General features: G+C 40.3%; 1 long non-coding RNA gene across 1 annotated transcript; it reads left to right on the top strand.

Moving 5' to 3' along the window:
* The first annotated feature begins 51,040 nt into the window (after nucleotides 1-51,040).
* LOC109171681 lies at nucleotides 51,041-51,418 on the top strand. The gene is made up of 3 exons (XR_002052639.1): nucleotides 51,041-51,075; nucleotides 51,168-51,237; nucleotides 51,325-51,418. It is a non-coding gene; the product is annotated as an uncharacterized LOC109171681 (long non-coding RNA).
* Nucleotides 51,419-72,089: the final 20,671 nt, after the last annotated feature.

The following is a 72,089-nucleotide window of genomic DNA, read 5'->3' as shown; positions in this document are numbered from 1 at the left end:
GTGAAAGTGTTGCATCGTCTGCAGCTACCGGCAGTGCTCCCGGTGCTACTCCATGGGCGAGTGCCCCGGTTCTGCATTCGGACCCGGCTGTTGTACCCTCATGCCCTCAGGTACAATTACCTGCTGCCGTGCCAAGTTCTTCTCTGACACCGGACGCAGCTACCTCGTCCTATAATCCATCTACGTCATCCACTACCACGACTAGACGCCGACGGACTGTTCGCCCAAACATTCGCACTCACACCATGCAAATGAGGCAGCGGACAAACACTCAACGGCGGACACCAATTGCTATGGTTGTTTCGGCTGACGATAACGAACCAACCTGTCACTCCCAAGCGGTCAAATGCCCAAATTGGCGGAGTGCAATGGACACCGAATTCAATGCCCTCTTACAGAACAATACCTGGCGGTTGGTACCCGCGCAGGATAACATGAACATTATAGGCTGTAAGTGGGTATTTCGCGTTAAACGGAAGTCAGACGGCACCATTGAGCGATATAAGGCTCGCTTGGTCGCAAAAGGCTTTAATCAAATCCCGGGCGAGGATTTTTCAGAAACGTACAGTCCGGTTGTAAAACCAGTTACAATAAGGCTGCTACTAGCCTTTGCTGTCTCTAACAACTGGACTATGCGCCAACTTGATGTACACAATGCCTTCCTGAATGGCAACATCGACGAGGACATTTACATGCGTCAGCCCCCTGGCTACGTGAACTCCAATTTCCCGGGTCATGTGTGTAAACTACAACGCTTTCTATATGGCCTCAAACAGGCGCCTCGAGCATGGTTCAAAAGGCTACATGATTTCCTTATTCAAATTGGGTTCCGTCCCTCAAAAACGGATGTATCGTTGTTTATATTTTCTGCTGGGCAGGTTCGCACATATATTCTCGTCTATGTTGACAACATTTTGTTGCTAGGGAACAATTCAGAAAAAGTGGAAAACGTCCTCGCACAACTCTCCACTACTTTTAAAATTCGAGATCTGGGTGTCCCCCGATTCTTCCTTGGGATTGAAGCTTCCTATGCCGATGGATCTGTTATGCTATCCCAAAAGCGCTATATGGTGGAACTTCTATGGAAAGTTGGTATGGAAACTTGCAAACCGCTTTCGACACCGATGTCGACCACTGCACCAATCACCTCCAATAACGCTAAGCCCTTTGATGATCCGACGGCATACAGGAGCCTTGTTGGGTCGTTAATGTATCTGCTCATTACCCGCCCCGACTTATCTTATGCAGTTAACCGCCTGTGCCAGTTCATGCACAGTCCAACGGAGGAACACTGGGTTGCACTTAAAAGAGTGATGCGGTATATTCAAGGGACTCGAGAGCTTGGCCTCCGTTTCACACCTACCACTACACCGGTCCTGCATACGTTCTCCGACTCAGATTGGGCGGGATGCTCAGTTGACAGGAAATCCACTGGTGGTTACGCAGTCTTCCTCGGACCTAATCTTGTGTTGTGGGCCTCCCGGAAACAACGCACGGTAGCTCGTTCATCAACTGAAGCCGAATACAAAGCCTTAGCTGATGCTGCAGCCGAGGTAACCTGGGTTCAGTCGCTGTTACGAGAGCTGGGATTGCATCCTCCCACTGTGCCGGTTCTTTGGTGTGACAATTTGGGAGCCACGTATCTCTGCTCCAATCCTGTTTTTCATGCTCGGACCAAGCACGTAGAGGTGGACTATCACTTTATCCGGGACAAGGTGACAACTGGGCAGGTGAAAGTCAACTTCGTCTCCACTCATGATCAGCTAGCTGACGTGTTCACTAAGCCACTACCGACGGCTCATTTATGCTTTTTAAGGGACAAGCTTGGCGTGGCACAATGTCCCCCGTCAGCTTGTGGGGGAGTATTGAACAGTTAGTTTTTCAGTTAGATTTTAGTTGTGTTGTTAGATCTTTTTCTCAGTTTGTTATCTATTTCTCTGCTATCTTCTATGTATAAATAACAACAGCTTATTCATGAATAAATGAACACAACTCATATTATTAATTCTAGCTTATAGCTTTTCAGCTAGGTTTGCCAAACAGAGTCATACATGGGGGAAAGCTTGCCACACTTGGGATTGTGGGTTAGAAAAAAGGAATAGTGTGCAGTTCCGTAATCTTTGAACTCGCATAGAGTGTCAATTATCCAGCGTACAAGAGTGTGCGATCCGCGGGACGTGACGATGGACAATAAATGAAGATGGTCATATGGTATCTTGTGTCATTTTGCTTTATTTTAGAATGGTCGTTACCTGAACAAACACAATTTTAGTGTGTCCCCTTTGTCGTCGTGATTGGTTTGCTAACTATGGTACATTTTTGTTCAAGGTTGTTGCAAACTGTGGTAGAATTTTTTGTCCATAAATTCCATGCTTTTTAAGTGATAATGACTGCTTTGGATTCTTGGGTTGCAGCGCTGGTATCAATATGTTGCACAGTAGGCATGGTCACCAACACTGCCACGCCGGGCAGTGCACCTATGCATGTAGTGGTACAAGTTTTTGAAACGGTGCAATGGTGTGCAATTGCCAGTTATGCGATATGACACAGTTTGAACTGGGTAGAAACGGAAATACATGTTAACAGAATTGAAAACTAGCACAACAACCCTCACTGTAGAGAGTTAAAAAGAGGTGAACATAGAAATGGATAAACTATGGTGGCTAAATGTAAATATTCAGTCTCCACGCACGCTGCTTGACTGCTGACTCAAAGTATTTTGTCAAAGTTATGTGCAAAAAGAATTCTAATTCTATAAAGGAATACCAGTCCTAAGAGAAATAGTTATTGAAGAATACTAGTTCTAAGGGGATTTGTTGTTGAAGATTTTCTAGTTCTATTTTGATTAAGAATAGCTTTGTTATTCACGAATCTGTTAGGAGTAGCTACTGTAAATAGGAGTTGTCCTTTATTGCAGATCTCAGGCATTCAACAAATAATCTTGTGAGGTTTGAGAGTCTTTGAGAATAGGATACTAAATTCCCCTAGAAAGTAGTACATGTGTTTAGGTTTCAACAGTTTGGTAGGAAAGATCATTCTATTGTGTAATCTCAGGTTCCAAACAGTGTACTTTAAATATTGAGCTTTTGGTGGATTTAGGCAAATTCTCAAATTGAGAAGTGCCTCGCAGATTAGGGCTGTTTGCCCGAACTGCGTTACAGATTGTTTGTGTTACAACTTCAGTTTCGACATCACTGTGTGCTGCGTTTTACAAATTTCAATTGGTATCAGAGCCAAACTGCTTAAGTTATTAGCAGGATCCTAATGGAGTTTCCGAGAGAAGGACTGTCAAGCACCAGGCCCCCTGCTCTCTTTGGTACAAATTTCTCCTACTGAAAAGCTAGAATGAAAATCTATATTTTGGCACAAGGAGAAGGAGTCTGGGAAGCCGTTTAGAAAGAATGGAAGGATCCAGTTGATGATAAAGTTAATCAAAAACCTAAAATAGAATGGAACGAAGAAGAGCGAAGGGAATATAATTACAATTCAAAAGCAATGAACGCCATCTATGGAGCGGTAAGTGACGATACTTTCAAACTAATCGCTACCACTGGCATAGCTAAAATTGCATGGGATATACTATGTGATCATCACGAAGGAAATACTTCTGTTAAGCAATCCAAGCTGCAAATGATACAAACACAGTTTGAGAATTTAAAAATGGAAGAAGATGAGGATATCTCACAGTTTAGTGCAAGAGTTTTACAGATTGCTGAAGATGCGTTTAACCTAGGCGGACCTATTCCTAAACCTAGGCTCGTCAAAAAGGTCCTACGTTCCCTACCTGAGAGATTTATGATAAAGGTTACAACCATCCAAAAAAACAAATATCTAAACACCTACAAACTCAGTGATCTAATGGGAAATCTTCAAACATATGAGCTTGAGATACTGCAAAAAGGGAAAAATAATGATAAAGGAATTGCGTTCCAATCAAAGCAGAAAGAGAGTCCAGAAATTGATACTGAAACCATGGAACAATCAATTGTTTTCCTAACAAAGAATTTCAACAGAGATCTCAAAAAATTCAACAAATTTAGAAACAAAAGTGCTTCGATCAATCAAGGGAACTTCCCAATTGGACAAAATCAATCTATTTCAAAAGGAAGGGAGAGTCCAAAACCTGAAGGAGTTCAGTGCAAAGGGTTTGGACACATCCAGTCAGAATGTCCAACATACTTTAAAAGGAAGAACAAAACATATGTGACAACACTAAGCGATGACTCAGATAGTGAAGAAGACACCAACACTTGTAATACCCACTTTCTTATAAATGCAATTATACTTAAGTTTTATTAATTGAAGTCACCAAGTCAAAGCTTCATATTTTGATATTCACTAGTACAAAATTGAACATAGAAGATTGACCATAGGCCACCATTGTTCAAAGAATGGTTGCCTAATCTTAGCCCAAAAATTCGCGGTGACAATTTTGTAAATAAGTGATCAGTAATCCGCCACCATTGTTAGCTATAATGGTTGCCCATTGTATTTTGTATTTATTTAAAAAAAATTGATTTATAATAGGCAACCATTTCTAATAGAAATAGTTTCCTTAAAATAGGACTTGTTTTATAATAGGCAACCATTCCTAACAGAAATGGTTGCCTAAAATTAACCCTAGATCTTCCGTGCCCATCATCAAATAAGATCAGAACAAGCGCCACTCCATCGATCTCATACTCTCAGCTCGCCGATCTGCTCCCATCCGACCGAGGCTCCGTTCCGAACGCCGCTGCTCTCGCCCGGCGACCCACCGCCACCACGCCATTGGCGGCGACTACGTCCACCGTCGACGTTCAGCCACTCTCACCGCGACGCACCACCACACGCACAGCACCACATCCACCGTCGCACGCCCCCACCACGACGCACTGCCATAGCCACCATCCCTGCCGGCGCCACTGCCGCCCCTAGCCGACGCCACTGCCGCCTCCCCAGCGCCGATCTGAAGCAGGTTAGTTTTATTTTTTTTTTTATCTTTTTAACTGTTAATATATATATATATATATATATATATATATATATATATATATATATATATATGTATATGTATATTTTTTTAATTGGTCAAACCTTTAAAAGTTTTACATCTGGATCTTCTATTGTGTTTATGTTGTTTCATCCTTTTTATGTTACACTTTTGGCTTGTCTTTGCATTAATAGTTTGGGAAATAGTTCTTCATGGTTTCCTAGTTGAGGTTTGAACATGCAACAGGGAAAAGGTTAAATCCTTTCAGATATTTATGAAGCTTGAGGAATTATAATACCCAGACATTTATTGGCTCAATGGTTAATTCCTTTCATATAAGTCGAGGTCATCTAAGGAGAAAATTTCCACATTAAGTGAACTAGTGAAGGTTATTAATGCATTTATGATTTATGACATCCTATCTATGGAGAACTTGTAATTGCGAATGCATTACTTCCATAATCAAGTCATAAAACCTTTAAATGAGTTCTTTGTCATCACTTTTAGTTATTGATATGCACATATATGCAGCAAACTCATTTTGCTAAAGACCACACCTCCCTTGCGTTATTTAGCTGATTAGTACGTCATAACTTAACCACCTATAAATTATTCTCCAATTTGTGTTCGTTTCCTCTTATCACTCCTTTTGTGATCTCACTATGGTGAGAATTTTGTGTCAAATTACCCCCTACCCTACCCTCCTTTGTTTTGAATTACTTTTTCTTGCTTGCTTTTACTTAATACTTATAAATTGAGTACACTATACTCCATATCTTTTTGTGGTGATGAAATTTTGTCCTTAATAGAACACCCTTTTGTTAATAATAAAATACTAAGCAACCTCTCTTTCCAGAATTCCATGTTTGTGATATATTTGATGAGTCCAGGATATGACACAGTCTGTTTAACAATAGCTAATAGAAGCATTAAAACATAATGCTTATAAATATCCTTCTTTCTTCGCTCCATCATGACAATGGCTTGTTATTTCTACTCTTGCAGACATGAGGAAGATTTTTCCATTTGAGCTCTTTCACTTAGGTGGTGATGAGGTCAATACAGGTTAGGCTAAACGTACTGTTTGTTTTGATGACTCTTTGCATTTTTCTTCTGTCCTTTGTGTTCTTCCCTCACTCTCTCTCATGCGCACACATAGAGGATATACATGACCATAAACTAAATTTAAAAAAAGCATTACCAATAATTGGATAACTGTCTTCGTGTATCATGTTTAGACAGTAAGATTGTGCTGCTTTCAACATGATGATTGTACAGTAAAAAAGAAATATTGAGGGAAAAGGAATGAAGATGATTGTAAACATGTATCACTTTTTGCAGATTGTTGGACCTCTACTCCGCATGTGGAGTAATATATATGTCCATCATAAGTTCTGATAATATATATGGTTTCTTATTTGGTATTTTATTACTTATTAGTTATTACTTTGCCTAGAAAGTTAGTCCATTGAGCACTTGTTACTGGAAGTATTTCAATGCTAAACTTCAACGTAGTTGATCTGCTTATCTATTCAATGCTGGAATCAGATCTGCTATTAATGTGATCGAGCAGGATGTGGTGCCAAAGGTTTTTAACACTGTATTTTAATCAATGTTCAGAACCATTTAAGTATCTTCACGAAATGCCATACTTACTTTTTAGTTTTTACCCTTTTCTATTTTCTAGTTTTTGAACTCAGCAAAGATGGCATATGTGTGATCTCATTCCTGGAGTCTGAGATCTGATGTTTGAATTTTAGTGTATCGACTTTGTCATTTCATGCAGGGAGGAAACCTTTAATAGTTTTGCATCCAAACTCAACCCACGGACAGTGGTGCATAATTGGTGAGTACAGAGTGGATTTATGTACCATGTCAAACAACATTGTGGTTTTCCTGGTCCGCCACAGTCAGGTTTGTGAAGAAAATATTACATGATTGGTGTAGGTTGGGCCCTGGTGTCAGTCCAAAGGCTGTTACAAAAAACTTAAGATGCATTTATAGCAACCAAGGTGTCTGGTATCTTGACCATTTAGATGTTCCCTGGGACGAGGTTTATTATGCAGATCCATTGGAAGATATAGATGACGCTCAACAACAAAAACTCGTGCTTGGAGGTGAAGTATGCATGTGGGGTGAAACTGCTGATGCTTCAAATGTTCAACAAACCATACGGCCCCGAGCTGCAGCTGCAGCAGGTTAGGATTTGGCAATATAATACTATATCCAACCAATGATTTGCCTAAGAGAATCATCTATATTACAGTAAAAACTTCATTTAGATATGAATTATTGCAAGAGTTTCATGAGATTGAGAGTTTGTAATCATTAACATTTTCAGCCTGTGGAGCAGCCAGGAGGCCACATCTTTAACAAATACATCATCAGTTGCGTTGCAGAGACTGGAATATTTCCAGTGCCTCTTGACAAGACGCGGGGTTCAAGCTGCTCCCTTTACAAACTATTATGGCAGGAGTCCTCCAACAGGTCCGGGGTCATGTTATGAGCAGTAGCTTAATTGGCTTTAGTGTTGGCTATGGAAACCAAGCTTTGATCTTGCCAACCCTGATATTTCTGTAAAGATTTATGTGTGTGTGTGTTTTTTTTGTTAAACATAAACACAATAGCATTGGTCAAAGTTCTTCTTTTCCGAGTGCTTATAACTTTTATTTTATTGATAAAAAGTATTTTGTTTTTTTTATGATAGTATTGAGTTGGGCATGTTTTGATGATATTATTGTATTAAAGTATGAGGATTGTAAGTGCTATATATTGTATTTTGATGATAGTATTTGCATTGTGTTTAATTTTGATGATAGTATTTGCATTTTGTTTAATTTGATGATAGTATTTGCATTGTGTGCTAAAGGTATTATTTTAAAGTGTGTTGATAGATAAATTGTATTGTGGAGTAATGTTGATAGGATTTGAATAAGCTGTAATAGGTACATGAATTATAAAAAAATTTAGGGATTTTAATTAAATAAAATAAATAATTAAAAATTAAAAAGTCATCCGCGACCATTTCTAGCCAAAAATGGTCACGGATGACTAATTATTAAAATAATAAAAATGGAAAACGCGACCATTTCTATCTTCAAAATGGTCGCGTTTTCCCTTCGAATTAAAAAAAAAAATACAATAGGCGACCGTTCTTTGTCAAGAACGGTCGCATATTACTAACAATGCGCAACCATTTCACAATCGTCGCGTAAAGTCGATGCCTTTCCGCGAGCCTTTCATAGGCAACCATTGTACAATGGTCGCCTATTGTCTTTTACAATGGTAGCGTATCTGCAATTCTGTGCCAGTGATTGGATAAAATTACCAAATTACCCTTCTTGACACTTAGAGGATAAGGAACCACTTTGGCTTTTGGAGAAAGATATCATTTCAAAGAAGAAAAAAAAAAACAAGAGGATTGGCTAGAGAGATAGGGGAAGGAAAAACCTTGAAGCTTTGATCTCCATCTTCTTCAAGCTTAGATCTCAAAGCTATTGGAGTATTCTAGGTGAGTTTAACCTCTATATTTCACTCTTTTTGAGTTGAGTTTATCATTGGAGCCCTAAAATTTATGTTTGAAAATATTAGGTATTTTGACAAGGAGTATTTGGGTGAGCTAAATAGCGCAACTAAGATTTGGATGTTTTAAGTAAGTGTTTATTTCTCTCAAAACTATTTTTACCCTATACTATAAATTAAACTTGTGTTTTGAGTTGTGTATTGAAGTTTTGAACTGCGTTTGGACTGGAAATGTTGCTATGTATTCTAGACTGGAACTGTATTTGAGTGTGAGCTATGTTTCCGGACTAGAACTGTTTAATTATTTAATCTGGACGGGAATTATCATTATGTGTAGAGATGGTAGAATGGCTTGGGGCTGTTGTGCAAGTGGTGGTAGGTCGTTGGTAACCCGTTGACCCTTGTATTTTTGGTAACCCGTTGTGCTTGTGATGTATTTTGGACATACTACTCATGATTGTAAATATTTGTGTGTGGATTTAATGAGCTTTTGGGAAGAACTAGTTGCTTATATTTTGTCATTTTGGGGTTGTGGAATTGTTTTGTATTTAAGTGTTGTTATGAAGGTTTCGAGAGATACGTGCGGTTAGACTTCGTATTGTTACAAGTTTTCATGTAACGGTACGGCCGGGTCATGTCCTAGTAGTGAGGCGTGACAGAGTGGTATCAGAGCCTAGGTCTAAATCCTTAGTTGGTCAAGAAGTTAAGTTTGAATTTTTGCAAGATTAGGCTTTAACCTAGCGGATGATAAGTTTAGGCTTTGAGCGAGTTTTGGATGTGGTTACAGATTGTTTGTGTTACAACTTCAGTTTCGACATCACCGTGTGCTGCGCTTTACAAATTTCAATTGGTATCAGAGCCAAACTGCTTAAGTTATTAGCAGGATCCTAATGGAGTTTCCCACAGAAGGACTGTCAAGCACCTCCCACAAAGCTTTTAAAGAACCCGTAGAACCATTAACAAATATGACAATATCGTCTGCAAAAGCCAAATGCGTGACCACCAGGAAATGCAAGCTCGATGAGTATGGGGAAATTGCTCCAGTGCCCATTTGCAATATAAGTGAGCGAGACAATGCTTCGGACGCGAGGATGCAATTAAAGGAGAGGGGAGAGCGGGTCGCCTTGCTTAACTCCCCTCGTCCTTAGATGGGACTTCATCTTCAACTCCTTCTTCATTAGTACCAACATAATAGCGATCTCCTTCGTTTCCGCCATTTGTGACCTTTACGAAACCAAAAGAAAACGATGAAATTGGAAGGACAAGTTAGTTAGTTAGTTATTGAAATCTACTTAAAACTTAAATCACCTGCACAATTCTCAAGTGCAATGAAGATCTGGAGAGAGTTACACGAGGCGGAAAAATTTGTTTGAGAGAGAAAGAAAGAAAAGACGGGGAGAAGAATATTTTGCTGCATGCAAGAAACCTTTATACCGAATACGCCCCCGTGCTAGCAGGCGACGCACACCGGAATAAATTTTTATTATTATAAATGTAAAAAAAGTATCATAGTTGTATAATTAGAAATGGATTTACAATTTTGTAAATAAAATAATAATAATTATTATTATTTAAAAAATTGACGTAACATTTTTTTTATGGGTGAGCAATTAAGTTACTTTTAAAGCGCCAAAGACTTGATAGTCAAGTAGCATAATAAGAAATGACAGGAAAAGCATTATTTCATGTGAGAATTAAACCACCATTTTAATGTCATAAAATATTTCTTAAGGTGTGTTTGAGAAGATGGATATATTAGTATTAACGTGACATTTAAATTTGATTTTTGAAAAAGATTGTAACCCTTCATAACAAACCATCAATTCTAGAAATAACAACATCGATTAGTGGTAACTTCAGCCATGATGGCAAGAGATCCACACTTGTAATCACAAGGTCATAAGATTGAATCCTTTCCCCCTTGGTTTGAGCCGGTCAGCTATGAGTAACTTAAGTTGGTTTACTTATGGTCCTTTGCCTGCTACGATTACAAGGCCGAGTTTACTCACACCTCACACTCAAAAGGGTTTCCATCGTCATCGGAAAAAAAAAAACAACGGTTACAAAGTTAATTTCGGTGAAAAGCGATTACGAAGTTAATTGAAACTGGACCCTATAGATATTTGTACCACAAAATGAGTACTGAAAATGCTAGCTAGTAGTTAGCTAATATTTCCTACATATGTTTTACCCCTAAGTAAATAATAATTTAAAATGTTAATGAAGATCCATTGTATTTATGTGTAAAACTATCTTATGTGAGACAAATATTAAATATGTAATAGTTGTTAGAAAAATATAATGCGTTTTATTGGTTGATAAGCTAAGTATTAAATTTTCACTATTTCAATTTATTCATACAATTCAAGAAGCAAGTTATATTTATTGACTACTAAATAAATATTACATTATCGTCACACTAACATTTTGTACTGTTGGATAGCACATGGAATGAATATATTGAAACACGCTTTTTTGCTTGTTTTATTTAAAACACTTATCATGCTTTATTGCTTTTATGAACCACTGAATATTTCTTAACCATGATTTACCATATGATATTACTTGAACAATTGTTGGGACAGTAATACCAGAAAATAAGTCCCCACTAACATAAAATGGATTAAATTGATATTCAAAATGATCTGTTATTCTATTAAGCACTATATAATAATTCAATTATTAGTGAAATAATGCAATTTATCATTTGAAGTATAATTTTTGGAACTTTTAACATATGTGATGGGGTGAGGACCCCGGCCCAAGAGATAGGGGCCCAAAGAAAATAGATAGGAGAAGTGGGCCAGCGTCGAGAGGAGCCCGAAGAGCAATTGGGCCGAGTCCGGGAGTCAGCCCAGGCCCAAGCACGGGGCCCAGTTCAGAGCTGCTAAGAGGAGTCCAGTAGGAGCTTAGGCCGAGACAAGGAGTCGACTGAGGCCCAAGCCCAGGAAAGGACTCGGCTCAAGGAGCCGTTGAGAGCATTGAAGAGGTTCGTTTAAAAGGGAGCCGTTAAGACATTGAAAGCAGGACTCGGTCGGGCCATTACAAGCCTGGGAGAGCCGTTGGTCGACCGAGTAATGGCGTCCAACGGCTCCGTATCTTAATTAGCCTTGAAGTCGGCCATTAAAGGCCTTCAAGTCGGTAGAGGAGGAACCACTATATAAAGGCTCCTCCATTCTTGTAAAAGGGCAGACGATTGAACACCCAGAGGGGGAGAATACCAAAAAGGTTCCGAGTACTCGCATTATCTCCGAGATAGGCATACATTTTACTGAAAGGTGCACCCACCAGCCAAACGTTGTGTTGGACCTCCTTGGGCTCGAAAACCCTAAAACCATCACTGGCGCCGTCCGTGGGGTTCGAAACTAAGCGTCACGTGTCCTCTTGAGTGAGGCGAGTCCGAGGAACGACAATTAGAACCTCAGTCGAATTAGAAAAGCTTCAGACATGACAGGAAGTGAGGAACAGTCGAGCCGTCATGACAATGGACGGGAGGCAAACCTGAGAAGCCAGCTGAACCGGAGAAACGCCGGAGCCGGGAAAACGAGACAACACCGTCGCCGACACCACAGATAAACCAACAATTGCCCCAGGTGCAGCTCACCCCGGAGCAGTTACGCACAATCGGGCGCGCCTGCGCCGAAGCAAGCCTAGGAGTGAGAGAACAATCCGTCACTCGCCAGCCGCAGCGCGAGTTACAGCCGCCTCATAGGCCCGACAACCGGCAACAGAGCCGACGGGCCGAAAGCCAACCGGTACAGTCCGTTCATTCCCGGCTGGGTCCCAGCGTTGGGCGTCGGTCGGCAAGAGAACGATTGGGTAGGAAGGAATCCAGTCGTGCCCCATTAGCCGCCCGCGATCGACAAGCTGCATGAGAGAAGAGCCGTACCAAAAGAGCCAAGACTGAGACTCGTCGCGTGGAGCAACCCCCCGCAACCCCGACCAACCGGCTGAGTCTGAAGTCGGTGAGAGCACGGAATCCACGGGAAATCGCACCCGGGAGAGGGTCGAAGTGGCGAACTTAGTACAAGAGGTGCGAAATCTGAAAGAACGGATGGAGGGAAAAGCCAAATCCCCAGGACGTACGTTACTGACCGCCTTACCCTTCTCAGACGAGGTTATGGCTTTTAAGATACCGGGTGACTTCAAGTTCCCGGAACAGGCCACGTTCGATAGAATCGGCGATCCCCGAGAGCATTTGCTGAGCTATCAGGCTAAGATGCAGGTTTTGGGGGTACGAGATCCGGTCATGTGTCGCGCTTTCTTACCCACGTTGAAAGGGTCAGCACAAAGGTGGCTAGTGGCGCAGCCCTCGGGGTCGATTCACAACTTTGAAGAGCTGGTAGATCGCTTCATGAGCCATTACGCCGCTAATATCAAGCCACAAAAGGACCTAACACACTTGGGTGACATTCGTCAAGACGAAGGCGAGTCCTTGAAAACCTATCTGGCCCGCTGGCAGAAAGAAATCCAGTCCATAGAGGAGGTCGAGGACCAGACGGCGCTCACCTTCTTCATCGAGTCGCTGCGGTCCGGCCAGCTGTACCGAGACCTGAGGGACAATCGTCCAGCCACCTATGCAGAAGCCATTCATATGGCCAACAAGAGGGCCAACACAGAGCAGGCTATGAAGTACAAGCGACAGCGCGAAGTCGGCGGATCCGCCAGCGGGAAGAGAACGCGAGCGAAAACCAAAGAGAGGCGCCCGGATGTGACTCGGCGACCCGAGGTCAGACGGCCGTACGACCGACCCGTCGTCCACGCCTATCGGCCGATTCCCGAACGTCCGGTCTACGAGGTACAAGCGGTTGCCCCGCCTCCGCCTCCGCCGACCGACGATCGCGCGACGAACGAAGAGATGGGTAAGACCTCTAAGTATTGTCGTTATCATAAATCTTATACTCACAGTACGGAGGAATGCTTCTACCTGAAGAAGATCATGGGGGGTATCATTCAGCAAGGAACCCCGCCTCCTAACCAGTGGAGGCGGAGATCGGTCAGTCGAGGGGATGAGGAACCCGTCGCCGTTGCCGAAAACAGTCGAGGCAAGCAGCCGGCTCCCGAAGAGGAGGAGGCTCAGTGGCGCCAGAAACCGGTTATCAACATGATAGTCGGCGGGCCGGAAGGTGGTGATTCAGCGAACACCAGAAAAGCTTGGGCCCGGCAGTTGTACGTCGGGACGGTGTACGGGCGTGAGGAGAACTCTAAAAAGGTGTGTCGAGAGCCCATCGTGTTCACTGATAGAGACTTACCAGCCAGAGAAATACTGCATCGAGATGCGTTGGTTATAGCCATGGACGTCAACGGCGTCGTCGTTCGACGAATCCTGGTAGACACCGGGAGCAGCGTCAACGTGCTATATCTAGAAACCTTCACCAAAATGGGGTTGACTCGAGAATAGCTGAATCCTGTCAAAACTCCCCTCGCCGGTTTCACAGGGGACTCGGTGGAGGCGGAAGGGTCGATCACACTTCCAGTTGAGATTGGCACTTACCCAGATGTACAGAAACTCAGCATGAAGTTCATTGTGGTAAACCTGGCCTGCTCGCATAACGCTATACTCGGCCGGCCGGGTCTTGAGGATCTAGGAGCTCTGATCTCAATCGAGCATCTCTGCCTGAAATTCTGCACGCCAATCGGGATAGGTACGGTGCGCTGTGACCGTAAAGTAGCCCGCGACTGCTATCTACAGGCATGTAGAGGGATGGGCAAACGCGAGATGCAAGTCCATGAGATCACCGAGAGGCCCCCAAAGAAGACGATAATACCTCGCCCAGAGCCTGCCGTCGAGTTGGAGGAAGTCGAGATCGACTCCACACAGCCGGACCGACGGGTCCGAATTGGAGTCGGCCTCCCCGAGATAGTGAAGGAAGGAATTGTAAAGGTGCTCCGGGAGCACCGGACGGTTTTCGCCTGGGGCCCGAAGGACATGCCTGGCGTCGACCGATCAATCATATTGCACAGACTCGCCGTGGACCCCGGGCATCGACCAGTCGTACAGAAGAAGCGATACCTGGCCAACAACCGGAGAGAATTTGTGAAGAAGGAAGTGAGCACGCTACTAGCAGCGGGGCACGTCCGTGAGATAAAGTACCCGGAGTGGTTGGCAAATGTGGTCCTTGTACCCAAGCCCCCGGCATGGCGGATGTGCGTGGACTACACCGACCTTAATAAGGCCTGCCCAAAAGATCCGTTTCCCTTACCGCGGATCGATCAACTGGTCGACGAGATGGCGGGGTCGGCGCTGTTGAGCTTTATGGACGCCTTTAGGGGGTACCATCAGATATTCATGCATTCGGCGGACGAAGAAAAGACCGTGTTTTTGACACCGGACGGAGTTTATTGTTACCGAGTCATGCCCTTCGGGCTCAAGAACGCCGGAGCCACGTATACCCGAATGGTGGCCCGATTGTTTCAGCACCTGCTGGGAAAATCGATGGCCGCGTACGTCGACGACATGCTCGTCAAGAGCCGAGAGGAGAGCAAACACGCAGAAGACTTGGCCGACTGCTTCAAAGTAATGTTAAGGTACAACCTCCGGCTGAACCCTAAGAAATGCGCGTTCGCCGTGCAAGGTGGAAAGTTCCTGGGTTACATGGTCACCAAGCAAGGTATCGAGCCTAACCCTGAGAAAGTACAGGCCATCGTCGACATGCAGCCTCCTAGCACTATAAAAGACCTGCAATGGCTGACCGGCCGATTGGCCGCCCTTAGCCGCTTCCTAAGCAAGGCGGCAGATAAGACCGTGCCCTTCTTCGAAGCCATGAAGAAGAAGGGAGGATTCTCTTGGACCCCGGAGTGCCAGCAGTCGTTTGAAGAATTGAAACAATACCTCTCGACACCCCCGGTATTGTCTACCCCCCAGGCGGGCGAGCCCTTGTTTCTGTACTTAGCCGCCTCTTGCAAGGCGGTGAGTTCGGTGTTGGTCCGAGAGGAAGAGCGAGTCCAGCACCCGGTTTACTACGTAAGCCGGTCTCTGAAGGCTGCCGAGTCAAGGTATACCGCCTTGGAAAAAATTGTATACGTGTTGGTGATTACCGTGCGCAAGTTGGCGCCCTACTTCCAAGCCCACACCGTCCGAGTACTGACAGACCAACCTCTCGGAAGTGTTTTGCGAAACCCATCGTCGTCCGGCCGCCTGGTAAAATGGGTCGTAGAACTAACCCAATACGGGATTGAATACCAGCCCCGGCCTTCCATAAAGGGTCAGGCCTTGGCCGATTTCTTGGTCGAATGCACCGCGAGTGAGGAAGAAAAGGAACGCGCCGTGGAGAGCTGCCTAGGCGAATGGTGGGAAATGCATGCGGACGGAGCATCAAGTCGACAGCACTGCGGAGGAGGTGTTGTGCTCATCACCCCCGAAGGATTCCGACTGTATTATGCCCTGAGCTATCTGTTCCAAGCCTCCAACAACGAGGCCGAGTACGAAGCTGTGTTAAACGGCCTCCGACTCGCCAGGGCCTTAGGGGTCGAGAGGTTACGAGTCAAGACTGACTCTAAGTTAGTAGTCGGGCAGATCTCAGGCACATATCGAGGCAAAGAATGCACGGATGACTCTATATAGAGAACGCGCGGTTGAGATGCTAAAAGAGTTCGGAGCCTACGAAATAGAGTATATATCTCGAACGGATAACATAGAAGCTGACATATTGTCCAAGATTGCCTTGGAAGGAGTACCGGACCACCTGGTAAAAATCTGTCAGAAAGAGGAGCTAAGTCGACCAAGCATCGAAGAAGCACCGCTAAGGGTCCAGCAAGTGACTGGCGAGGAATGGGACCGAGAGAAAAATCCCGAGATGTTCTGGATAGAGGACATCCGGCGATTCATAGAAAAAGGCGAGTTACCAGAAGACCCGGGAGTCGCCGCGAGGGTTCGACGAAAGGCCCCCTCTTTCCAGATCGTTGATGGGCAGTTATATAAACGGTCGTTCGGAGGACCTTTGCTAAGATGTTTGCTCAGGCCCGAGGCCGAGAAAATAATGGACGAAGCCCATAGAGGCATCTGTGCCGCGCACCAGGGTGCCCACACACTCGCTCGGAAGTTAGTCGTCCAAGGATATTATTGGCCAACCATGATGCGAGACTGTATTGAATGGATATCCAAGTGCGGCGTTTGCCAGGCATTCGCCAAGAAAGATACTCGGCCAGCTACTTTTTACACGCCGGTCACCACCGCTATCCCATTTGCCAAGTGGGGGATTGATTTGCTGGGCCCATTGCCAGTCGCCCCCGGAGGCTTGAAGTTCTGTGTCGTAGCTATCGACTACTTCACCAAGTGGGTCGAGGCGGAACCACTGGCCACCATCACCGAGTACCAATGCCGACGCTTTTTGTGGAAAAGGGTAATTTGCCGCTTCGGCTAGCGACAACGGACGACAGTTCGATTGCCAGGCATTCACCGACTTCTGCCGCCGACATGAAATTCGCCACACTAAGGTGTCGGTAGCATACCCACAAGCCAATGGACAAGTCGAGAATGTGAACCGAACGCTAGTGGATGGAATTCGGAAGAAATTGGAAGACATTCGAGGGAATTGGGCGGATGAGCTTGACCGAGTCCTATGGGCTTATCGCACCACCCAACGACGAGCAACGGGAGAGAGTCCGTTCTCCCTCGCGTATGGCTTTGAGGCCAAGGTTCCAATTGAGGTGGTCGAGCCCACTCACCGGGTCCGTACCTATTCAGACACGGAGAACGAAGAGAGTCTTCGAATTGAGAAAAATTTCTTAGAAGAAAAGAGGGAAGCCGCGAGTGCGCGAATGGCTGAATACCAACAGGCGGTGAAAGATATCGCGATCGACGGATTCGTCCACGAGCCTTCCAGGTCGGCGACCTCGTGCTACGGGATCGACAGGCCAGTCAACCCACAGAAGGGGGTAAGCTTGCGATCAAGTGGGAGGGACCATACCGCATCGCCGCGGTTGTCCAAGCGAGGACCTACAAACTGGAAACCATGGAGGGCAAGCCCGTGGATCGAATTTAGAACGTTATCCACCTGAAGAAGTTTTATCAATAGAAAGGGACAAAACATGTATGGGCCCACGGGTCCTGAAAGACTTGAATAAAAGTACGAGTTACGGTTAACCACTCCAGGGACCCGGTGAGAAAGAGTTAGGAAACAAGGGCCCAGACCCTTAGTCGTTTCCGTGAAAAAGCCAAAGAGGAGTCACCTCGACTGAGGGACTTGGCGAGTATATAAAGAAACAATGGGGCACTGACCCTAAAACGTTTCTGAGAAAGTAAAAGCCTAAGGAGTCGCCTCGACTGAGGGACTCGGCGAGAAAGATTTAGGAAACAAGGGCCCAGACCCTTAGTCGTTTCCGTGAAAAAGCCAAAGAGGAGTCACCTCGACTGAGGGACTCGGCGAGTATATAAAGAAACAATGAGGCACTGACCCTGAAACGTTTCTGAGAAAGTAAAAGCCTAAGGAGTCGCCTCGACTGAGGGACTCGGCGAGAAAGAGTTAGGAAACAAGGGCCCAGACCCTTAGTCGTTTCCGTGAAAAAGCCAAAGAGGAGTCGCCTCGACTGAGGGACTCGGCGAGTATATAAAGAAACAATGGGGCACTGACCCTAAAACATTTCTGAGAAAGTAAAAGCCTAAGGAGTCGCCTCGACTGAGGGACTCGGCGAGAAAGAGTTAGGAAACAAGTGTAACACCCCGAAATTTTGAAAGTTTTAAGACTTATAAAATAAAGGTAAATTCTCATTAAATCCCAAAACATAATATAATAGAGTACGGGGTGCTATGCCACACCTGAGCTAGAGAACTCAGGTGCACAAGCTAACTAACTAATATCCTCAATAATGTAAATACATGTGCATGACACGCAGGCCGAAAGGGAAACTATCTACTCTACCCTCCAAATCTCTAGCGCGCTCTAGTGTCTACTTCTCTGTGCCTGAAAGCCAAATATATCTGTTCAGCGAGAGATGCTGGTAACCCACTCCAACGCGTTGAAATACAATATAGGTATATATATAGATATAGATATAGGAAAACCATTTTGAAGCAGGAAGATATATGCTTAGGAGACTCTAGCTTTAAAACCGGGAATAGACTGAGCAAATAGGGACAAGCACATTAATCAATGATAAACGGTTAAGTAGAGATAACATCATAAGGAATACGCATCTAAGGTCACAGATCACTTTTCAATTCAAACACATCATCACTCAATCATCATTTATATCACATAATCATCGATGGCGCCACGGGACCAATCGCATGCCCCGAACATGAGGGTTAATGCCTATAGCATTAACACAGCCCCGCAGCACCCTACCTCAGTACCGCAGTACGAGGGGAGTTGATCACAACCAACCCTTGGAGAACCGCTGACGAACTCAACGTCGAACCACGATCCGACACACCGCTGACGCGCCCAGTCGGTGGACCGTGATCCCCTTTACAAGGGGGACTTACGACCCTACACACCGTTGGTGCGCACGATCGGCGGGCCGTAGCGGATCAAGCCCGACACACCGCTGAGCTAAACTCAGTCGGTGGGCAAAGATCCTCGGAGACTACGGTCCTGCATACCGATGTCCCACCACTCGGTGGATCGCAGCCAGTCGTAGCCCTACACACCGCCTGATTACTCAGGTCGGTGGACTACAACCTTCCTCGGCTTGTTGGCCCCATACCGCCTGGCGCATCCCGGTCGGTGGGTCATATCACCGAGGCCCATGTGGACCTTCAGTCCTATACATCATCTTTATATACCTGACCGGTCTCTACCAGCCTGGTTAACAGTTGGGATGGTTCTCAACCCATTCAACTGCCCGTATAGTGGATCTTAGTCCTATATAATATTTATATACCTGACCGGTCTCTACCAGCCTGGTTAACAGCCGGTATGGTTCTCAGCCCACCCGACTGCCCGTATAGCCCGATTGATCTCAACCAAGTCGGGGTAACATGCACACATAACACATAACAAGCACGTGCAACCCACATTAACACATTGGGAAGGGGGAGAAAACGTATAACAAACCTATGCGTGATCCTTCACATACTAAGAATATTCCTAAGGGGTTCATACTTCTTTCACCTAGGTCAACGGGATACCAATTCAACTAGCATGCAATATATAAGACTCATACGACCTACGAACGGTACCCGAAAAAATCAAACTAGACATAGGCACGATAGACGGAGTCCGTTGGGACACCACGGGGGTCGGGGGAACATCAAACGGGGAAGCCGAAATCCCAAATTGGGGTCCAAACCAGCGGGTAGCCGGTGGGTGAGGGATCACCCGCCGGCGGTAGCAACTTCGGGCAGCGGGTGCCCGGCGGGCAGCTGCCCGCCCGCCGGCTGCCCGCTGCCGGCGTTGCCCAAGAAGGCCGTGGGTAGGTGGCGGGTCCCCTACCCCCCACTGACTCTTTCATCACAAAAACGCCCCGAGAACCTTTGTGGAACCCGAAACTATGCTTAGACACTTTCAAACGCAATTGACAACACACGTAGACAATTAACGGATCAAAGATCGAGAAACATATGGTACATAACCTATCATGCTTTTCTAAACATAATAAACACCCAATCATGCGAATTCCCACCCAATATACCAAGAAATATTCCATACGATACAACCTAGGGTTCTAATCACTTTTAAATCAACAAGGGCACAATTCATCTTCTAATATCAAGATTCGGTAAGAATATCACATAAACATCAAGAACATCCTACAATCACCAAGAACATCATATAATCATCAAGAACGTCATATAATCATCAAGAACGTCATATAATCATCAAGAACACCATAATTATCAAGAACCTTCCATCATCAAGATCACCCATGGAATCACCCCGCCAATCATCAATAATAATATCACAAATCATCAATACACAATAATATGGGGAAATCCTAAGAGGGCAATCATAGCTATGAAAATAGGTTTTGTTGAGACATGGGTTACCTCTTAGCCTTAATTAATTTCCTTGGCTATGAAGGGTCTTTCTTTAAGATTTCTCCTTTCTTGATTTCTACTACGGGAGTTCTTGGAACTTTCTTGTATGGTGAGGGATTATTTTGTGGTGTGTGTTCTAGGTGCCTTCTATGTCCCTATTTATATAATTAAGAGTCCTAATTATGGTCTAAGTGGCATGGGTTTACTAATTCTATTCCTTATAGAACTAAGGGGTTGGCTTTAGGGATAAGGGCCCATAGACCATGGTGGACCATATTAATTAATTAAAGAGAATCCTAACCATAATCTGAATAGTAAAGGTATACTTTCTTTATTCCTAATAGGCTTATGACTCTAGTTTAGGCACGGGTCCATGATCCGTGGTGGACCACGTTTAATTAATTAAAGGGATTTCTAATAAAATTAAATCCTTTTTAATTATTATTAATGGAATTAATTAAATAATTAATTCGGGATTAAGGGCCGTAACACGGGGTGTTACAACAAGGGCCCAGACCCTTAGTCGTTTCCGTGAAAAAGCCAAAGAGGAGTCGCCTCGACTGAGGGACTCGGCGAGTATATAAAGAAACAATGGGGCACTGACCCTAAAACGTTTCTGAGAAAGTAAAAGCCTAAGGAGTCGCCTCGACTGAGGGACTCGGCGAGAAAGAGTTAGGAAACAAGGGCCCAGACCCTTAGTCGTTTCCGTGAAGAAGCCAAAGAGGAGTCGCCTCGACTGAGGGACTCAGCGAGTATATAAAGAAACAATGGGGCACTGACCCTAAAACGTTTCTGAGAAAGTAAAAGCCTAAGGAGTCGCCTCGACTGAGGGACTCGGCGAGAAAGAGTTAGGAAACAAGGGCCCAGACCTTTAGTCGTTTCCGTGAAAAAGCCAAAGAGGAGTCGCCTCGACTGAGGGACTCGGCGAGTATATAAAGAAACAATGGGGCACTGACCCTAAAACGTTTCTGAGAAAGTAAAAGCCTAAGGAGTCGCCTCGACTGAGGGACTCGGCGAGAAAGAGTTAGGAAACAAGGGCCCAGACCCTTAGTCGTTTCCGTGAAAAAGCCAAGAGGAGTCGCCCCGACTGAGGGACTCGGCGAGTATTTAAAGAAACAACGGGGCACTGACCCTAAACATTTCTGAGAAAGAAAAAGCCTAAGGGGTCGCCTCGACTGAGGGACTCGGCGAGAAAGAGTTAGGAAAAAGCCATGAAGAGTCGCCTCGATTAAGGGACTCGGTGAGCAGTTAAAGAAACAAGGTTAAAGAAAAGGTGTCGAGCCCAAGATAATACGCAAAGGAAGAGATAACGGGAATTTTATTAAAGTTATAAAAGGCCTGAGAAGGAGGCCAGCCTTTACAAAAGGGACTATCCCAAAAGAATAACCCTAAACTACTGGGGAGGGGGTGTCGACATCAATCCCTTCGACTTGAGCCCCTGCCGTTGGTCCAGTCAGGGGAACAGAAGAAGGGTCCTCGGCCTGAAGAGAGGACTCGGCGAGCTTAGGAGGTGTTGCTGAAGGAAGAGTCGTCAGATCAGAGGCTGCCGGAAGAGCTGCCGGGTCCACAGTCGCCGACTGTCCTTCAGTTGCCGGAAGAGCATCTATCACGGGCTTGAGGCCCCAGCTCTCGGGAGTGAAAGAGGAGTCGTGGAACAGCAAGGCAGAATGGATCTCTGTCTGCGCCTCGCGAAAGCTGAGGCGATAGTCACGCTTGCCCAAGTCCAGGAGGAACTCGTCACCGTCCGGCGTCGACAGCCAGTCCTTAGCAATTTCCTTTTGGCGAGCCTCTATCACCGCCTTCACCTCTGCTTCAAAGGCGGCCGACTTCTGGTACTCCTCAACAGAGGTCGCCGCAATTGTCGCCACCTTGTCCCGCTCCTCCTCCCACTGACGGGTGACCCTCAGCATCTCGGAATTGTGCACCTCCACCGCCTTGAGGTGCTTCGCCTGCTCTTCCAAAAAGGCCTCCTCCGTCTGACGCAGCTTGAGGGCCATAGACCGCATTTCGGCCCTGTAGTTCTGCAGCCGCTTACTCATCTCCATCTGGAAGGTGAGGTTCTGCGAAACGGCCACGAGTCAGATAATAAAAGGAAAGAACGAATGAGAGGAATTAGATGGGAAACACTTACGCGGTACGACTGGCGTAGCGAGGCCTCGATGATGTACGCGTCCCCCAGAGCATGAGTCGCCTCCACGTCCTTAGGCAGGAGGACGTTAGCACACCACTTATGGACGGAGGAGGCGCCCATCCAGATCTGGGCATCCTCCTCTACCTCATGGCACAACCGGATTCTTTTTGGAGCCAGCTCATCAGTTTGACCGGCCGGGCGCTTAGAGCTGGGGCTCTCTGTCTGAGGAGGAGGCGGCTGCCGAGTGGGCGACACCACTGGCGACGGAGTCAAATCCACCACATTTCGAGGTGGTGGGGGAGTCGGCCTGGGGGCAGGAGACGGTTGGGATGAAGAGGCAGCAGCAGTGCCGGAAGTGCGCTGGGTCAGCCGACGCCTCATCTTTTCGGCTCTATCCGCCATCTCGGGAGTCGGTTCAGCCGCTTCGTCGGAGCTGGAGGAGTCGGAGTCGTACGGACCTGCGAAAAGGGGAGAAAAACCATGAGGTATTCCGAGTCGGAATGTGGCAAGATAAGAAAAGAAGAGGAACGAGGGGTAACGAAGACTACCTACGGTGGCCGCACCCTCCGGTAGCAAGCCACGCTTAGCCATGGCCCGGACTCGGGACCAGTACTTGACGGATTACGGCCCAAAGCCCTTCAAGAACTCGTCGCCCAGGACCGCATCATCGGAAGGAACGGCACGTCGAGAGCAAGGCTTGAATAGAGCGGCCGGCCACAAGGTCGGAAAGGTGAAGGAAGAAAAAGCAGGGCGGACGAAGAAATAGAGGAGCTTCCAGTCCTTAATGGAATCGGACAGCCCCTCGAAAAGCTGCCGCCCCGGGCGAGCGGCGACTTGAACGAAGCCCGGCGAGTGCGAGCCGACCTTGTTCACGGTGAAAAGATACCGGAACAGGTCTAGGTCCGGCTCGCACAACCACCAGTGGCAGAGGTTGACGAAGCAAGTGAGGAGTCGGTGAGAATTGGGCACTAGTTGGCCCGGAACTAAGTTGTAATGGCGGTAAAAAAGGGAAAGAAAAGGACACGGAGGAACCCGGAAGCCAAAGGCAACCGAGTGCAGGTGAATACCGACACAACCCTCGGGTGGGTCGTAAATTTGCCGGCCTTCTGGGGCGAGGACTATGGCCGAGGGCCCAAGAAGGTACTGGGCCATTTCCAGGTCCGCCGCAGTAACAACGGACGGTGGCCCGGAAGGGCGGACGATGGAATCGAACTTGCCCCGCGGCCGTCCGATGCCACCCGGCAGAGCCGCCACCGTCGTTAGAGGAGCGGGGCTCAGCAGAGTAACCGCCCCCGAAGAAGAGGGGGTCGGTGGAAGAGAAGATGTCGATGGAACGTCCGCCGGAAGTTCCATACGACGAAGAGAGGACGTCGATGGAACGTCCGCCGGAAGTTCCATACGACGGGGAGGAGAAGAAGAAGACAAAGAAGGAGAAGAAGAAGAGGGAGAGGTCGCCTCAAGGTTATCAACCGAGTAACGATGAGAAGAAGAAGAATGTGAGGAAGAAGACATTACCTAAGTCAGGAAAGAGATCGGAGGAAGTACAGCGTGGCCGGAGAAGCTCAAAGTTGAAGCTGAGAAGAAAGACTGGAGAAGAGAATGGAAAGAGAGACGAAATGACTATTTAAAGGGGAGGAATTTCAAAGGACGGCCACGTGCCACCTTCTCGTTGGAGGAAGTGGAGGTGACGAGACGTGAAGGGACGCCGCATTTAATGCCTCAAAAGGCGGGGCGACGGTTCAGGCCTAGGGTTAGCCCACAGACGGCGCGTCTGCCCTAGGCTAGGGTCGAACGTCAAGTGACCCGGCCTGCTAAGCCGGAAGCCCGTAGTGGGCCATGGCCTCTGGGCCCATGAGATACGAGCTGGAAGCTTCTAGAACGACCCGGTAGAACCCGGCTCGTCGAATGATATCAGCCGAGTTCACGAAGAGACTCCGGTAACCAGGTCGGCAATCAGACTCGGCGACTCCCTCACCAAGAGGGTCTCGCCATAGCGAGACTAGGAATCAGTCCCATAGACCAGAGGTCGGACGACAAAATACTAAGAAGATGTGGGGTCGGACAGAAAAACACACAATTTATTTAATTAGTACGAAGATTACAAGGCCCAGCACTCGGCCGATGCAAATTACAAGAGAAAAAACGAGTCAAGGCTTGGTTTCTTTCTCTGTCGACGGGCGAGCGGTCGGAGGGCCTTCCAGGAGGTACTGAGAGCGGAAAGGCAGAGGACTCGGCTCAGGCTCAGGCATTTCGTCCAGATACATGGCGGGCTTCCCGTCATCGATCATTTGCAAGGGCCTCTCCAGAGCGCTCGGCGACATGGCCACACCGAAGAGGGGAGGAGCCTCCCACTTCTCTTCCACCATTGGTTCGGGATCCTCCACCACAGGCTCCATCTCCACCCCAGGTTCCGTCTCCACGTCGATGGGCTCCCTACACATCAGGTCCAGCATGTCTGGAGGCACCACGATGGGGTCTGAGGCCGAGTCGCCCACCAAACGACCTCCGTTAGCCAACCTCTTCTGCCTCAGTTGCTCCAGACGAGCATGCTCCTTGTTACGAATGGACCAGCGGCGATCACCGTCCCTATAACTCATAGCGCCGTACCTTCGCAAAGTGGAGAATGTTGCGATTTGCATCAACTGTAAAGGGCCTTTATATAGCCCAGCGAAGGCAAATACCTAGGCGATAATCGCGGAGGAGATTATAACTGACATAACTGAGCCGGATTAGACGGATGACGCGAATCTCTGTCAGAGATTAGTTCCATCAAATCCGCTCGAGAAGAGCGAGATTCGCACGCCAACGCAGAAAAAATTGGATTCGCCCAAGATATGGGGAATCTTGCAGGTGTCAGACCGAAAAGATTCTGATGACGTGACCGACCCCTTGACCAGTCGTCCAGATGAGTACGTAATAGAACACGACAAAACATAAGGCAAGGATAGCATTTATTATTATTATTGCAAAAAGGAGGATACAAATGGCAAGGAGCTTATTACAATAAGGAATATGAAAATGCTCCTAAAAGAAATTCCTCCGAACTATGGCCGATTCCGGTACATACGATCACTCGCCAGGCGAGGAGGAGTCGCCCCCAAAGAACCCCCCCGATGGTCCAGGCGGGGATAGACAGAACGAGTCCCAGAAAGCTGGCATGAGTGGTGGCGCAATTGGCTCCTCGTCATTCGGATACACCTCCAGGTAGCGGGCGTAATCCTCATCATTCATCAGGCCCGTAACTGGCCCGTCCAGGTCGTCCAGCGGAATCGAGAAGGTCATTCTGAAAGTAAGTTGCTCTGGAACCGCCACCTTAACAAAGGACCCATCTTGAGAAGTCACTCGGGCAGTCGTGGGAGTAGGCGGATGGTGTGACGGCGGAGCGACCTCGCGTCGAGAAGGAGTCGGCGGCTGAGAAGCTGAGGACATAGCGCCGGCAGGAGACCTCTGAGGGGCTGGGCGAGGAGTCTTCTTCTTGTGTTCCCGTTCAGGCCGAGTCCGCTTGGAGGGCAGCGGACGCCAAGGAGACCCGAAATCAATCCGTTTTCCTTTCAGAGGAGAACGACCCATGATAGACTTGAGAAGGTGAAAGAGAAGGAAGGACGCCATTTATAGGTGCCAAGTTTAGACGGAAGAATCCAAACGGCCCCGCGAGATCCGGAGGGAATGGCTGAGGATCCGGACGTTACCGAAAGCTATTCAAGGCGAAGATACGGTGATTGAAGGAGATGGACAGTTGCTACTTTTCCAAACCCAGGCTAGCGGACCGGGTATGGAAATGTGAGGGACTAGTTGATGGGGTGAGGACCCCGGCCCAAGAGATAGGGGCCCAAAGAAAATAGATAGGAGAAGTGGGCCAGCGTCGAGAGGAGCCCGAAGAGCAATTGGGCCGAGTCCGGGAGTCGGCCCAGGCCCAAGCACGGGGCCCAGTTCAGAGCTGCTAAGAGGAGTCCAGTAGGAGCTTAGGCCGAGACAAGGAGTCGACCGAGGCCCAAGCCCAGGAAAGGACTCGGCTTAAGGAGCCGTTGAGAGCATTGAAGAGGTTCATTTAAAAGGGAGCCGTTAAGACATTGAAAGCAGGACTCGGTCGGGCCGTTACAAGCCTGGGAGAGCCATTGGTCGACCGAGTAATGGCGTCCAACGGCTCCGTATCTTAATTAGCCTTGAAGTCGGCCATTAAAGGCCTTCAAGTCGGTAGAGGAGGAGCCACTATATAAAGGCTCATCCATTCTTGTAAAAGGGCAGACGATTGAACACCCAGAGGGGGAGAATACCAAAAAGGTTCCGAGTACTCGCATTATCTCCGAGATAGGCATACATTTTACTGAAAGGTGCACCCACCAGCCAAAGGTTGTGTTGGACCTCCTTGGGCCCGAAAACCCTAAAACCATCAATATGAAAATCCTCTTTCAATCAGTAAGTCTAGATAGATAAAATTTGTAACTTTGTAATAATTTCATGAACGTCATATATTAGCTACCCAACTGAAATTAACTATAAAATTAATCAATAATAATATTTTATATAATTGCAAACTAAAGTACCTTTGTCCATTAATAAGGATTCAGTGACAGTGTAGGCAATGGCCAATTGTTCTTTGCAGGGCCGATCCTAAGGGGGGGCGAGATGGGCACCCGCCCTGGGCCCAACGTTGGAAGGGGCTCTCTAGTTTGATTTTTTTTTCTATGAAGTAAAAACAAATGCTTAATTACATATGCAAAGATTTGAATCTATGACTTCAAAATTATTTATTAATTTTAAATTTACTTATAATTACAACTATTTGATATACTTATCTCAGTTAATAGATATATATTAGTGAACGGTAAATTAATTTATAATTACACTTCATATAGGGGCCCTAAGTTTGAATAGGCACACCTCCAAGGCTATTATAAAATGTTTTTTTAATAAAAAAATTATATGTTTACAAAATTTTAAAATTAACATTTAATTATTTTCAATTAACCCATAAAATCTTTTAACGTCATATATTAAGCACTACTACAGAATTGGAAATATAAGTAGTACTTTTCACTACACCTTCAAGGTGAAGGTGTCTTGAAAAGAAAAAAAAGGAGAACTTTCCGAGGCACCAATTATAAAGAGGTGCCTCGGTAATATTATTATTATAATAATAATATGCACATCCGCGTCACCCAGTGGGAAAAGGTGCCCCGGATATAATATTATTATAATAATAATTGTGGAATCCGAGGCACCCGCTTAGACCAGCGTCGCGAATATAATATTATTATTATAATAATATTGGAATCCGAGGCACCCGCTTAGACCGGAGCCTCGGATTCCCACTCAAAATTTATCAGGGTATGGTAGATCTAGATCTGAGATCTGAGATGTAAAAAATAATTCACACTCCATAAAATTAAAAAACTATAGCATTTCCCACTCCGTCCGCCGCGCTCTCCATGCACGCCCTCTGTCCGGCTCGCCACATCGTTGCCTCGCCTCCCTCTACAGACAGACGCAACGGCCAACCGACGCCTCGCTCGCCATCGCAGTTCGCCACAGCAGCCTTCGCTGCCCTGCTGCCTCACCGCTTCGCCGCCAACCGCCACAGCAGCGTCGACGGTAAGTACTGCGTATTTTTTATTTTTTTTTTATTTTGAATTTATTTCGAATTTTAATTATTTGATTTTTCTCCTATCTATTTTGAATTTTATTGTATGGCCATCAGAAATTATATATTACATTACCTTGAATGCATCAACTGAAAGATAGTTTGATTTGAACAATTGAACGTCCAGAAAATGAAAGGACTAGTCATGGTTCTTCGGAACATCAAATGTGAGTGGTCTTGTGCATATATACAATTAATTAATTAGGTCATATTAATTGGATTAAAATGACAATGAAAAAAAAAAGTGATAGGTAACAACAAACTCTCGAAGGAAGGGAAAGTCTATGATATTCACAATTTCGTTGTGCAAACGTGTCACATGAGGTTTAAGTGGTGCGAGCATAAGTACATTATGAACGCGAACGACAACACTTTGATTAGCGTTATGGATCAAGATGAATCCGATTTTCCCAAACACATGTTCAAACTCAAGGATTTTGGATCGTTGAAGGCTCCCGAAAGAGTGGATAACAATCAATAATTGGTGGGAACGTGATGACTAATATGGAGGTACTCTTTACTTGTTACTTGTCAATCTCTAATGGTTAAGATTTATAGCTTTTTTAACCTTTTTTTTCTTCAAAACTTGCTTCCCCGTCGAAGACGAGAGGCGCCAACCAACATCCTCAGAAGACAATGGAGGAAAACGGCCGTCACACGCCTCTAACGCGACACAACATAACACGGCCGTGTAATTCCCTAATAATATATATTATATATTATATATTAGGGCCTTAATTAAGTGGTGCAAGTTGACTAGGCTTATTAAGTGGTCTGGTTGTACTTAATAACTAGTAGTTGTTAGTCAACCAAACTCTGTGCCTAATATAACCTGGATTGATGGGATACAGGATTATGGATTAGATAGCACATTCAGTTACGGTACTTAGACTGCTCAGTAGATACCAATACACCATCTAGGGTTCTGAGTCAGGTCTGAGGCAAAACATGGCTAACGGTCTACCGTTAAGAGGCAACACAACAGGAACATCAACTATGGCTGGAGATCTACATGGCTACGCTTCCGCTATCATACGAGGTCAGGTTTCTCGTATACTATGGTTCATATAGTTAGGTTATTTTATATCTAACATTTGGTATCAGAGCCTTTATAATCTCTGCCTGGTTGATTATTATTGCCTTAATCAACATTAATTTTTATATATACATCGAGTTTGTATATGTTTGTATGTTGGAATTTAAATCCATATTAAGCACAAAATTAGATTGAAATATATTATTGCCTGTGTACACGTGTATACTGTGTCGTGTATATATATTTCCTTTTGAATCTATGAGTATCATATATATATTTTTTGATTAATTATATATGAAAATTTGAGCTTGTTTGCCAATTTTGGGAACTTGGGAACCACAATTGTTGGTGAGTGTTGTTGGGCACTACATGTAGCACCGTCCTTGATGGCCGGAGAAACAAAGCTACATAAGAAAAAATGTAGGGACGGTGCGAATTGCAGCTTTTTGACGCTGCATGGCTTCTGGCTAATCCAATTAATATAATGAGCATCACCGTGGGGCGCTGCATGAAGTTACTGTCCGGAGAAGGTGCGCGTGGCTTCGTTCAGACTTCAGTTTGTCAATTCTTCTCCGGACAGAGCCGTCCAGATGGCCAACTCTTTGTCTTAGATGAACGGCTAAGGAGAGGTTACCAAACCATTATGTTGAATTTCTAAAGAAGACGCAAGTGCATTAAGATAAGTTTGCGTCATTAAGGTAATTATCATTATTATTAGTATTTATTTTACCATATTAGTATTTGCCTTAATTAATATTATATATTAATTTTGGTAAATGGTAATTATTTAGTTTCAAATTGCCATATTTATATTATCTTAATTAATATTGTATATTATTTTGGCAAATGGTACAATTAAATTATGGTAATTGCTTGTTTTGGAATATTGATGCCCTTTAGTTTCTTCTTAATTCTGGCATTAAATTCATAATTAAATTATTATTCATTTTTTGGCAAATATTAAGTTTTTAAAGTTGCTATTTGAATTTTAATTTAATGTTGAGGTTTATATTAAATTGCTTTAAGTATTGCAATTTATTTAAGATATATGGGTTAATAATATATTAATATGCAAATTCAAGCATGCTACATATATTCATAAATTATTGTTATTGTTATACATTCATAATAGCATGCATTAAGGTTGGATTTAACATATTATTAACTCATAAATTTATTTTTAAATATCATTCAATTTTGGATCCTTAGGTCAATTTTAGATATTATGACCTACTAAAGTAGCTTGTTTTGGTTTCCCCTTAATTTTTGAGCACATTCTAGTTTTATGTGTCTTTGGGACTTTAGAACCTATTTTTGAACAAGCTATTTGGAACCTATCTTGGGTCATTAAAGTATGGATCTCATTATTTTGATTGATATTTAAATAATAATTGTAGCTCTTTTTATAACATGTTTATTAAGTTTTAATTATTACTAACTACCATATTTTGGTATTCATCGTTGGTAATAATATTAAGTTTTGGATCCATTTCAGTACTTAGACCATTTTTTATTCATGTTATAATTCACTTGGTTCATTGAGGTTTATGTGCCTAATTTGAGTGATTAAGTGCTATAATTATTGTTTTGGCCTGTTTAGAGACATTAAGGATTTAATTGTTATTTTGGCCATTAAGAACTATTACTATTGTTTAAGTTGATTAAAATTTTAATCTATCAATAGTTTTTAAGGGCCTTAATAATAATATTAAGTCTTTAATTTTATGGCAAAAACAATATAGTTGGTATATTGTCTATATAATGGTAATTTGGTTATTACCTTAACTTCAGTCTCCCAAGTATCATAATAGTCATGGTTAATTATTATGTGGTAAATTGAGATTTGTATTTGGCATCCCTTAATTACAGTTTTGCCTTTATTGTAGTTATTATTAATTGGCATTATTAATCACTGTTATTAAGTTTAGGGGCTAATCTCATTTATTACCTTCCATAATAATAATTATTTCATGGTAATCTGCTATATTTGGTACATTGGCATGATTACCACTTCATTTTACATGACTATTAATGTTGGTAATTAAGTCCTACCAATAAATTTTTTAACGTAACATTGGACGCTACATCGAGTTTATTGACACCGATAGTGAAGATTGGGAGAATTCTGGAGTTTTTCTTCTCTTGTGGATCATCATCGTTGTTAGCGCAATGGAGAGATGCGATTTGCATCATTAAGGTTAGCCATTAATTATCTTTTGTGGTTATTTTTGATAATTAGTGCTACCAATGTTGCAAAACACGCTAGGCGCCCCCTAGGCGCCTAGCGCCTAGGGCGCCTAGGCGCCAATTTTTTTTTTTTTTTTTTTAATTAAAAATAAAATTTTAAATTTAAAATTTTTAAAATTTAGTAATAAAACATAAGGTTTCTATAGTTATTTCTTAGAAATTATTTACGAAAGTGGTTGTACAAGTGTTCAAAAGATTTTTTAAACCATCTAAATACATAAAAAACTAAAATTAAGAGCTAAACCATCGAAAAAATACGCGATTTGAAAAAAAAATTGTCCAAATCGGACAACCGAGTCAAAAGTTATGCCCACCGAAACTTTTCCGACATTTTCAAAAAAAAAAAAAAAAAAAAAAAAAACCGCCGAACCGCCGAACCGGCCGCGGAGGAGGCCGTTCCTCGCGGCGGCGCAATGGCGCCTAGGCGCGATTTTTGCAACATTGAGTGCTACAGTTATAGTTAAACCGCTAATTTGGACTAGTCACATATTTTATCTTTAGAAAAAGGAAAACATTAAAAGGTGCATTACCATACTTTGATTTGTCGTTATTATTAATGCTAATAGTGATTATAATGTTACTTATTACTATTAATAATTAATGATTAATGATGACATTAGTATTTTTATGGTATTCAGATGTGTACCTTGAACTGTTTCCAAATAAATTAATGTGACAATACTCCAGTTCAGAAAATAATTTTCTGGACATTAATATTTTTCGGACTTCAAATTTTATTAAGTTTTCAAAATTTTATCCGAAAATGTTTATAAATGTTAGCGGTTTTAACAATTGTTTTTTCCATATTTAGTCTCCTACTTAATGTGATAATATTATTATGACTATTTATTTCTATTTTTGATTGTTTGCAATTTTGCCATTAATAATAATAATATTATTACCTGGGTTATGGAGAGTGATTTTGAATCAATTTAGTAATTTTTGAAAAACATATTTTATAGGCAATTAACCTTTGCCATTAATTCCATAATTCATTTAGTTCTTTGAATTATGATTGCCCATATTTGGTTAAGTATGAATAGATGAATATTTGGTTTAAATTCATATTCTTTAGTTGGTTCATACTCTTTAGATTGTTTATGCATTCGATCACATTAAGTGCATAATATTAAGTTTGATTATGCAATTAGAGTTTGTGAGATTTTGATTTACAAATTATAGCATATTCTTTTGGTGTGATATTGTTTGAATTTGTAAATTCAGTTATTTCTCATGAATTTGATCTTCATGCATTAAAACATTTTACCATGGGCTTACAGTTTCAAAATTCAAAGTATATATCCAGTACATTATTATTTAAAATGTTGGGTTTCTTTTGGTTTGGACTCATCGGTGTTTGAATATTAAGTTTATACTTTAAAATCTCATATTGTAAATTGCTTTAAGTTATGCAATTTATTTGGAATATATGAGTTTAATGTTTAATTTTATGCATATTCGTCCTAAGCATAATATTATGTTTTAAATTATGCAATTTTATTATGCCTTTAGCCATGCATACTTTGAGATGGAATTATATTAGTTCCTTTTTAAGTTGGACTTATGCATAAACTTTAGTCGCGGTAGTGCCTGAATTTAAGCACATTTAGTCCGCTAATTTAGTTCACCACTTAAGCTTTAATCATAGGTGAACTGTACAGTTTTTTGGTGTATACCATACAGTTTACTGGTTTATACCCCAAACAGTTATACATTAAGTATATATGAGTCGGTGAGACGTACTAGTTTTAATGGCCATGACTTAAGAACATCTTGTGCCACTAGTCTCCTTAAATTGATACTCTATCTAAGGAATTGGTTTTCAGTAAGACTTAGTCTCTAACCGCCTTTTCTGGGAGTATATTTAGATTTTCCCATCACAATCTGGTATAATCTGTTTGCCAAAATTTTAAGCATTTCTTGCTAATGTGATTTGATTTCGGTTCATTAAAGAATAGCCAAAGCATCTTTAATTTATTGAAATATCTTGAGTTTTCAATCTTGGTTAGTTAAGGAAATGCTACGGCATATTCAGCTACCTAAGATTATTAAATTTTAATGACATAAAGTTTAGGCAAGAATTGATAATTGTCTAGTGATCTTATAATTTTAATTTGGTTTGGGAGTAGCCACAGCATCCTTAATCTGTTAAAATTATATATTAAGCGGTTTATTTTGATCACATAAAGTTTTAGACATATCTTTTGTGATTAATTGTATGTAATATGATGGAATTTAGCCCACAGGCAATTTCATTATATTTGTATAATTAATCAGGATGAAATACTGGACTACGGTCATAATTTAGCCCACAGGCAATTATGTATCGGAATGTAGTTTAGTAGTTTTATCAGTGATGATAGAAATAAATTTATTTATTTACTATATGATTATTTGTAAATAATTTTCAATTCTATCATGAAGTTTAATTTTATGATGTAAACTTTAGATCATATTTCTTAATTTGCCCACAGGGATTAAGAAAAGGAACATGATTTCTTAAGTTTTTTATCATAATGATAGCAATGAATCTTATTGAATAAAACTTTAGCCTACAGGCAAGTTTTATATCATTTGATTCTTCAATTCATTTGATAATGGTTTCATCATAAATAATTTTTTCAGTTGGATCTAATTGAGTAAAACTTTAGCCCACAGGCAAGTTTTATGTCACTAGATTCTTCTGGCTCTTTAGTAATTGTGAAAAATATTATCATAAGGGTTTAATTGGATTTAATAGAATTAAAACTTTAGTCCACAGGCAAGTTTTATGTCAATAAATCCCTTAACCCATTAGATAATAATTTTATCACAATTCTTAGAATTTATAAATTTAGTTCAATTATAATTCTAAGTTTCATGATTTGCATTGGCAAAACATGTTTTCAGTCACTTCCCAAAATTTAGCCACTTCTATTAATTAATCCACGAATCTTGCTCGGTTCTTCGGACTAACTGTAGTAAGTTACGTGATTTGACATACATCTTTTGGATTCCATTAATAATAAAATGTATCTTTTGAGCCAAATTTTTAACATGGTTTTGAAAGATGTATTTTGTTTCTTTTAGTATGTCCAACTATGGTGGGGAAATATATCTTCATTATTTCGTTGGACTTTAATTGGAACCAAAAATTGATTATTTAGTATGTCCAACTAATGGTGGGGAATTATGTCTTCATTTGTTAGTTGGTCAATAAATCAATTATGAGAATGTATATTATTAAGTTCACTTTATTAATTTCGCTGAAGAATATTTTAATCAGTGGGAGTGATCATTTAGAAAAAGATCATTAAGATGCTCCACTAAAATTTATGGATTTAATTGGCTTCATACATCCTAAATTTGATTGTATGTCAAACAATAAGTCCAAAATATTCCACAAGTATTAATCTTGTATTTGTTCATATAAATTCATAAGTTCAAATTATTGAACATTTGGTTGTGCAACATATTTATGAAAATGTTGTAACCAAGGAATTTATTAGAACAAAAACATTTAATTTGTGGTGCACTGTCATTTAAAAAATTCTTCAGTGATTAATAGAGTCTTTAGTTTCTTTAAAATTGATCCTGGGTCATTTCAGTTGTAAGGCTCAAAACAATTTTGTGGGACATATAAGTAAGACTCATTATGTTTAGTTCATTTAAATGAACATTGAAGTTATTTGGGAAGTTATGGTGTATGATTAAGATTCCAAATTTATGGACTTAGACGTTTGGTTTATTGTCTAAGTTATTGGAATGCTTCTGTGACTTGACTATCTTTTGGCTATTTTTGATGAGTGGGAGTGACAGACGTGTCAACTCCAAGCTCTTAGCTGTTAGAGATAGTAGTTAAAGTTAACTTATAAAGAAGTCATGGAATATAGTTAGCATTATGCTAACATTAAGAGATCTCTACTTAAGGCATGCTTATAAAGTTTTAGAGATCATACAGTGTACTCTTTTGTATAATTTGGATGTGTTTTCTCCTTCAGTTGTGCACATAATGCATTTTGAGAAACATCCCTTAAGGTACCGAGAATAAACGTAGGGTTTGTTGATTAAGGACCTAAGTTGGAGAATTAAAATGCATGTGACCATAATGGATACTACTCTGATTAAATAGAGGACATATCACTATGATTCGTGTGTTTTGTTCTTTGATGATGGTTGTGCTAGTACTTGCACCAAGTGGGAGAATGTAAGATTTTCCCTAATAATATATAATATATATTATATATTAGGGCCTTAATTAAGTGGTGCAAGTTGACTAGGCTTATTAAGTGGTTTGGTTGTACTTAATAACTAGTAGTTGTTAGTCAACCAAACTCTGTGCCTAATATAACCTGGATTGATGGGATACAGGATTATGGATTAGATAGCACATTCAGTTACGGTACTTAGACTGCTCAGTAGATACCAATACACCATCTAGGGTTCTGAGTCAGGTCTGAGGCAAGACATGGCTAACGGTCTACCGTTAAGAGACAACACAACAGGAACATCAACTATAGCTGGAGATCTACATGGCTACGCTTCCGCTATCATACGAGGTCAGGTTTCTCGTATACTATGGTTCATATAGTTAGGTTATTTTATATCTAACAGGCCGATATCGGCGCGATGGGGAAGAAAGGTATGGAAAAAATCGTTCTATGATTTCCATTTGTACTTAGTCGAATTTCTTACCATTATAATAACGAAAAAAGTCTTTCTGATTTTCAGAAATTATCAAACAATAACAAATAATCGAAAAACCTAAATTTTAAGCAACTGATCATTGCAAACTTACAAGAACTTCTGAATAGATTATATTGGATACCACATGCAATTCTGGCATTTCACAATATGCAAAAACATCCTCGACACTCTGAAATCGATATACAATACATAAGGTATAACAAATGTCTCATTAACCTTCTATCTCCTTGATGTCAACACCGAAATCCTTGAAAAGGATAAGAATTGAAAAACTTAGCCACTTGGTTTTTCAGAGTATTGACCGTCATTAGGGAAAAGGAAAAAAGAGAGAACAGAAGCACACTCCAGACTATAAATGCTAATTCTTGTTCTCGTAATCAATAACAGGCAAAACTAACTCTTTAAGATTTTCCACATAATTCCAGAATTTGCAAGATTTCCCTCAAGTATTTGGACTGAACCAAGCTTATAATTGCAGTTCTTTTTCATGTTCTAGACTCAAGTGAAAATATATATTGCACTAGATAGGGTAGTAAGACTACATAGAAATGGAGACTATTAAAGTATATGACATAACTTTAACTGATCTCTTGATGAATAAATACAGGCTTACTTACCTACACAAGCAATAACTTCATTTAATCTATCTTATTATCAAAAAGCTATTGGCTCAAGAAAATGAAATAGAGCGATAAGAGTCACAAAGCCTCATGAATCCAGGAAAATGTTATTCAGATTGAACCAAACCAATTCATAAATTGCAGCAAGTAACCAAATGAGCTGACACCGCAATCAATCGTTATACCCTGCACCACAGCGCACAGTGCACTGTGCGCCTCGCGCCTCCCAAAACGACGTCATTTTGGGAAGCGCGGTAGGAAGTTGACATGATTATGTATATTTGTTTATACAATTATGTATATTTTTTATTATGTACATTTTTTATACAATTATGTACATTTTTTTTTATACAATTATGTACATCCGAATCAAGAAATTTTTGTGTATTATGTTAAAAGTTGATGTGTATTATGTTAAAAGTTTATGTTTATTATGTATTATGTTAGATGATGTGTATTATCTTTTAAAACAGAGTATGTGTATTTTGTTAAATAATTATGTACATTCATGTATACAATTATGTGTATTCTAGTATAACATTATGTACATTTTTGAAAATGAGATTTTTTTTAAGAAAATTAACTGCCAAACACTGGGTAGCGAAATTTAAAAAAAAAAAAATTAAGAAAAATTGAAACGACGTCATTCTGCATCTGGGCGCATGCACAATGCAACGCGCGCCGTGGTGCAGGATATAAATTGCCCACCACAATGGGGTGGGATTATTAGGGCCTATAAAATTTTGCCCGCAAAAATGCAAGCTTGGCGGGCTTGGCCCACGCGGACAGTGGGCTTTTCATATATATATATATATATATATACCAGGACTATGTGGTCTAATGGTACTCGGGTTTGGACTTCCAGTAGCATTCAAAAAAATATATATGTATGTTTATTTATTTATATTGGAAAAATGTATTAGTAACGTCGGGTCTTTAACGTCGGCTATGTATATCACCGACGTTAAGAACATTTAAATTTTTTTTTTTATAATTAAGTTTATAACGTCAACTATTTAGTAATAGCCGACGTTATAAATAAAAAGTAATAATATAAAAGAAATACATAACCTACGACGTCGGCTGTATTAATAGCCGACGTCGTAGGTTTTTTATTATTTTTTTTGAAAAAAAATTATTTGTATATAACGTCGGCTAATTCCACTTAGTCGACGTTATATACTAAAAAAAAAAATTATAATACGACGTCAGCTAACTTTCTAGCCGACGTCGTATTGTTTTTAATTTTTTTTAAATTTTTTTTCTTTATAACGTCGGCTAAAGAATTAGCCAACGTTATAAAGTTTATAAATATAACCAGATCTGAGAACTTACGACAGTCAGACGCCCGCACCACCGCATCCGCCATCTCTTCCATCCATTTCCTCCCCACCGCATCCATCTCTTCCGTCCATCTTCCTCCCACCGCCTCCGCCGCCGCTGCAACTCGCCGACGTCGTCCACCCCGCTGCATCGTCCACATCGCCGACGCACACTCCTTCCCCGTTGCATCGTCTCCACCCCGCCCCGCCGCCGCCGCTTCACCCTCTCCTCCCTGCCGCCGCTACGCCATCGACGTTGCCATCGCCGATATGATTTATAATTTTTTTTAATTATTATTAATTAATTTCGAAAGGCAAGTTCGAAAGGGCCACCAGCTAAAGTTATGTGGTATCTCCCAATTCTTCCAAGATTTAAGCGTATGTTTGCAAATCCAAGTGACGCGAAAAACTTGACATGGCATGCAGATCAAAAAATTTCTGATGGCAAGCTTCGACACCCAGCTGATTCTACTCAATGGAAAACCTTAGACTTTGGCAATGAGTCTAGAAATCTTAGACTTGGCCTTTGTACTGATGGTATAAACCCTCACGGGAACCTAAGTAGCAAGCATAGCTCGTGGCCAGTTATGTTAGTGATTTATAATCTACCTCTTTGGTTGTGTATGAAACGCAAATATATATTACTGTCCTTGATGATTTCTGGCCCAAAACAACCCGGTAATGATATAGATGTCTTTTTGGCACCTTTGATTGATGGCTTGAAAAAATTGTGGGATGAAGGTGTGTTAGTGTTTGATGCCTACCGGAAAGAGAATTTTAAGTTGCATGCTATGCTTTTTTGCACAATCAATGACTTTCCAGCTTATGGAAACCTGGCTGGGTATATTGTCATAGGACATAAGGCATGCCCTTTATGTGAAGATAATACATGTTATACACAACTTGTCCATGGCAGAAAGACAGTCTACTTGGGTCACCGGAGGTTTCTTGATAGAGCTCACCCTTACAGGAGATTAGAAAAGGCTTTCAATGGGCAACAAGACTATACAGATGCTCCACAACCGGGGCCGGTCCTATCATTTTAGAGGCCCAGGGCAAGTGAAAAAAAGGGGCCCTAACTATATATAAAAATAATCATGAAAGAAAACTCCTATGTGCTTTAAAATCAAATAGGCTTAAAAGTAATAACATTGTTATAATAATAAATAATAAATTAATTAGTAATAAAAATTTATAAAACAAAACTTACAAACGGGGACGAAGCTAAAAATCATCGTAATTGGAAGCGCGAAATCAAAATACTTCAAAACGCAGTAAAATACTAATAACAAAATATGAAACATAATTAAGTTAATTTGATAAAATGATTTGAATAGAAAACACATTATAAACCACACATCTCCTATATTGATATGATATTTATAAATATTATTTTCTTTTAACTATATCAATTTTACGTTTTTCTAGAATATTTTGAATACAATGAAACATATAGAAACTTCAAAATGCATTGACTTAATAATTCATAAAAAAAAAAAAAAGAAAACTATGATTTAAAATTTTTATTAATAACTAAATCACAAAATATATTTCATATAAATTAATTAATCAATTTAAATTATTTTTAAAACTCATCTCATTATAAAAGTTCACAAAATAACACTAGCTATAAATACAAGTATTATATTACTCAATTATAAATAAATTTCAAAATTATAAATAAATCCTCACAAATTAATTTTTTATTTAATAGAGTGTTGAGGCATTATAAAAGTTCAAAAAATGAAACTTTTTATAAATACAAGTGTTAAATTATTCAATTATAATTAGATTTCAAAATTTAAAATAAATCTCACAAATTGAATTTTTGTTTAATAGTGTTGTGGAAAATATATCAAAGGTGCAAAATATGGGTCTCGACCCTATAATCTTTGCTATAAACTTATTTCAGGCGCATGTTTGCTACCAATTAAACCACTTGCTCCTTCGTTAAAATATATGCATTTTATTTACTTATACATATATGTACATACTATATATATAGGGTGTAGTAGGGTAGGTCCCCCTCTAAGCATGGGCCCTGGGCAAGGGCCCAGCCTGCCCTTGCCTAGGGCCGGCCCTGTCCACAACCAATAACTGGGATTGAAGTTTATGAACGTATAAAATGTATAAATGTTACTTTTGGTAAAACTCAAAAACTTAAATCTCAAAGAGGTAAGAGGTCAAGAGCTAATGTAGAGGTACCTCCAAATGAAAAGAGTCCATGGAAAAAGAAATCCATATTTTTTGATCTTCCATATTGGAAGACATTAGATGTTAGACATAGTATTGATGTGATGCATGTGGAGAAAAATGTGTGTGATAGTCTTGTTGGAACTCTTTTAGATATAAAAGATAAGACTAAAGATGGACTCAATGCTAGATTAGACTTGATTGAAATGAACATAAGAGCAACATTAGCTCCACGCCAAGGGCATAAGAAGACATATTTGCCTCCAGCTGCTCATACTTTATCACGAAAGGAGAAAATAAGTTTTTGTGAGTGTTTACGTGGAGTCAAGGTACCACAATGGTACTCATCAAATATTAGAACACTTGTGAATATGCAAGATTTAAAATTGGTGGGATTGAAATCTCATAATTGTCATGCCTTAATGCAGCAACTATTGCCAGTGGCTGTTAGAGGTATATTGCCCAAAAAGTTGAGATATACTATTATAAGGTTTTGTTTCTTTTTCAATGCTATCTGTGGAAAAGTGATTGATCCAGATATACTAGATGAATTGCAAAATGGCATTATTGTTACATTGTGTCAGTTGGAGATGTATTTTCCACCATCATTTTTTTATGTCATGGTTCAGTTGGTTGTACATCTGGTGCGAGAGATCAAACAGTGCGGTCCTGCTTATTTGAGGTGGATGTACCCATTTGAACGGTACATGAAAGTCTTAAAAGGTTATGTGAGGAACCGATATCGACCAGAAGCATCTATTGTTGAAAGCTATATTGCTGAAGAGGTAACTGAATTTTGTACTGAATATTTGGCGGGGGTAGAAGCTATTGGTTTTTCTAAGTATCGACATGAAGGAAGAAGTGCTGGGAAAGGTACTCGAGGACGCAAAGTAGCCGGTATGCCTCGTGAAGATATTGAGGAAGCACATTTGTACATCTTGCATAATACAAGTAATGTCGAGCCATATTTAGATGAGCACAAGGCATTAATTAAAGAGCAAAATCCAAGAAAGACAAACATGCGGATTGTGAGCGAACATAATCGTACTTTTATTAGTTGGTTCAAGAATAAAGTTCTGAGTGCTACTAACTATTCTGAAACAGTACGATGGTTAGCTCATGCTCTTTGTATGCAAGTCATATGTTATACTGGATATGATATAAATGAATTTTCTTTTTATACAAAAAAACAAGATGAAAAGAGCACTATGCAAAACAGTGGAGTTTCTTTGGTTGCAAATTCAGTGCACTTCAGTAGTTCGAAAGATAAAAATCCGGTCATTGCAGAGTTGTCATATTATGGTGTGATTGAAGAAATATGGGAGGCTGATTATGTTCATTTCAGAGTGCCGATGTTCCGATGTAAATGGGTAGATAGTAAACACGATGTTAAAGCTGATGAGTTAGGGTTTACGACCCCTAAATTAGAACTAATCTAATTATCCCCCCAAGGAGGGGCCAAAATGAAGAATCCGTCAATGAGCGCATCCTCGCACAGCTCACCCGACAGAACCAAATCATGGACGAGGGATTCTCGTCCCTAATCCGCGCAACACGCGCTTTGGACCAAAGGGTGGCAACTATCGAGGCCATGTTGGCTACTCGCGGGGCATCCAGCTCAGGAGCAGGAAACCAAGGTAGACACGAACCCTCCAAACCGCCACTTCACCAAAAGTCCAGTCTACCCCAACAAGGACAACACGTGGAGCCACATCTCCTAACCAGGAGGCCAAAATACGTGACGTCTTGGAGTGAAAGAATGGATCCACGCACCGGCTTCGGGGACGAAGCCTCTTGTAAGGGGGGGAGAGTGTAACACCCCGTGTTATGACCCTAAATTAGAACTAATCTAATTAACCCCCACCCCAAAAAGGGAATTAAAATCCATTAAATGACTAAAGAGGGGTCCACTATGGATCATGGGCCCTGAGCCCTAAAACCAAACCCCTAGTCCCATAGGAATTAGAATTAACAAGCCCATACCAGTTAGATCCTAATTAGGACTCTTAGGTATATAAATAGGGACATAGGAGACACCTAGATCTAACACCACAAATAATCTCTCACCACACAAGAAGTTCCAAGAATCCCCTTAGGAGAAATCAAGAAAGGAGAAATCTTAAAGAAAGACCCTTCATAGCCAAGGAAATTAATTAAGGCTAAGAGGTAACCCATGTCTCAACAAAACCTATTTTCTTCACTATAATCTCCTTCCTTGGCCTCCTTCTATATATGTGTGTCTTGAGTAATTCCTCCATGTTAATTGTGATATATTCTTGATGATTGATAAGATGATTTGTGTGTATTCTTGATATTCTTGATGATGTTGATGATGAAAAGAGATTCTTGATGTTGATGTAATGATTCTTGACAAATCTGGATATTTCTTGAAGTTAAAGATAAAATTGGGATTTTGATGATTTGGGAGGGATTAGAGCCCTAGGATGAATTGGGAATTTGTGTTATAATGTTCTTGATTTATATTTGGGTGGGAATTCACATGTTCGGGTGTTGTTTATATTTAGAAGTCGTGATAGGAAGAGTTATATCTGATTCTTGCTTTTGATCCGTTAATTGACTACGTGGTGTCGTTAATTGCGTTTAAAAGTGTCTAAGCATGGTTTCGGGTTCCACAAAGGATCCCAGGACGAAATATTGATGAATGAGTTAGTGGGGGGTAGGTGGGGGTAGGGGTACCCGCCACCTACCCGCTGCCCGAAGATCATCGCCGGGCAGCGGACAGGCGCCAGGCAGGCGTCCGCCCGCCGGCAACCCGCTGCTGGGCAGTGATCTCCGGCAGGCAGCCGGCGGGTGATCCCTCACCCACCGGCTACCCGCTGGTTCGGGACCCTTCCCAGGTCCCCGACTTCCCCGTTTGATGTCCCCCATTCCCCGTGGCGTCCAAACGGACCCCGTTTATCGTACCTAAGTCTAGTTTGATGTTTCGGGCACCATTCGTAGTTTAAATGAGTCTTAGGAATTGCATGGTTCAACTGCGGGAAGGACGGACACAAGGCATTCCAGTGTTCACAACCCGCGAGCTCACACCCCACGAATATGGGGCAAAACAGAAGCACCAACAACCAAGGGAATCATGGTGCTCCCTGGAAAGTATTCATCATGAGCCGCACACAAGCCAAACTAGGAGACGAGGACAACCCCAACGAAGAAAACGTGACCCCAGAAGACGAAGAGCACACAAATCCACCAGAAGAAAACTAAGAAGGAGAATTCTGTCTGGGATAAACTAAGGAACCCCTTGTAACCACCTTTGTAGCAAACTACTTGTTTAGCTTAGCCACCTCGGGGTCTTTCTCTCTAATAAAATAAAATAAAATTTAAAAATATTCTAACATAAAGGAAGCTAAACAACAACAAAACAACTAAGCGTACTAATGTAACCAATGGGGATTAAACCCTAAACCTCCTACTTATAAGACCAAGTTCCTAACCATTAGGCTATAGGTATTTCTTAAAACCCAAAGGGAACACTCCCCTCTTAACCCCCACAAACACCTAAAAATCCCAAAACCCCCAAATCAAAAACCCTTCTTCTTCCTCACACCCTCCCACTCTCACCCTCACCCTCTCACTCTTCGCACCCCACCCCAAAACTGGCGAACACCCCCACCAAACCCACCGGCCACACGCCGCCGCCACCAGCCGGTCGCCGCTCGTCAACCTCACGCCGACAACCACCGCCCAGCCGACCGCCCCGCCGTCGCACCTGGAGGTCGCACACGTCGCGCCCGGCCGCGACCCACTGCCCAGCAGCACCAACAGCGCGCCCAGACACCACCACCGTGCCCCACCCCCTTCTCACCGTTCGAACCCAACAGAGACGCCACCCAACACCGGACTCGTCGCCGGAACCTCGCCGGAATCCTGCCGGAAGTTCACCGGAAAATCCTTGCCACCAAGAAGAAACTTCACAATGCCAAAGAAACCCCTCGGAGTCCGCACCCCGGAATGGAGCAATTCCGACTACACCGTGATCGGAGGTAAAGCCCTTGAACCCGATCAATTTTCTCCGGAATTGGTCGATATGCTTAACCACCAAAGGCTCTTGGATACCTATCTCACCATTAAAGGAGATACATACCCCGAATTGGTGAAGGAATTATATCAACATTTGGTAGCCACCAAACGAGGTGATAAAATAGAAATCACCACTAAGGTCTGAGGCAAGGAAATCATACTTTCCGAAGGCCGCTTGGCCAAACTCTTGAAATTGACCACCACAGGGGTGTCGAACTATGACCGAAAAGGGTGGATTGATACCTAAAATACGGGGTACAAAGTCCACCTCGGGTACCTACTCGGAAAAGAAGAGGGTTTCACCTCGACCACACGGCCAAATAGGAAGTGGCTAACCGCGGAGCAAAAGATATTAGTTATGATTGTGACTGACAGCCTTTTACCCACAAACAATAAAAGCAAGGACGTGGGCAGTTTAGAGTGCGCTTTCGCCTATCTCTTGAAACACAAGATCAAGTTCAACCTACCGGCCCTCATGCTAAAACACATGGAATTTTGCAAAACTAGCAACCGACTTAGCCTGCCCTACGGGATGGTCCTAAGTTGGATCATGGAGAAAAAGGGGGTGGATCTGAGCCACACTGAGGTCAAGACTGCAAATGGCATGGTTTTCAATGCTCAGAATCTCCGTCGCAATGATATCTACTACACCGAAGGGGGACAATACATCACTCTCGAGGAGATTTGCCTTAAGCCCGAGGGGGAACGAAGGGAATTGGTTGATCAACTAGATATCTCCAATAAGAAATTTAAATGGGCAATGCAAGAATGTGGGGAACCAGGGGGAAACGAGGAACAATAAGAAGATAGCGAGCCTAATCCACCAGCGCCCGCACAAGCAAGGGGAAGTCCAAGGAGGGGCCAAAACGAAGAATCCGTCAATGAGCGCATCCTCGCACAGCTCACCCGGCAGAGCCAAATCATGGACGAGGGATTCTCGTCCCTAATCCGCGCAACACGCGCTTTGGACCAAAGGGTGGCAACTATCGAGGCCATGTTGGGTACTCGCGGGGCATCCAGCTCAGGAGCAGGAAACCAAGGTAGACACGAACCCTCCAAACCGCCACTTCACCAAAAGTCCAGTCTACCCCAACAAGGACAACACGTGGAGCCACATCTCCTAACCAGGAGGACAAAATACGTGACGTCTTGGAGTGAAAGAATGGATCCACGCACCGGCTTCGGGGACGAAGCCTCTTTTAAGGGGGGGGGGGGGGGGAGAGTGTAACACCCCGTGTTACGGCCCCTAAATTAGAACTAATGTAATTATCCCCCACCCCAAAAAGGGAATTAAAATCCATTAAATGACTAAAGAAGGGTCCACTATGGATCATGGGCCCTGAGCCCTAAAACCAAACCCCTAGTCCCATAGGAATTAGAATTAACAAGCCCATACCAGTTAGACCCTAATTAGGACTCTTAGGTATATAAATAGAGACAAAGGAGACATCTAGATCTAACACCACAAATAATCTCTCACCACACAAGAAGTTCCAAGAATCCCCTTAGGAGAAATCAAGAAAGGAGAAATCTTAAAGAAAGACCCTTCATAGCCAAGGAAATTAATTAAGGCTAAGAGGTAACCCATGTCTCAATAAAACCTATTTTCTTCGCTATAATCTCCTTCCTTGTCCTCCTTCTATATATGTGTGTCTTGAGTAATTCCTCTATGTTAATTGTGATATATTCTTGATGATTGATAAGATGATTTGTGTGTATTCTTGATATTCTTGATGATCTTGATGATGAAAAGAGATTCTTGATGTTGATGTAATGCTTCTTGACAAATCTGGATATTTCTTGATGTTAAAGATAAAATTGTGATTTTGATGATTAGGGAGGGATTAGAGCCCTAGGATGAATTGGGAATTTGTGTTATAATGTTCTTGATTTATATTTGGGTGGGAATTCACATGTTCGGGTGTTGTTTATATTTAGAAGTCGTGATAGTAAGAGTTATAAGTGATTCTTGCTTTTGATCCGTTAATTGACTACGTGGTGTCGTTAATTGCGTTTAAAAGTGTCTAAGCATGGTTTCGGGTTCCACAAAGGATCCCGGGACGAAATATTGATGAATGAGTCAGTGGGGGGTAGGGGTACCCGCCACCTACCCGCTGCCCGAAGATCACCGCCGGGCAACGGGCAGGCGTCCGCCCGCCGGCAACCCGCTGCCGGGCAGCCGGAGGGTGATCCCTCACCCACCGGCTACCTGCTGGTTCAGGACCTCTCCCGGGTCCCCGACTTCCCCGTTTGATGTCCCCCATTCCCCGTGGCGTCCCAACGGACCCCGTTTATCATACCTGAGTCTAGTTTGATGTTTCGGGCACCATTCGTAGGTTAAATGAGTCTTAGGAATTGCATGCTAGTCGAATTGGTTACCCGTTGACCTAAGTGAAAGTTGTATGAACCCTTAGGACGATTCTTAGTATGTGATTAATCACACGTAAGTGTTATTATATGTCTCCCATTCCTAATGTGCTATTATGTGCTTTAATGTGTTATGTGATGCATGGTTCCCCAACTTGGTTGCGATCAAGTTGGCTATACAGGCAGTTGGATGGGTTTAGAACCATACCAGCTGTTAACCAGACCAATTGCGATCGGTCAGGTATATAAATATTATATAGGGCTGCGGTCCACTGATGACTACTTATGAGCTGCGGTTCATTCTCCTGGCTGCGGTCAGTGATTCACTTCTTGGGCTGCGGTCCACATGGGCCTCGGTGCTATGACCCACCGGACCTGAACGCGCCAGGACGGTGTGTAGGGCCAATAAGTCGAGGAAGGCTGTAGTCCACCGATCCGAGTAATCGGGGCGGTGTGTAGGGCTACGACTGGCTGCGACCCACCGAGTGATGGGACGACGGTGTGTAGGGCCATAGTCTCCGAGGATCTTCGCCCACCGACTGAGTATAGCTCCGCGGTGTGTCGGGCTTGATCCGCTATGGTCCACCGGCGTACCCATCGGCGGTGTGTAGGGTCGTAAGTCTCCCCTTGAAAAGGGGATCGCGGTCCACAGACTGGGTGCGTCAGCGGTGTGTAGGATCGTGGTCCGACGTTGAGTTCGTCAACGGTTCTCAAAGGGTTGGTTGCGATCAACTCCCCTCGTACCGCGGTACTGAGGTAGGGTGCTGCGGGGCCATGTTAATGCTATATGCATTGACCCTCATGTTCGGGGCATGCGATTGGTCCCGTGGCGCCATCAATGATGATGTGATATGAATGGTGATTCAATGATGATGTGATATGATTGGTGATTCAATGATGATGTGATATGCATGGTGATGCAATGATGATGTGACATGAATGGTGATGATGTATTTGGAATTGGAAAGTGATCAGTGACCTGAGATGTGTATTCCTTGTGATGTTATCTCTACTTAAATGCTTATTATTTGTGAGTCTATTCCCGGTTTTAAAACTAGTGTCTCTTAAGTATATATCTTCCTGCTTCGAAATGATTTTTGTATACCTCTATATATCTATCTATAATGTATTTCAACGCGTTGGAGTGGGTTACCAGCATCTCTCGCTGAACAGATATATTTGGCTTTCAGGCACAGATGAGTAGACACTGGAGCGCGCTAGAGACTTGGAGCGTAGAATAGATAGTTTCCCTTTCGGCCTGCGTGCCATGCTTATGTATTGACATTATTGAGGATTTTAGTTAGTTAGCCTGTGCACCTGAGTTCTCTAGCTCAGGTGTGGCATAGCACCCCGTACTCTTATGTTATGTTTTGGGATTTAATGAGAATTTACCCTTATTATATAAGCCTTAAAAGTTTTAAAATTTCGGGGTGTTACAGTTTACACTTGTCGATTTGAACAGGGAAGGTCACAAAAATGAGCAATTCATAATGGCATCTCAAGAAAAACAAGTATTTTATGTTACTGATCCTAGTGATAAAAAATGGTCTGTTGTTCTTTATGGAAAGAGACAAATTACTGGTGAAGGGAATGAAGATGTTAGTTATGAAATTGAGGAAATACCACCCTTTTCTTCAAGTTTATTACCAGTTATTATAGATAATGAGATAGATGAAGTGCATGCATCACGTGATGATCATCATGAAGGGCTATGGGAGAATTGATTATTATTTGTAATGCTTTAACTTCTTCTTGTGTTTACTATATCTAAATATTTACAGTTATATTTATGTATATTATTCTTTTGTCAATTCACTAATAATTTCTTTGCTAAACAGGCATATGGATTCATCAAATGACCACCCTGTTGATAGTATCATCCAAGCTAAAGGTACTAATACCAAAGCTAAGAAGAGGGGTGCACCGTTATGACAAAATTAATTTCTGGGTGCGGTGACACAAACACGAAATTGGTGGTTCAATTTAATAGTAAACACGAAGCTGTTGGGGCAGGGAGCGCCCAATTCAAAATTTATTTTGCGTTGATTGCACAAAGCAAAGTTCCAATCACATATAAAGATTGGAAAGTGGTCCCAGAAAAGAGTAAAGCGTTGGTGTGGGATGATATCATGGTATGCAACTTATTTATAAAACTATTGAATTAATTGTATTTAAGTTGTTTCTAATAAATAAGCTTGTCTTCCAGAGTGTTTATGATATTCCCACTGATGCGGATCTGAAGGATGATTTGATGAAATATGCGGGTGAACGGTGGAGAGATTTTAAAAGTAGATTGAACAGAGACTACATATTCAATAATGAAGACCCAATAAACAATACTCCATGTCAAAAATACACATTCGTTGATCCAAATACATGGAAAATGTACGTGGAGCGTCGTAAAACTGCAGAGTTTGAGGTATATATTATAATTTTTCTATCAATTATTTATTAACTCAAATATATTAAAGATATATTATTACTTTAATGTTTTCTTTTTGTGTAGGAATCAAGAAAGAAACATCAAGAAATACGGAGTAAGAATGTTCATCCACATCATTTAGCCCGAGGAAGCTATAAGAGATTGGAGAAGATTATGATGGATGAGAAGATGAAAGAACAAGAAGAAGCTGCAAGTTCAGATCCATCGTCAGCAGTTGTTCCTCCATCTCCGCCAGCTAGACATGAAAAGTGGAAGAGGGCAAGAATGAACAAATCAGGAAATATCAACAACGATGCGACTAGAATGGTCGTGGAAAAGATTGTAAGTAAAATGTTAAAATTTTCTACATTATTAAGATAGCTAGTAATCATTATTAAATATTGTTTTTATATGTTAGGATTTGCTATCATTGCAAGCTTCTCAGGGAGAGTTTGTTGAGTCCGGTAGACAAGATATATTGTCTAGTGCCATAGGTACAGATGAGCATTGCGGACGTGTTAGAGCCGTGGGTAGAGCACATGGCTTAAAAAGCTACTTTGGTCCTGCAAAACATCGTCAAAGCCAATCTACACCAGAAGTGAAAGATATGATTAAGACAGTAGTTGCTGAGGCGTTAGCAGTTGCCCGAGAGCAATATGAAACATCCTTGCAAGCAGCCATTCGAGAGATGAGGGATGAAATTAGTAGTATGAGGACTCCAGGGGCTCAACCTGTACCATCAAGGCAGGAGGAAGACATGCGTGTAGCTGTCCAACCACATGGTCATAGTGAAAAAACAAGCTCTCCAGACTCTTTTGCTGATTTACCATCCGTAAGTAATCATTTATAACTAATCTTATTATTTATTAAAAACATTTTAGATATTTCTTAATATGAATTCATGCAGTTAGGAGCAGGATGTGAATTGTATTTGGAAGATCCCATTAGACGTATAGTTGCACGTGGGACAGTTTACAAGGCCGAAAGGGTTCACGGGATACAAATACATGTGGATCAAGTGAAGGTCACCGTGATTGAAATTCTCGTGTCAAGTGCAAAGGTACCCTTCCCTACCGATGAGGTTCAACTGTTAAGGGATGCATTGCACAACTTTATTATTTGGCCAAAGAAGTTGGTTGAGTTGTATACCGAAGTTGATGAGGTATGTATTTTAAAATTTTTTGGATTTTAAAATAGTGTTTAATTTAATTTTTAAAAATAGTAATTGTTACTTATATTGAACATGTACAAATGACATATGATTCCGGTGTGCAACGACCTTCTGTTGATCTGACTATAGCAGATCCGACTTCTTTGAGTCCTCGATGTCTAAAGGTATATAAAATTGTTCGCAAACTTGATGAAAATGTTCTAATAAAGATGGAGCGTGGTATTGTGGCCGATGTTGACTATCCCTTACAACTTGACCCGTTGGAGATTATGTGTTTCTTAAGGATGGAGACGTTAGATGTTTCCATATTGCAGTTCTTTATAAGGTAATAATTAAGTTCTTTACTTATATTTGTTTATATAATATTTTTCATTTCATCTGTTATATTACTAATATATATGATTGATTGTATTTTTGAATAGGGGTCTTTATGACAAATTTGATTTGGCATCAAAGACCACATATGGCTTCTTAGATCCACATTTCATTCAACCAATTTCGAATTCTATAGATGAACGGATAAGGTATATCAACGTCACCATGCAATATGGCCAAAAACAATGCTATCTAGCGCCATATATTTTAAAGTAAGTTTTAATTGTTTCAAATAAAATAACTTATATATAATACACTTTTATTATATATTATATTTACTTACAACTAATACATTATTGATTTGTAGTGACCATTGGATGTTGATGGCAATTTGTCCTCAACTTAATGAAATCTATTGGTTTAATTCAATTGGAGGTCAGCCACGTGATGACATCAAAGATATTGTTGAAAAGTATGTGAACTTATAAGTATTAATATGTATAATTAATAAAGTATGAATGATGTCATAAAGTATTTATGTATACTAATCTCTTATAATTTTAGGTGTGTCAATTCAGCAAAGTTGTTGAGAAGCAATGGATCAACTCGTTCACCAAAATGGACTAAGGTTTTGGTAAGTATTTTATACATTTGTAAAACTACATATATTTTATTCTTTTTTATTAAATAAAATTTTAAATGTAATTTAATTCAAATGTAGTGTGCTCAACAAGTTGGAAGTACGGCATGTGGATATTATGTGATGAAATACATGCTTGAAATTCTTTCCAAAGAAGCATGTGCGGGAATGGATAAGACATGTAATTTAATATAATACCTTTCTCTTTTTAATTTTAAAAATGCTAGCTTACTAATTATTTAATAATTATCAACTTTGTAGATTGTTGAGAGAGTTCGTGGATCGAGCTACACTCAACAAGAAATTGATCAAGTAAGAGACGTATGGGCCGACTTCTTTGTTGATGTATGGTTAAGTATGTAAATTGAACAAATTGATATTAGGTTTCGATAACGTTAACTTGTATTATTAATTAGTATCAAATTGTGAGATTTATTACTTTTATTACTTGTTTCATTATAAATATTAGATTCTACATATTTTGCTGTGGTTGTGGTGCAATAATTGAGCAGGTTTTGGTTGTGGTTGTGAGAAATTGAGCAGGTTTAGGTTGTGGTTGTAGTTGTGAGTAATTTGAGCAGGTTTTTGGGTATAAATGGACAAATAAACTGTATATTAAAAAAAAAAAAACATACAACGTCGGCTAATAGGTATTAGCCGACGTTGAATATATTTTTTTTAAAAAATAAATACAGTTTACAACGTCGGCTAATTGGTATTAGCCGACGTTGTAGGTATTTAAAAAAAAATACCTACAACGTCGGCTAATACCAATTAGCCGACGTTGTATAGTATTTAAAAAAAAATACTTACAACGTCGGCTAATTGCTATTAGCCGACGTTGTATAGAATTTTTTTTAAAAAAATACCTACAACGTCGGCTAATTGTTATTAGCTGACGTTGTAGGTATTTATTAATTAAATTAAAATATATATATATAACGTCGGCTATTTGTATAGCCGACATTATAGATAATATTTACAACGTCGCCCAGAACAACTTCGGAACTTAGACGTTAAAAGCTCTATTTAGCCGACGTTAAAAGCCTGCTGTGTAGTCGTGTATATAAATTATTTGTTATTTCCTTATAGATTAACACATTATATATTTGATTATTTATTACAAATTACAAATGCATTAATATATGTTTAAACTATTCAAATTATTTTAGTATACATTTATTATTAACTTTTTATATTAATTTATATTTTAATTTAAAATTTTTCAAATTTAGCGATCCCCTGCCAAGGGCCGTGCCTAAAGCGGGGTAGGGAGGGCCGACCTCTTTTAAGTCTGTATTTTGGCGGGCTTTTTAACCCACCCCTGCCATATGACGGGCTTTGACAGGCCCCACTTTGCAAGCCCATTTTGATAGCTCTAATCAGTAGACCATGTTATTCACCTCTGCTGAAATTTATCTTTTATAGAGTATCAGCGGACCTTAAATAACATGTACACTTTTAAAACTCTTCTTCTAATTAACTAGAGGACCTTTCCTAATCAAAATTAAATAATTTTTATAAAATTTCTCTTACACTTAAAATTATATTTAACATCACAACTCCCAAATGTTATTTAAATTTAGCAATATGTTTGAAATCCTCAAACACACATTTATTACTATTTAAATTTCTAATAGGAATGGGAGTGAATGCAACTACTACTAGTGGAATAGTCACTGCACCTGTTACTGTTAGAAGGGGAGGGACTACAACTCTACAAGTGCTATATATGTTGGTCCCGATACCGAAAGATGAGAGTCTAGAAGGGTGAGGGGGTGAATAGACTCTACTCTATTTTTCAAAACTTTGTTTAAAAAATAATGCACATCGAAAAATATGTGTTCTGTTTAAATTCTCTTTGCACACTTTTGTTAAGATGAATAGGGATGCAATGCAAAGCAAAAATAAATAGCAAGAGAGAGAGAGATTTTATAGTGGTTCGGCGGTTAACTAAGCCTATTCCACTCTTCTTCCACAACTCGTGAAAGGGTTTGCACTATCACTCCATAGTACAAACTAGGCCAAGTTTGCTTCCTTGATCACTAAGGTGGACAACAACTTGCTAGGTTTTTCAACTCCTCGAGTTTACTCCGCCTCTATCAACTCCTACAAAGTCGAGTGTTGGAAAGGATTTTGATGTTTCTCAAACTTGAAATCTTGTCTTGATAATTCTAGATCTTCGTATAAACAGTGCAAGATTTCTTGATTTTATGAAGACTTTGAAAGCTTGGATGATCTTTAGAAGAGTCTTCACAAACACACGCTGGTTATGAGAGCTTTGTAATTTGAGAGTTTAAAAGCTTTTCTGATAGCTATGGAGTGATGAAAACTAGCACCATCTTCAAGTGATGATGAGGAGTATTTATAGTGTGCGAAATCCATCTATCCGTTGGAGGGAGATGAAAATTTCAAACCTATTAACCGGCGTGTAATATATGATGGGTAAGGAGACTTAATTGCGGCCTGTATTCTGTAGCCGTTAGTTACAAAAAGGTCATGACCTACCTTTTTGTCCTTTTGTACTGTCAAAAGTACCAATCATTTAATACTCCTTGATATTTGAAATATCATTCCTAAGACACCATTTGTCTAGGATGACTTTCCCACCAGCTTAGAGACATGGACAAATATTCTTCTGAGAATCACATATAACTTGTCCAATTGAGTCAGACATTGACTCGTAGTCTCGAGCTCAAATAACGAAAGATTGTCCTTATCATTCTGATACGCATCAAATGAAAGAAATAATTGGTGGTTTAGTTAGTGGAGGGTCTACAAGGAATGAATATATGTAATTAGAGGATATTAACTAAATATTAGTATAAGGAAATTATGTATATTAGAATATATTATTACCTTGAATAGTTAGAATAATTGTAGTAACTTAATTATTATAGGTATTAGTAATTTGGTATAAATAGGTCCATTGTATATGAGTACTGGGAACTACTCAGAGAAAATATATTGTTCTTCTAGTTTATTCTTCTTGGAGTCCTCACACACTCAAAGTGTGAAAATTGGAGTTTTCCGTGACTCGAATACAGTTAGGAGCCAGAAGCCTGCTCGAAAGGTTTCTTTCGTTGCGTACTAAATTCCAGTACGTAACATTGGTGCTTTCATTGATTCCATTGGTGAGAGTATCCCCTATCTTTTTATTTTTTGTTATTATTATTATTTTGTTTGTTAGCGGCATAAGCATTCCTTAGAAATTGTTTTTTTTTTAATAGTGAAAAAAAGGATGAGAAAAAAAAGGTAATAAAAAAAAGTCCAAAAAAGGGGAGAAAAGGAGTGGGAAATACGGGAAAAAATTTTATTTTTATTATGGAAAATATTACTCATCGATGTTTATTGGTTTCTGTACATCAAGTATGGTATTCCATTGATGATTTTGTATTGTATGAGATATTTTCTATGAAAGGACCCATACAATATATTCATATTTTGAAGGATGAGAGCTACACCTTCCAAGCGTTGGTATGGTCTGATTCTATCTTGGATGCATTCATGGCTAAACAAGCTCTTCATTACCAAAATATTTACGATGGGTGTTGTGTTTTAGACATTAAATATCCTGATTTAGAGTTCTTGATGGCTGTGTGTGGAGAATTACAGACGGACCAAGATGACACTTCGAAATGTCTCACTTCAAATTATTCTAATTCAACTTTTCAAGAAGAACCAAATAGCCCAAAGTCCAAGGAATCATCAATAACAACCGTTCCTCTCCCAACCACTCATGACGAAAGCAACATTCAAGATTTCAACAACTTAGAGTCTCTTGAGGATTATCTTGAGACAAGACTTGTGAGTACTACTACCTTAGACTTGGAACTCAACATTGGGGAGCAAGCGATATTTTTAGACGGTGCAAGCCAAAAGGGAAGGCCATTTATGTCTCACGATCAAGCTCAAGAACCATTTCAATCATTTGTTTTGCCAACTAGCCGCCATCCAAAGTTGCATGGGCCGCTTCAACAAAGATGTGTTTATTCTATTCCTCCCTACACCTTGAGGACACGGTGTTTTTTGAAGGGTTGGAGAGTGATACGCATCAAAGGAAAGAAATAATTGGTGGTTTAATTAGTGGAGGGTCTACAAGGAATGAATATATGTAATTAGAGGATATTGACTAAATATTAGTATAAGGAAATTATGTATATTAGAATATATTATTACCTTGTATAGTTAGAATAATTGTAGTAACTTAATTATTATAGGTATTAGTAATTTAGTATAAATAGGTCCATTGTATATGAATACCGGGAACTAGTCAAAGAAAATATATTGTTCTTCTAGTTTATTCTTCTTGGAGTCCTCACACGCTCGAAGTGTGAAAATTGGAGTTTGTCGTGACTCGAATACGGCTAGGAGTCAGAAGCCTGCTCGAAAGGTTTCTTTCGTTGCATACTAAATTTCAGTACGTAACACAATCATTGTTTTCTCTGATCAAATAATCTTTCTGTTGGTCCCGGTAGGGTCGTAAGAGAGCCTACAGGGAGGGGGGTGAATAGACTCTACACGAATTTTAAAAACAACTCCTTTCGGAAGTTATGCACAGCGGAAAAATGTGAGTTTGTTTTAGGATTATCTTTGCACAATTTCGTTATGGAAAAACTTAGGGTTTGGTCGGTGTGAATGCAATGCCAGATAGATAGATAATCGAAAGTAAAGAGAGGGTGAGAGAGAGATTTCTATAGTGGTTCGGCTATTAATAAAGTCTACTCCACTCTTCTTTCACAACTCGTGAAAGGGTTTGCACTATAACTCCTAGTACAAACTAAACAAGCTAGCTTCCTTGATCACTAAGCCGGACAGCTACTTGTGTCGATTTTTCAACTCCTCGAGTTTACTCCTCCTCTATCAACGTCTTCTTCAGAGTTGAGGGTTGGAAAGAATTGATGATGTTCTCCAACTCGTGAAATCTTGACTTGATGATGCTTGAATCTTCAAATATAAGTTGCAAGATTTCCTTGTGTTGTGGAAGCTTGAAGTTTGGATAATCTCCTTGAGAATACTTCACAACAGCAAACTGGTTTTGAAAGCTTTTGGATGATCCTTGTTAACAAAGCTTTTGTAGATAATGAATGAGTGAAAAACCAACACATTCTTCAGTGGTGAAGAGAGGTATTTATAGGTGAGGAAAAATTCATCCGTTGGAGGGAGATGAAAATTCATACCTATTAACCACTGTGTAATAACCATTGGGCATGAAGCATTTAATGCGGTTGTACTGTGTAGCCGTTGGTTGCAAAAGTGGCTTGTCCTTTTGTACTTTTTAACTGACAAAGGTACTAATCATTTAATGCTTCTTGGTTTTTGTGAATTTCATTCCTAGGACTCTTGTCTAGGATGATTGCCCAACAGTGAGACATAGACAAACATTCTTCTTGCTCATATGTTGAAGTTGTCTATTCGAGTCTGACTTAGACTTTTTGGTCTCGGGATCTATTAAACGAAAGATTGTCCTTATCTTCCATTTTCCCTTCTAGTCAGGTGATCTTTCTTATCATTTGACGTTTACACGAGAGTTGGACCCTTCAATGGATAACTCGTGCTGGGTTCCTGGTCCTGGTATTTGTGGACCATAGGATGGGGACAATTTGCCTTGAAGTGTCCCGGCTTTCTGTAGTTGTAGCACAGCACTTGAGCTTCCTCTGGCTCCGTTTTCTTGGGATAAGATAGTCTTTCTGCTTGCCTTCGGTTTGAGGAACTTGGAAAGGTTTGCAGCTCTTGAAAGTTGTTCTTTCTTATGAACCTTTTGAACTTTCGCACAAACAAAGAAAACTGTTTGTCAGACAAAAATTCAGATGGGTTAGAAGTTGACCTGTTTGAAGTTGAAGTTTGCTGACTAGCTGCAAGAGCAATATTTCTGGTTCAGGTTCCTCAATTTCCTTGGGTTCGTGTTTGAACTCATAGGCTTTGAGATCACTGAAGATTTTCGCCGTTGGAGTAGTCTTCAAGTCTTGGTGATCTCTCATTGCAGTGACTTTCATGTCCCAAGCTTTTGGTAGACCATGAAGGATCTTTAGGTTGATCTCCTTCAATGTTGGTTCCTTTCCAAGATCTGAAATTTATCCAAGAAGTTTCGTGCACCTAAACTCCATTTTGGTGACAGTTTCATTTGGAAGCATTTTGAAATCTTCAAATCTTTTCATGTCCATGGTCAGCTTGTTATCCTTTTCTTGTTCATCTCCTTCACCTAGATCCATGAGGGTGTCCCATATTTCTTTTGCTGTTTTGCATTTTCGCACTCTTGGAAATAGTGAATCGTCTAAGGACTTGTATAGGATATCACGCGCAACATTATCTAGATTTGCTCTCGTCTTCACCTCTGAGGTGAGTTGGGACTTAGGCTTTAGAATTAGCACTGTGGGATCTGCTCCTTGAGCTGCTGCTTGCGTGTTGACCATTGTTATCACAATAGGTCCATCTTCTATAACATCCCATATCTCATCGTGAATAGCCTAGAAAAGCTAGATATTTATTGTGTTTGAGCTATAAAGTGATCTATTGTTGATCTATGATGTGTTGTTGAGGATTTGGGAGTGTTAGATTGCCTGAAAATGTTTTAAAGGTGAAGAAGGATCTCACTGGTGCACAAGACAGTGTGCACAAGACAGTGTGCACCAGATGAGTCACGGGACTAGCCAACGGCCCTAGGTAGGGACCGTTGGCAAGCCCCGTGGAGGAGCGGCCCCAGGGCTAGAACCGTGGCCCTAGGCCTCCGCTTGGCGGATCCAGGCGAGGAGCCCCGCCACAAGCCCCGCTAGGCAATAACTGTGCAGTGGCCAAGCCCTTGTGGCTCAGCTACATGTCGTTTCGGATAAGTACTCGCGGGCCCTTGAGGCTCGGACACTCGAGATCATCACGACGCACTAGTAGAATTTGACTTGGTTGATTTTGGAGTCGAATTAACTGTTTTATAGTAGAAATGGAAATGTTTCATGCTTAGTAGTTGTCTGAGTATGTTTACAGTGAATAGAAATGAGAAGTATTAGACTTAGCTATTTGTTTGAAGAGCATGACAATTGTTTGATTGTTAGACTAAGGAGCATTAACTCTATTTGTTAAGTTTCGCTGCAAAAGCATGCCTAAAATATCTTCTATGACTTGATGAGATTTTAGTTTAAGAAGCATTGAAAGTGTACAGAGCATGATTCTTTGAATGTTAGATTACAGTAAATGAGATATTGTTGAGTATTTTGAGTTCAAGTGCATGTTTAATACATGCTAAGTGCTTGCTAAGAAGAATTGCTAAGTAATGTGATTTAAGCATGATTTTGGTATTTGTTAGAGAGTTCACAGTGAAATGAAGTGAAGTATTTCTTATAGTAAAGTTCACATTTGAGCATATCATGTTTTAAAGTGCATAAGTGGCCAGTGTGAGCCTAAGTGTTATTTCAAAAACTTATATCTATTTTGGAAAATCATTATCTAGTTGCATTGAGAAGTTGCATGATAAATGAATTCCAATTTGTGAGAAAAGAGAAGTTGTTGAGAAGTTATGTGCATAAGTTTGCTTAAGTAAAGTTGTTGCATGAGTTTGAAATGCATGAGCTATATCTATATGTATCTAGTGTGAGTAACCCAAGGTTTTGGACGCCCGTTAGGACTATGTCCTTTCAGAAGAAAAGAGAAAGAAAGAAAGAAAGTAAAGAAAGAAAGAAACGGACATTTCTATCCGATATGAAGTAACGAGGTCGATATTCCCGAGATACTAGGTTGGAAACTGCCCGCCAGGCTTGGAATCCTGGTCAGGGGGTGTGCACACTGATAGTTCGATACCTGATTCCACAAAGTTTGAGAAAAGAACTAAGAGAGTGGTTCTGTGGGCGAGATGAGTATTAGGCCGGCTAGATGCCGAGGCCAGATATGTCCATTCACATTATGATGAAGTTCATAACTCGCCCACGAGTATAAGAAAGCGAGTCATTATGACTCTAAAGAAAGCGAGTCATTGAGACTCTAGAAAATAAGAGAAAAGCGAGTCATTGTGACTCTAAGAAACCTCCACAGAAAAAGTGTTCCTTTTTACAAAAGAGTGTATATATATGTATGTATCTATCTATACTTATACTAAAGCATCATGTTCATTTTATTGCATGATCAAAAAAAGTGCACGAGTTGCATGATAGCATGTAACACCCTGTGTTACGGCCTCTAACCCAAATTAATTATTCAATTACTTACCCTCGAAAGAGAATTAAATTCCCTTAATTAATTAGGAAGGGTCCACCATAGACCATGGACCCTTACCCCTAAATCAAACCCTTAGTCCTATAACAAATAGAATTAGTAAACACATACCATTCAGATCCTAATTAGGACTCTTATATATATATATATATATATATATATATATATATATATATATATATATATATAAGGACATAGGAGGCACCTAGAATTCACACCACAATAGCTTTCACCACACAAGAATTCTCCTAGGAGAAATCAAGAAGAGGAGATCTTAGAGAAAGACCATTTATAGCCAAGGATTCTAATTAATGCTAAGAGTTAACCCATGTCTCAACAAAACCTATTTTCCTTGTTATAATCTTCTTCTTTGGCTCATTATTCTATGCTTGTGTCTTGATAAATCTTTTATGATGATTATGATATGATATTGATGTTGATGAGATGATCTTATGTGCTGATCTTGATAATCTTGATGATTATAAGAGGATCTTGATAATTGTGTGTTACGTTGTTCTTGATAAATCTTGATGTTCTTGATTTTAAAGAAAAAGTATGATTTTGTGATTTAAAAATGATTAGAGCCCTAGGTTAAATCGTGAATTTCGTATTGTGATATTCTTGGTATATTTGGGTGGGATTTCGCATGATCGGGTGTTAATTATGTTTAGAAGTCATGTTAGGATGTATTTAAATGTGATCCTTGGTTTTGATCCGTTATTTGACTACGTGGTGTCGTCGTTTGTGTTTAAAAGTGTCTACGTATGGTTTCGGGTTCCATGAAAGATCCCGGGACCAAAGTATTGCAAAAGAGTCAGTGGGGGGGGGGTAGGTGGGGGTAGGGGAACCCGCCACCTACCTGCTGCCCCTAAGGGCGTCGCCGGTAGCGGGCAGCCGGCGGTCAGGCGACTGCCCGCCGGGCACCCGCTGCCCAGCAGTTCGCCGCCCGCTGGAAATTCCCAATGTGGGATGGTGGTTTCCCCGTTTGATGTTTCCCGACCCCCGAGGTGTCCCAACGGACCCCGTTCGTCGTGCCTGAGTCTAGTTTGATGTTTCGGGTACAATTCGTAGGATAAAAGAGTCTTGTGTATTGCATGCTAGTTGAATTGGTATCCCGTTAGCCTAGGTGAAAGATGTATGAACCCCTTAGGAATATTCCTAGTATGTGGATGACCAAGCATAAGTTTATTTATACGTTTTCTCCACCTTCCCAATGTGCTAATGTGGGTTGCATGTGCTTGCTATGTGTTATGTGTGCATGATACCCCAATTTGGTTGCGATCAAATTGGCTATACGGGCAGTTGGATGGGTTGAGAACCATCGGCTGTTAACCAGGCCGGTTGAGATCGGTCAGGTATATAAATATTATATAGGGCTGCGGTCCACGGTTTGGTTGCGATCAAACGTTATACATGAGCTGCAGTTCATAATCTGGTTGCGATCAGAAATACACTTTTTGGGCTGCGGTCCAGCGTTTGGTTGCGATCAAACGTTATGATGAGCTGCGGTTCATCGGTTGGTTGCGATCAACCCCTTCGTGTAGCGATACGAGGCAGGGTGCTGCGGGGCCGTGTTAGCGCTATATGCGCTGACCCTCATGTATGGGCATGCGATTGGTCCTGTGGCGCCACCAAAGTGTGCTTATGTGTTGAGATAATGATATGAATGATGTGAAATAATCTTGTGACCTTAGGATATATGCTAGTATCTTTATATGCATGAATATATCTGTTGAATGTGATTGTCCCTACTTGTTGATTCTATTCTCGATTTTAAAAGCTAGAGTCTCCTAAGTATATATCTTCCGGCTTCAAAACGGTTGTCCTATATATATATATATATATATATATATATATATATATATATATATACCTATATTGTATTTTAACACGTTGGAGTGGGTTACCAGCATCATTCGCTGAACAGATCTATTTGGTTTTCAGGCACAGATGATTAGCTCCGGAGCGCGCTAGAGGACCCGAGGCTTAGATAGTTAGCTTCCTATATCGGCCTGCGTGCCATGCTAATGTAATGACATTATTTTGAGGATAATTAGATAGTTTAGCTTGTGCATCTTAGCTCTCCAGCTCAGATGTGGCATACACCCCAAACACTTATGATTAGTATGCTCTGTTTCGGGATCTAATGATAATATTGCTTTTATTTCATAAGCTTGAAAGCTTAAAATTTTAGGGGTGTTACATTGCATATTGAGTATATGATAGTATGAGATTGCTTATTGAGTATATGATAGCATGAGATTGCATATTGAGTATATGATAGCATGAGATTGCTTATTGAGTATATGATAGCATGAGATTGCATATTGAGTATATGATAACATGAGATTGCATATTGAGTATATGATAGCATGAGATTGCTTATTGAGTATATGATAGCATGAGATTGTATATTGAGTATATGATAGCACGAGATTGCTTATTGAGTATATGTTAGCATGAGATTGCTTATTGAGTCATGTGTTAGCATGAGATTGCTTACTGAGATATATGATGAAATGAGATTATTGATAAGATAAGTATCTGCAAGCATGAGTTTGTTGATAAGCTAAAAAATTTAGAAAGTATGCATATTTGCTAATTAGGTTGCAAGCATATAGAAACCCTGATGAGCATGTTTAAATGTTGCTTAAGTGATTGAGAATACCCGATCTAAGTATGTGAAACAAATGTTTTCTAAAAGTATATATTGTAGTACTTTACAGGGTTTAGTGGCGTTATACTTAGCTTCGTGCTAACGAGTTTGTTTTCTACTTGTTGTTTGTTAACCCCTTTCAGGTGGACCCAGTTCGTGAGAGCGTACGAGTTAGACTAGATTAGCATAGATAGCTAGTTGTAGTCTAAACTCCTGTTGGTTGTTTTGAGGCTTGATAGTGGACTTACCTATCTGTTTTGATGGTGCTGGACACCGGGGTCTTATCCCCTAGTTTGTTTTTGTTATTAAAACTTGTTTGGTTTAGATATTTAACCTTTGCCTGTGCAATTACTGTGAAGGGTGATTGTTGCGGTGACACCCCTTATAAGTTTGTTTAGTAAGTTTATCTCGCTTGTTTAGTTTATCTTTCAAGGTTAAGTTTGTTAATAAGGTTTAAGAAAAGTGGGATATTATGCTCACCCCTCTCTCGTTGTTTCCAATGTCGGATCAGAGATGATAGCGTAGGCCATGATTCGTGTACTCTCGTTTGATCTATATAAAGTAAAAAATAAAATGTAATTTACTTTAATTTAATGAATTCAAAGTCTAATATATAAAGTAAGAAAATAAAATGTAATTTACTTTAATTTAATGAATTCAAAGTGTAATATATAAAGTAAAAAAGAAAAGGGAAAATGGCACTTTTTCCCCCTGAGTTATGTACTTATAGCACTTTTCCCCCCTCAATTATTCAAGTGGCTATTTTTCCCCCTAAAATGTTAAATGGACATATTTACCCTTAAATAAATATTTTATTTATTTTTCTTCTCCAACAAATTATGACCATAATTTGGTTCAAACCAAATAAACACTATAGCAACCAAACCGAAATATTCCAATTACAATTTAGAATCGAAACTCAATATTTAGAGTTTATTAAAATCCCGGAACGGACGGTTCATGTTCCGAACTGAAAAAATAAAATACATTTATTGTTGAATTTAGATTATTTTTAAAATAAAAATAAATTTTTAAAATAAAAACGGTTCAAAATCGCGAACCGGGTCCGGAACCGCTGGTTCACGGTTCAGGATCCAATTTTTTTGATTCATAATTTTAATAAATTGAAATCCAAATATTGGGTTCTAGATCTAAATCATAACCGGAAACTTTTAATTCGATTGCTATAGTGTCCGATTCAGTTCGAACCGAATCGTGGTCATCCCTACGTATACGCAATAATTTGTTGGAGAAGTAAAATAAATAAAATGTTTATTTAAGGGTATAAATGTCAATTTAATATATTAGGGGGAAAAACCACCACTTTTAGAATAATTGAAGGGCTAATGTGCTTACCTAAATAATTGAGGGGGGAAAAGTGCTATAAGTATATAACTCAGGGGGAAAAAGTGTCATTTTCCCAAAAGAAAATGTAATTTACTTTAATTTAATGAATTAAATGTGTAATATATACTACTCCGTACTTGCTTACGTTTTAGTCTGGATACGAATTTGTTCTTTGCTCTAAATTAGAAGTTACGTCGTTTGCACGTAATTAAATTGGAATAAGTTTTTGTTATCTTCAATCTTATCTAATGCATTAGCTAAAGAAAGTATATGATCACTAATTGAGTGCACCAGAGACATTTCTTGGTTTTTTGTTCAACATTACAACGCAACATGTGGTTGTTGGAATCAACCATCGTATATACAAAGGGGAGCATCAAAATTGGGAAACAACCACTTCTCTCCTTTTATTTATTGAAGTATCTTATAAAGGCTGAATAATCTTCATTAGTAAGGATTCTTAGCTACTGTATATTTCTCTCTTTCTACATTTTTGTTAAATTAATTCTCATGATAGGGATTGAAAGCTTCTTGGCTGTTCCAACCTTGAGATATTAGCTACATAACCGATAAGTACAAACTTTGTTATATTGAGAAACAAGGTTGGTGACAAATTGACAATTTGTGTAATCTAGAGGATTAACTCATATTACATGTATAAACTTCTTCAAAAAAATTGATTAATAGGACTCATATTTAAATAGGTGTTAGTCCTACTTCAGTATTTTATTTTGTTTTTCATTAGATATCACTGGCTTGTAAACAACTTTGAATAACTGGTAGAAAGAGTAAAAACTCGTATTGATGCTCCATAAAGGTTTTTGCAATCATACGATTTTATATTCCTGCGTTATATGACACTCAATTTAATAGGATTTAATTTCTCCATTACAGCTTCAACAATTTCCCCAATAAATTTTGACTCTTGCCTGCAAATTAATTTCACAATTTTGTAGCAAGTAAGAGATGACTGATAAATAAATACTCGAGTATATGTATATATGTATAAATTACCCGGCTGCAGAATGTGTGAAGTCATAGCCCCAGAGATTGGCAGCCTCAAACATGGCATCGTTTGGTCTGTACTACAGTGGCCCTGTTTGGTAAAATAGTCAACATATAGGTCAATTTTGGCTCATTTGACCACTATTAGTTGTTTGACTGGTTAAAAAATCAATATAAATGTTTGGTTAATTAACTTTTTATTATTTCAAAATGTTAAAATTCAAAAAGCTACTCAAAGTAACTTTTTCAATTAGCTTTTTTAGAAAAGAAATTATACCAAACAGCTATCAGCTAACAGCTAATTTACCAAACACCTCTCTACAATAAACTAATGTTATCAACTAGTTATACCATCTAATTAACCTAATCAGCTAACAACTAACATTAATTTACCAAACAAGGCCAGTATGTTTGGTTTCATTTTATTGTTTTATATCTATTCTAAATGATTCCTATTTTCACAATTAATTGAGACTTTTAAAACATAAAATTGAATGTTACAGCTTCTAATGTATGACAAAGTATTTGGCTTCTAGAAAAAGAAGAGTGAAATGATTGTCTGGCAAACGTACCCTTTTTACAAGTGTTAATTACCTTATTTTATTCATATCTTCTTCTACTTTAATAAGTTTTTTGGAAAATAAGAATTGAATTTATACCTTTTGTATGAACTTTGAAACAATTAAACTTGTGTTTTAAGAGTACAAGGTTTCCATATATTATAAGTAGGAGTGCAAATGAGTCATATTTCCCATAGTGGTGTGAAGCATAAATTGCTATATATAGCTTCATTTCTTACAATATTCATTCCATCTTCTTTTGCTTAAGAGGGGAAATTTTGCTTCAAAAGAAAAAGTAGACGGATTGACTCTCTCCCGGCCCTCTTTTCTCTAATCCCCTTTCTGACACATTACACCAGATTTTGTTAGTTGTGTTTGTTTTGTTACGTTTACCATTGGTTCTCTTATTTCATTATCTTTAGTAATAAAATGGTCCAAAATGATGAATATCAACCAAATTTGAATTGAAGTTAAACATATAATACCATAATGATAATATAAAATATGAATCACATTGTCATTTTAAAATGTCATTTTAATATTCTAATTTTGTTCCGGGTACAATACACATTACTAGTTTAAATCTCATCATTCCAATTAAAATTTGTCTAAGCAAAAAGGGATTTGAAGGGAAGAATGTAAGCACACAATGAAGCGAGAAGGTTGTTGGCTTGGAAGGAGAATGACAATTGTTATAGGTTGGACCAAGGTTCATATTGTATTGTGAACCTTACTACAAACATGCAAAATACTTTCATCAAAATTCATTACCATTATCAAGCAAGTATTTAGGGTCCGTTTGGAAACTCGAAAAACGACTTCTGAAAAATGTTTTTCTAGTTTTTAGTGTTTGGATGCCGTAAGAAAATCCAGTCAACGGAAAACATTTTTCATTGACTGAGGGAAATGTAGCAATCGTTATACCGTGCACCACGGCGCACATAGTAATGTGCGCCCCGCCCTCTCAAAACGACGTTGTTTTGTTAAGTTGTGTGGGGATTTGACGCGACGGAGTGTATGTGTATTATGTTATACAATTATGTATATTCTATTATACAATTATGTACATTCAAAACATGAAATTTTTTTTAAGAGTTTATGTGTATTATGTGTTATGTTAGATTATGTGTATTATCTTTTCAAAAAAGTGTACGTGTATTCTGTTATATAATTATGTACATTCGAAATATGAGAATTTTTTTAAAGTTAACATCATACATGGGAAACTGTATATGTATTCTGTTATATACTTGTGTACATTCTATTATACAATTATGTACATTCAAAATATGAGATATTTTTTAAGAAGTTAACATCAGATATGGGAAACGAAATTTTTTTTTAAAAAAAGTACAAAACGTCATCGTTTTGGGACAGGGAACACAATGCATTGTGCGCCCTGGTGTATGATATAATTTGTCAAAATATAGGCATTTTTACGAAAAATGCCTTACGCCCATTCTGATTCTGATTCTTATGTGCGAACCAAACACACCCATAGAATTAATTTCCTTTTAACTCTGTACTAAAGAAAAAAAAATTGTTTGAGAGAGAAAGAAAGAAAAGGCGGGGAGAAGAATATTTTGCCGCATGCAAGAAGCCTTTATACCAAATACACCCCCGTGCCAGCAGGCGAACAACACCGGCATAACTTTTTATTATTATAAATGTAAAAAAAAAGTATCATACTTGTATAATTAGAAATAAAGTTACAATTTTGGAAATAAAATAATAATAATAATTATTTAAAAAATTGACATAAAAAAAGTTATGCCTTCCCGAACTTTTAACACTTTAAAACGCATATATATATATATATATATATATATATATATATATATATATATATAGATTTTGGTTCATGTGAGGTCATGTCTTCCCGTGCGGTCAGTGCGGCATTACCTAAACTTAATAAATCTTGTGAGCCCAAGTTATAAATTTATAATATATGATGAAGCCCAATTTAATTTTCTATATTCTTTCCTTTAAAACTAGTCTATCTAAATTTAGGGACGTTATGCCATGGAACCGTGTTCACCATTCATGGTGAACACGGTTCCAACGGTGTTAGTACACCGTTATCTTCTTTTTTTTTTTTTTTTAATTAATTGCGTGACTTTTCTTCTTTATTTTCACATTTTGCGGTTTCACTTTAATTTGAGGTGAACAAAGATTTCGGAACATTCATAAATTATAAATTCATGCATTCACATTCACTTTGGAACCATGCCTACACATTCCCGTCCGAAATCACGGACATTCATAAATTATGAATCCATGCCTGCACATTCACTTTGGAACCATGCCTACACATTCACTTTGGAACCATGAGATTATGAATTTTCTGTTATAAGATTATGAATTTTCTGTTATGAGATTATGAATTTTCAGTTATGAGATTATGAATTTTCTGTTATGCGATTATGAATTTTCTGTTATGAGATTATGAATTTTCATTACATTCATAATTTTGGACATTCATAAATTATGAATTCATGCCTGCACATTCACTTTGGAACCATGCCTACATATTCCCGTCCGAAATTACGGACATTCATAAATTATGAATCAATGCCTGCACATTCACTTTGGAACCATGCCTACACATTCACTTTGGAACCATGAGATTATGAATTTTCTGTTATAAGATTATGAACTTTCGGTTATGAGATTATGAATTTTCAGTTGTGAGATTATGAATTTTCTGTTATGCGATTATGAATTTTCTGTTATGAGATTATGAATTTTAATAAAATTCATAATCTCATAACAGAAAATTCATAATTTGATCAAACGCGCGCCGTTAACTCCACATCCGCGAATTTTTTTTTTTTTTTGCCTAAAAACGACATCATTTTGCCTTGTGTTCACCATTCTCGGTGAACACGATTCCATGGCATAATTTGCGCTAAACTTATGACCAAAACATTTATCTTATAACTTAATGCCCTAGTATATCTATACTCCTTAGCTAGAAACAAAACCTAAAACACTCATCCATTCTTCCACATCTTCCACGCTACTTTCACCATTCTTTCACACCAAGATTGTTTTTCATTTTCCTACTCAAGAAGACTAGTCAAGACCTCACCTTTCTACCACCCCAAGCTTAGGAATGGTAAGATTTGTTTCTATACCTTTTCTATCACTTATCTCTTCATCTTTCTAAATCCTTATTCTCTTTTCTATGTTGGGTTTTTGGGGGTTTAAGATGACCAATGATGGGGTGTGAACCCCGTGGGCTCAGAGCCCAAGAAGAAGAAGCGAAGCCCAAGAGGAAAATGGAGTAAGCCCAAAAGAGATACGAGCTAAACCGAGGAGTCGGCTAGACCCGGAAGTCGGCGCGAGTGGGGAATCGGAACAGGTAGAAGGTCGGCCTAAAACTAGCCGTTAGCCCCTATTAAAGTCCTATTTACTACCCTATTTATCTACCCCACCATTCAGTGGCGGACCCAGAAAAATTTTTGAGTGGGGGCAAAACATTATAGTGTGAAAAATAATGAAACACTTACGAAATATAGTCATAAATATTGCTGGATATAAACGAAAAAAAAAACATATTAAAATTTTATAAAAATATTCATAACAAAATATGAAATATAATTAATTTGATAAAATAATTCAAATAAAGAACACATTATAAATTACACATCTCATTATTAATATAAAAAAATTATATATTATATATATAAGAAGAAATTAAGAAGCTCAGTTGCAAAAGAAGAAATTAATTAATTTGATAAAATAATTCAAATAAAGAACACATTATAAATTACACATCTCATTATTAATATAAAAAAAATTATATATTATATATATATAAGAAGAAATTAAGAAGCTCAGTTGCAAAAGAAGAAATTAAAGCAGCAGTTAAAAAACTAAGTATATTGAGAGAGAAAGGATTCAAACCAGTGACCTTTTCTAAGGTCAAACACGGCTCTACCAACTCAACCAACTCAGCTATTGTTTACATCTTTTAGTTTTCTTATATTTATACGTATAACATGTACTATATATACATATATACATACAAGGGCTATATATGGGGTGAGGGTGGGGTGAGTGGGGGCAGGTGCCCCCACTGCCCCCACACTAGGTCCGCCATTGCCACCATTCCTAACCTCCCACTTATTACCACTAGTCAATTACCTAATTATTATTATTATTATCCATAACCCCCAACATAAACACCTATTCACTACCCTCTTGAAACCACCCATAAATCCTCTACTAAATGCCCCAACGGACACTTTTGGAGGAGCTAGCTATAAGAAGGAGGGGAAGACAAGAAGAAGGGGGATCCATTCACTCATACACACATGGGAGGACTCTCCCAAGCACTCTTCCTACACACTTGAAGACCACTATCACTCTCCCACAACTACTCTCCCAAGAAGGCCTCATTCCACAATATACAAGGAAGACTCCACCACTCTTCCATGCATGAAGAAGGCTCAATATGAAGAGACTCCACCACCATTCCATCAAGAAGCATACTCCATCTCTCGGTATCAAAGATAGCTTTATCCTTACATAATATTATATATACAAAATAGCCATACGACATGTACAAAGACATCTATAAAATGCATAGTGGAGTTAGGCTTGACACCGCATAAAAAGGCCCGTGATTTCCCTTTCAGTTTCCACGTACAAAAAGCATTGAATTATATTTGTCCTACTTAATTTTCTATAAGCCGCTTGTGAAAGGTGTATCCATCGACCAAGGTTGTGTTGGACCTCCCTGGGTCCAAAAACCCAAAAACCAACACTGCCGCCGTCCGTGAGGATCGTGACAAAAGGTCGCGTTTACCTCTTTGTCTGAGCAATTTCGGAGAGCGTCCGCTACGGACGGAAGATTGAGAAGGTTCACAGAGTACCGTGGACCAAAAAGAGGACTAGAAGAGAATCAAACAAAGAAAACTGCGTATCGAGGTCTACAAGAGGTAACCATTATCATTTAAAATAGATGTAGTATTTAAATTAAAATTGTTGGCGAAGAGTGGTCGGTCTATCATACTGAGGGACTCGGCCGGGAGAATCAAGATGTCGGGACGCCGAATAAATGGTTCCCCAGCACGACCTTAACGGTAGACACCGTGGTCACAATTATTTTCTCCGTTTTCTCTTGATTATATTGAGCTAGATAAAGTAATATGTTGTTAAAAGAGGCTTTTAAAAGAGACTCCCCAGTATACACATTCTAACACCATCACAGCAAGAAAATTGAGCCCACCGACTCAAATCAATTACAAGAAAATCCGAGACCATCGTTCATAGAAGTGTGGTCGGACAGAATCAAAGAAAAAGGAAATTCCTACACAATGGTCATGTTTTACACATGGCATATGGAAGGTGAACCTCTACTGTGCGTGAAAATCAATAAGGAAAATGGAATTTTCTACATTTCTGCACATATGGCACATGAGAAGTGCTTACCTGGTGTACTTGGCAGTTAAATATGTGAGGAGAATGCATATATTATTTTTGGGAAGACATCTTTTGTGGATTCGACATGCTCCTCTGTAAACCAGCAGCAAGCAGCTGACTAGGGTAGATGGCAGTCGGACAGCAGGTTTCTTAGGAAGGTTTTAACACCAGCAGCGAGGTTTCGGGGACGGGAATATGGATGATCCAAAAAAAAAAAGGTGGCAGTCGATAAAACAGAAGACATATCTCAGTGTGTATGGCAATCAAAAGGGAAAAGTAATCTCCTCCAACAATGGTCATATTTTTACACATGGCCTATATGAGAGAAAAATCTACCGTATGTGCCAACCAAATATGAGAGCACAGAGTAATAAGCTGGGAGCACATTATAAAATTAAATATCAGAATTAGAAGGAAAAGCTGCATGTGTACCGCTTGTGGACCCAAGGTGTTCGCCGAGTGATGCGAGTTCTTCACATAATAGATGAAGAAAATCGAATCTGCCGACCGCCGACCACGGACAGCCCTGCCACAGCCGACTCCTTCTTCTACATGTGCAGGGGTCGTCCGTCGAGTTCGCCGAGTCATACAAACGCGGTCGTTTCCTCATCAACCATGGGAATGAAGCGTCTTTGTCCGATTGTTCCTGTGAATAGGACACGCAAAGAGGGGAATGTCGCATTACATCTATGCGAGATACAAAAGCGAAACTACTTCAATCTCCAACTCGAAGTCGGATGTTCAATCAGGAATGGCTTCCCTAGGCTGGACTGACTCTTCACTAGGCATATTTGAAGCAAATTCGCAAACAGAGGCAAGAAAATGCAAAGAGTTCATGGGGAATTGAATTCACACCCTAGGGAAGGCGCAAATGCTCAGTAGCAATAGCAGAAAAATGGTTTGGAAGCATCAATGGAAGAATCATTCACCACCTGCCAATATGGTCGAGAGAATCAAGCAGGCGAGAAGTCGGAAGAGGCGCCACCACTCTATTGATTGCACTGGGAAAACTTCGAGTCGCCAGAGACTCGCCGCCGGCGAGTCAAATATCGGAAACTCCTGCGTCGCTAATTTACGATCCAAGCAGCCTGCCTTGAGAATTAGATACCTGGTTAGTCACTATTCCCTTCTCTCGCCACCTGTCGACTGCATGCTCGGCGATAGGAGACGGACTCCGTAGTCAAGGACTCGGCCATCCTACGGCATGTCGCGGAGTCGAGATCAATGAGGCAGTCGGCTAATCATTTTTGTTTCCAGTAAAGCTCAGTCAGCGATCCCAACGAAGCAGCTTTTGGACAAAGTAACGACCGCTAATTTGCCTAGAAGATCCGGCGATAATGGACTCGACAACGTACTCACAATTCGATCGACTTTACCCGTGGCTCCCACAAGAAGATTAAATCAGATAAGAAAGTCAGAAGATGAAATATATGCAGAAGAAAAATGTCATAATGTTGGTGAACCACATGAGATCGCTATGTGGCAAAACTAAGGAGATTTATAAATCTTACATCACATAAAGCCGACCGCCTGCCTTGCTTGAAATATTTGGCTATCCAGAAGACAAACTAAAATGCTGCTATCGTTGTTATCCTCCAAGATTCTTCCAGCGGCTGTTGATCAAAATTGGCTGAAAATTTCTATTTACT

Source organism: Ipomoea nil, unplaced genomic scaffold (genome assembly GCF_001879475.1).
Source record: "Ipomoea nil cultivar Tokyo-kokei standard unplaced genomic scaffold, Asagao_1.1 scaffold0327, whole genome shotgun sequence".
NCBI classification, from domain to species: domain Eukaryota; kingdom Viridiplantae; phylum Streptophyta; class Magnoliopsida; order Solanales; family Convolvulaceae; genus Ipomoea; species Ipomoea nil.
Note: the sequence above shows the minus strand (reverse complement) of the source record. Positions and strands in the feature narration are given on the sequence as shown.